Here is a 69,062-nt window from a genome sequence, read left to right on the forward strand (position 1 = left end):
CAGACCGACACTACACACAAGACCACAAACAATGGGCTTCAAAGAAGAGAGAAAACTCTCCTCCGCAAGAAGGACGACTCCCTGACGGCTGATACTGTCGCACGAGAAGACCTACAGGGCCGCGACGGCCCACAGCATGGAGCCTCCATGGCAGCCCCAGAAAAACAGAGTCAGACAACACGGTCCCTGGCATGAAGATACAGTCAAAAGAGACGGCGCATGTGCAAGAAGCCCGGCTTCAAGACCTAAGAACCTAAGGATGCAGGGAAGAGCTCCCACGCTCCATGAAAATGGACCGCTAGAGAGAAGAGCTGCTGACACAGCCTGGAACGACGCCGCAAAAGAGAACCGACCGGAAACTTCCACGCCACGAGACCGATCCACGCTTTACGCTTGTAAGGCAAGAAGAGAAGCCCCCACTTGGCACTATGCCGACGAGTAGGGGCATTCGAGACCCCAGGGCTGGTGCCCGATGTGCACAAAGAGCAATGAGCATGTTGAGATACAGGTACCGTCTCAGACGCAGAAGACGGATGACAAAAATGACACAGCACCACAGACACAGCCTGGAACGGTCCTGCCCGACTGGGCCGAAGAGAAACCCCTTCCTTCCCTTTACATGCCCAAAGGGGCCCGCTCCTGCACGGCCCTCTCCCCTGCGCTAACTTTACAAGCCCTCCCTGCAATTCACAACCGTCGTCCCCTCCCTCCAGTCCCCCAACTTAGCTTTCAGGGGGCCAGGGGTCTGACTCCATCCTCCACAAAAAGCACGCTGGCTAACTGAGATGCTCCTGCAGTCGGCCTGCTTCCGTTCTGTCATCTGAAAAGCAAAACGAGAAGGCGACAGCACAGACAACACACAGGGCTGACAGTAAGCATCACACCGGCCAACGCCAACCTCTTCCACAACCACCTCCTCCTCAGAAGCACCGGGGTGCTCCACTCACCCGCTCATTCCAGAGTCGGACGCTGCGGCCAACATTGCTTCTGCTACCTAAGATACCAAGAGACACAAAGTTACCCTTGCGCCCGTGAGAAGTCACCCGCCCCACGCTCCTCCTCGCTGCCACCCCAGCTCACCTCAAACAGTTGTCCAATGCCACAGGTGGCCCGCACAGCCCCTGCAAAACCAAGAGAGACACCCCTCACTGAGTTGCTGCACCACAATTTGCTCTTACACACCGACCCGGCACACAACCGCCTCACCTTCCCGGACCTCTCGTCGGCATGCCGCTTCACCTGTCCGCGGCTATGTGCAGCACCTGCAATAAAATCAAAGCAAACAGCACATGCTGAGATACTGCCCGAAACCAAAGCCTGCCTGCATCAATTCCAGTCTCCTGCTCCTCTGCCTTGGCTCCTCACCCACCCTGGCCCCGCCATTTACAGCTTCCCTGGTTGCCCCGGGCAGAGCGGCTCCAAGCCAAAACACACACAGGCACAGACCGACACTACACACAAGACCACAAACAATGGGCTTCAAAGAAGAGAGAAAACTCTCCTCCGCAAGAAGGACGACTCCCTGACGGCTGATACTGTCGCACGAGAAGACCTACAGGGCCGCGACGGCCCACAGCATGGAGCCTCCATGGCAGCCCCAGAAAAACAGAGTCAGACAACACGGTCCCTGGCATGAAGATACAGTCAAAAGAGACGGCGCATGTGCAAGAAGCCCGGCTTCAAGACCTAAGAACCTAAGGATGCAGGGAAGAGCTCCCACGCTCCATGAAAATGGACCGCTAGAGAGAAGAGCTGCTGACACAGCCTGGAACGACGCCGCAAAAGAGAACCGACCGGAAACTTCCACGCCACGAGACCGATCCACGCTTTACGCTTGTAAGGCAAGAAGAGAAGCCCCCACTTGGCACTATGCCGACGAGTAGGGGCATTCGAGACCCCAGGGCTGGTGCCCGATGTGCACAAAGAGCAATGAGCATGTTGAGATACAGGTACCGTCTCAGACGCAGAAGACGGATGACAAAAATGACACAGCACCACGGACACAGCCTGGAACGGTCCTGCCCGACTGGGCCGAAGAGAAACCCCTTCCTTCCCTTTACATGCCCAAAGGGGCCCGCTCCTGCACGGCCCTCTCCCCTGCGCTAACTTTACAAGCCCTCCCTGCAATTCACAACCGTCGTCCCCTCCCTCCAGTCCCCCAACTTAGCTTTCAGGGGGCCAGGGGTCTGACTCCATCCTCCACAAAAAGCACGCTGGCTAACTGGGATGCTCCTGCAGTCGGCCTGCTTCCGTTCTGTCATCTGAAAAGCAAAACGAGAAGGCGACAGCACAGACAACACACAGGGCTGACAGTAAGCATCACACCGGCCAACGCCAACCTCTTCCACAACCACCTCCTCCTCAGAAGCACCGGGGTGCTCCACTCACCCGCTCATTCCAGAGTCGGACGCTGCGGCCAACATTGCTTCTGCTACCTAAGATACCAAGAGACACAAAGTTACCCTTGCGCCCGTGAGAAGTCACCCGCCCCACGCTCCTCCTCGCTGCCACCCCAGCTCACCTCAAACAGTTGTCCAATGCCTAATGCGGTCCACATACACACAACGCCTGCAAAACCAAGGGAGACACCCCTCACTGAGTTGCTGCACAATATTTTGCTCTTACACACTGACATGGTCAGCAGCAGCCTCACCATCTCAGACCTCTTGTCAGCATGCCGCTTCACCTGTCCGCGGCTATGTGCAGCACCTGCAATAAAATCAAAGCAAAGAGAACATGCTGAGATACTGCCCAAAACAAAAGCCTGTCCGCACCGATTCCCACTTTCTACCCCTTTACCTTGGCTGCTGACCCGTGTTGCCCCTGCCATTTTGCAGGTTGACACCTCGAAGCTCACATCCCACCTGAAAAAAAACAAACGACAAGTGATGCTTAGAACCTTACCAACAATGCACACTACAATAATAACTGCTAATTCAGCTCACGAGTCATGTCCCACCTTGCCTGAGTCACCTCTGTTACCAAGACCCTGCTTTGCATCTTCAAAACGGAGATCCCAAAACTTATAAGCTAGTCATACAGCCACCAGTCATATCTTCCCTCCAACACCACACACTGACCTTCTTATGGCACTCTACTTGTGTGTGCTCTGTCACCCTTTGGCACACCGCCCATCCCTCTGCATCTACAAAAGCAACATTGAACAAGTCACCCAGATGCAGAGCAATAGTTGACCAGTCCCAGAAGTCTTGTTTCCATTTACGTATACCATCTAGATTCCAACTACAGCCTGCTATTAACAATCTGGTCATCCCCTGTGTCTCTGCCTAGCGCTACAGAAATAACTCTCCTTGCCCGCTGCATATAGGGCTACTTACTCAGAAATGGACTCTACATCTTTTGCCTATAAAGTCTACGGTTATCTACATGTTAGCCATAGGATCTTACTGTTATTCTTTTGCTTGCTGTCACTGCTATGCCCCCAGGTAGAGCAGCTCTAACCCAGACAAACATGCACAGACGCTGCAGACAAACAAGACCAACAGTGTGATGCAGAGACATAAAAGACTCTAAAAAGCACGACTCCTGGACCAGAGATGCCATTGGGCAAGAAGACCCAGGGGGCCACAAGTAAGAATCTGCAGCAGCCTGAGAAAAGTCAAATGCTATGAACTGTGACAAAAAGATCTATCCGCAACTCGGATGAAGTGTGCGCACAATGCCTTTTCTAAAGACCTAAGAAGTTTGGGATGCCAGGAAGATATCTCAGAAAAGATGACTAAAAAGAGACTGCTCAAGATCAGAGGTGCTGTCCCAGCCTGGAACAATGTTGCAAAAGCAAACAGAGCATAAACTTCTGAGATGCAAGACTTATCCATGCTTTACACATGTAACACAAGCAAAGAAGTTCCCAGTGGGCACTGTAATGATGAGTAAAGCTATTCGAGATGCTAGGGATAGCACCCGAGATGCACAATGCCCTCCTTGAGTGCAAAGAGGACATTGAGACCTGAGGAAGGTCTAAGGCGGAAAAGACAGACTACGCAAACGACACCACCACAGACATAGGCTGGAACTGCCCTCCCTTGCATACCCAGTGTTGCGCAAGAGTAACCTGCTTCCTTCATCTGCTCAAAGGGGCCTGTTCCTGCACAGCCCTGTCCCCTACACTAACTTCACAACACCTCCCAACCTTGTTCCCCTCCCTCCAGACCCTCCCCAGCCCCTGCCCCTCAACTTAGCTTTCAGACGGGCAGGGGTCAGAATCCATCCCTGATAAAAAGCACATTGGCTACTGCAGCCAACAGGTTCCACTTCGTCATCTGAAAAAAAATAAGAAAGCAACCACACCCCACAAAAAGTGATGACCATATTACATTGACCAATGCCAACCTCTTCCACAACAAACCCCTCAGAGGCACCAGGGTGCTCCACTCACCTACTCATTCCAGAGTTGGATGCTGTGGCCATCATCGCTTCTGCTACCTAAGATACCAAGAGACACAAAACTACCATTGTGCTTATGAACTCACTTGCCCCATGCTCCTCCTCTCTGCGATCCCCAGCTCACCCTCAAACAGTTGTCCAATGCCAAAAGCAGCCCGCGCAGCCCCTGCAAAACCAAAAGAGAAGCACCTCACTGAGTTGCCGCAGGATTCTTAGCTCTTCGACACCAACCCAGCCCACAGCTGCTACTTCAGGCCACTAGTCGTGGCTCACCTTGCCCGAGTCGCCTCCGCTGCCCATATCCCCGATTCACTCATTGCTTGGCGCCTTCAAAGTTAAAAGGAAAAATCAAAACCTAAAAGCACGTCTGCCCTCTGACACCACATGTAAACCCACCTTCTTGCGACGCTCTGCTCGCCTCTCCTCCCTCGCCCTTTGGTGCACGGCTCATTTCTCTGCATCTGCAAAAAACATATTGTAGAAGTCATCCCAATGCTGACCAGTAACTTAACAATTCCAAAGGTCTTGTTTCCATTCAAGAACGCCACCTAGAGTCCAACTACAGCCTGCCATCAAACACAAAAGAACACTAAGCTCTTCACATACAAGCCTTAACGCCTTTGAGATTCAAAGGCCTGACATTCAGCCCTCTATCTTGAGATGCTGAGGCCCAGAGAATTCACACTTCACCTCTTGTGACTGTGTCATAACCCACCGTCAGCTGCAAGGAGACTTAAACCAAACAGACCTCATTGACATCCAATTGTGACTGCAAAACTAAACTGAGAGAGGCTGATGAACCCTCCTCCCTTACTCAACTGTTGGGGTCGATGTAGCATGAGAATTAGCACGACTAGGCCGCTTAAGCAAAACAGCATAACTGAACAGGCTGCTGGAAAAGACAGCTAAGAATAGTCATTGAAAAAGTTCTGATAGTGCACATGGTGTGGGTTAGCAAAAACAAGATGTGTTCAAGGACGTGGAGGCAGTCTGTTGCTATTGGCATTAGTGCATAGTTACCAATCGTAAGGGAATGTGGGGCATGTGAACAGCGTGTGATTTATGTCTGTAGCCTATCCAAATAAGTGTAATCGTGTGTACAGATATGGAAAATGTATATAACCGCACAAGCCGAATAATAAAGAAACCGACTGTGCATCGTATCAGTGTGTGTGTGAGAGTCGTTCCTGTCCTTGCACGGATGCTGAAACTCAGCACTCAACAATCCCCCGGTCTCAAAAGTTTAGAATCCCCTTCTCTGCTCCTGAACTGTCAAGGAAGGAACCCCACAGCCTCCTGACAGCTCCTTCCCGGTATTTGCACCCTTGAACCTCCCACCGCATCGGCCGCTCCTCAGGAGCTGTTCCTCTGAGCCACACCCTGCATTCTGCAGGCATCTCCCACCTTATGCCTTCCCGCAGCCTTAGGGCTTTGCTACAGGCCCACAGAGCGAGTGAAACCCCGATGTTTATAATCTATGAGGGGCCTGCCGTAAGCTGCAAAGTTTCAAGGGACAAGAGAGTCCTCTGAGCAATCAGGAAAGGCAATGAGCTATCCCATACTCTGAAAGATACTATGCCTTATGTCCTTGCCACTTTCTTGAGAAATGCTCAATCTCTGTACAGATGCATACAAGATGCTCACCTTAACCCCTGCAAGATAATCTCATCATCAGTCCAACTAAGAGATGCGATGCCAGCAAGTTACACAGTATAGAGCAAAACCAGTGAAAAAAAAACAACGTTCCATCTTCAATCAAGTCAGGGGTTCCAGGAAAATGTAATACACCTAGAATAAAAAGAACAATGTATTCTGTTAAACAATCTTGCCACCTCTGAATGCTCCATAAAAAATTACTGACCTGAAAAAAAAAGGTGCAGATAAATATATTCTCTACTAGATCTGCTGCTGAGCCTTGACTCGTCCTGAACATCTTACCTCAAACAGACACCCCTGCTTCTCTAAATATCAAAACACATCTCCCTGGGTAGCTCAGACAGCTCAAAAGTTGTAATCAACTGAAGGAACAGCAGAGCACTAAGACCAAAGAAAGCCAGGAGTGGAATGAGCTCCCTGATCAGAGGCTGGGGGTCATATACTCCGAGCCTCGCCCACCACCCTTCCCACAGTCCCCTGGGAAAGGGGAGGGATGAACCACCAAAAGACATTAAGGCGGCCAGAGGAGCAGCAGTAAGTTTTCTCATCTGCCTTACATTTAAAGCGTACAAAGCCTTGACCAGAGAAATTGACCCTTACTGAAAACAACAATGCCTGCTCTTTTACTATAACTATCTCTGTTGCATCACCAACGTGACCCAATAAGTAGTTAAACCTCATTTGTCTGGGGTGTAGACAGAAAGAGATAGATGTCCTACTAAGCTATGCAAGGAAGTAGTTCATTAAATGCAGTAACTATATTATTATCAATTGTATGTTCTTACTTTTCCTATAAAACACCCAAAACGCTACGGGCTTACTTTCAATTTCTAGCAAGACCACGCATGCTACCTAAATTCCACCAGAAGTATTTTCCAGATAGAACTGAATGACCAAGCAGAATTAGATCCTGTAAGAATATAGTAACTCTGGTTGCAGAGCAAATTATTTACTCTCAATAGCCGATGATTCAGAGCCACTTTGAAAGTCTCCGACTGACTGCCTTAAGAGAACTAGATGAGTCCCAAAGGACAGAAAACAGAAAAAACCCATAGAAATATAAGAAACATATCAGAAAATTATATGAAGTGGCCTAATTAACACCTAAGTAGATAGAACAAATTAAATTGCAGAACACAACAAAGAACCACCATGGGAGATGTGTCAATAAAAAGAGATGAAGGCTATCGCCTTCTCTGCAAAACTGAAGAGGAGATCTGAGCTGACGATGGACATCTTTGCGGTACCAGATACCAAACAGAAACATATGACAAGACAAAAAACAAAAATACTGCTCTGGGGCACTAAGATGGCTTTGGAAAAGATTCCGGTAGAACGGGAGGCATCGTCACATGGATTACAGCAGCCCCAAGAGACCAATGAGATCTCAGGGATGCCATGAGCTTGAAAGAGAATTGAACAAAGGACAAATGTTGTCTGGGGACTGAATCAAGGAGCACCAAATAGATGAGAGGACAGAAAGATGAACTGGGGTAATGGATGCAGAGGGGTGCAAAGTGCCCTCACAAGCAAAAACAGGGCTCTAAGGCATAGGCGATGTGTTATGAGAGCTCAGCAAAGGGAGCAGAGGAGACCTGAGACCAAAGAGGCCTCAGAGATAACAAGGAGGAACTCCAAAGGGGATTTCAACAAAGTACAGATGTCATCAGGGGGCAGGGGGGCTGGACAAAGGCATGCCAAATAGCAAAGAGTAAGATAAGAGCGCTCTGAAGAGCACAAACAGATAAAACCAAAAGGGATCTAAAGTGCTACAAGAGTGCTGCGGAGTACAAGAAAGGACTCAGAATACATTGTTCTAGAGAGCAGAAGAATTAGGAGGGGGCAGGGTAGGAAAAGAAGTCTTGGAGACACAGTGAGGGCCTCGGAGTCTCAGGAGGGCATCTAGGCAAACTAGAGATAACAGAGAGGAACCGAACTGAGACACCCACGATGGCAGGGAAAAAGATAAAGGAGCGCTTGTAGCAAAGAACAAAAAGGACGGAACAAGAAAGATGGAAAGGGAGATGAAGTGTTACAAAGTGCTGTAAAGATCGAGGAATGTCTCGGGGAAGCATCAGGACTGTGAGAAGAGGGGTGTTGAGGGGTGCGGTGCTGTTGGACAAAGGAAGGCTTGGGGATCACAAAGAGGAACTCGGGTGACTATCTGAGCAGAGTACATATGGTCTGAGGTGGCTGAGGACTGAATACAGGAATCCTAGAGAGCGTAGAGCAACAAATGAGCTTTCTGTGGCTCAAAGATGGCCCCACTTAAAGCACTACATGACGTGATGGTAACAGAGGGGTTCCGAGAGGGACAGACAAAAGGCGGCTTGAGGACACAATGAAGTAGTCCAGAGGGGATTTGAACAGACTACAGATATCCTCAGGTGACCAGGGACTGAACGGAGGTATGCTAGCTAATGTAGCGGACAACAAGAGTGTTCTGGAGATGAAAGATGGCATCAGGAAAGGTTCTTAGGGAGGGAGAAGGGTGCAAAGTGTGCTACAGAGACAAAGGAATGCTGCAGGGCATGAGGATGGCCTTGGGAAGTACAATGACAACAGGGGAAGGGTTCTGAGAGTGAGAGACAGAGTGGCTCTGGGACAAGATGCAAAACTCCAGAGGGTGTTCCAGCAATGTACAGATGTTCTCAGGAGACGAGCAACTGAATGGAGACATGCTAGATAGCAGTGAATAAGGCAAGAGAGCTCTGGGGCACAGAGGAATCCTGAGGAAGGGTTCTGTCTGAATCAGAGGGAAAAAACAGTGATAGTGAACTAAAACAGAGAAAGACAATCTAAAGAGTGATGGCAAAGAAGCAAGAGAAGAAATCATTAAAGAGAGCAAAGGCCAAAAAAAAAGTAGGCAGATGTCACAGATGGAATGATGCGCTGCATTCATAACAGAGAAGCAACAAAATGTTTCTTGATATATAACAGCAATTTAACAAAATTTGATAGTACATGCAACAGTGGTTGAACAAGCTTCAATGGCAAAGTACACTGCATTATCTATTGCATAGAAGACAGGGTCAGACAAAACTGTCACGGATACCCTTCCGTGGAGCCGTGAGGTTCAGAATGGACCCCCTTGCATTCTAACCTCCTTCTCAGAGAGGAGTCTAGGTGCGGCTGGATCCAAACTTTGCCCCAGACTCGGTAAACAGTTTGTCTAAGGGATTATATGCGCACAATCCATCCTTTACATCACTTAGCCAAGACCTAAACAGGCTCAGCAAACTCAATAGATGAAGACATTGAAAAAAAACTTTTAAAAGCGACAGAGGACAGGCAGGAAGAAATAAAACACACGGACAGGGAATGAGTTGAACGTACGCACAGAGAGAAAATTTAGAAAGCAACGGGGTACAGGTCACACGGGTAAGAATTTAAAGATCGGGAGAGGGAGCTGGATAGACGGCCCAAGGGAAAGGACATCGGAGCAGTGAAGCGGCATAGAGCAGAGGCGGTCACTGAATACAGACACAGGTCAGTGGGTAAAGGGAGACTTAGAAGTGCAATTTTCCCAAGAAAGGGGGAAGAAGGCTGTGCGGGAAGAGTGAAACAACAGCAGGTGGGGAGCCAGAAGGGGAGAGACATAGAAAGAAAATGTAGAAGGCGACAAGATACAGGGCAACATTGGCAGAAGAGCAAAAAATTTTGGGGAGCCAGAGAGCCCAAAAAGGAGATGGAGGCAGGGACAGGCAGAGATCTGGAGAAGCGTGGCAGGGATGGGCCCAGACACATGACTCACCACAGCTCCTGGCTCTAGCAGGAGACCTTCACTGCCCCAAAGCTTCTCTCTCTGCCTCTGCCACCTTCCTCATCTGCAGTGCCGGCTGCCCGACTCTCACCCACCCAGGAGCAGGCAGCGGGTGCCTCAACACTTCATTCCCACAAAGCTTCCCGGACACATGGCAGCTCACACACACAGCCCATGGAGGCACCAAGCTCCCGGAGCCGTGTGCTGCTGGTGTGGTCCATCGGGGATGGCCGGGAGCAATCCTGCCTCGCCACGGAGACCGGCCAGTCCTTGCTGGAACTCCCCATTGCCTGCAGAACCCCCTTCAATTCGCTCCCCAGCCAGCTCCTGCAGGCAGGCATGCCCAGGCAGCCACCTCCCCAGCCAGAGCCCCTTGGCATAGCAGAGGCAGCCCCATCCTCACCTCACCGGCTCCACCCTGGGCTACCCTGGCCCATCCCCACCTGCAGCCTTTTGAACATCTTGGCCCAGCCCCATCCTCACCTCACGGGTCCCACCTGGGCTGCCCCAGCCCACAAATGGAGCCCATCGGGAACAGGGGCCATCATCACCCCCTCCCCTGGACGCCACCACAGCCACTTGCTGTGGAAAAAATAGAGGAGAAAATTGAAAGACTGGGATGGTGAACTAAAATGGAGACGTAGAATAAAATCTAAAAAGCGGGAGCAAGAGAGAAAGAGAAGAAATAACTAAAAATAAATACTTCAAAAAGGTAGGCATATGAAGAACATTTAAAAAGCAATGCGCATTAGGGAAGGAAGTACTTATGAAACAGACATAACAGAGAGACGTAGAAAGACATTTTAAAAAGCAAGGGCACTAAGACAAGAAATAATTAAAAAATAAAGGTGGACAAATAAACACAGTAAAAGGGATAAAAGTAGACAATTTTAAAAGCAACGGGGAATACGGAAATGAGCAAAAAATTAAAAATAGACAACAAACTAAAGTGAGGACTTAGGAAGAAAATTTTAAAAGTGACAGTACTAAGGAAATACAAGAAATAATTAAAAAAAACAAGGGGAATAAATGGCGCAGAGAAATAACATTTTAAATGCACTAGGCATTCGAGAAATTGTATTATTGCGGCAACATCATGGTGGCAGCGGCATCACAGAGGCCTCGGTGGCATGAAAGCAACAGTGGCGGCATCACAACAGCAGCGGTGTCACGGCAGCAGTGCAATCACCACAGCAGTGGCAGCAAGACATAATTGCAGGATGAAAAGGGCTTGACTGGAGCTATGCCCATGAGGAGATGCACTCGAGACTCTTGGGAGAGCTGCCGAGGTGCCTGCTGATCACAAAGGGCTATAGAGACATCAAGACGTGAGGAAGGTATGTGATAAGACAGAGACAGGAACTGCCCAGCCCTGCCACACAACACGAGAAAAGAAGCGCCTAATGGGCACTATGCCGACAAGTACATGCATTCGAGACACTAGGGATGGTGCCTGATGTGCATAACGAGCTCCTTGAGTGCAAAGAGCAACAAGGACATCAAGACCCGAGGAGGGTCTACGGCGCAGAAGACAGACCATACAAACAATACAAAACCACAGACATAGGCTGGAAATGCCCTGCCCAGCACACAGGAGCGTCGTGCTGCAATGAAACCTGGTCCCTTCACCTGCCCAAAGGGGCCCGCTCCCAAGCAGCCCTCTCCCCTACGCTAACTTCACAACCCTTCCCTGCAATTCCCAACCTTGTCCCCTCCTCCCAGCCCCTCCCCAGCCCCTGCCCCTCAACTTCGCTTTCAGAAGGACAGAGGTCAGAATCCACCCATCCTCAACAAAAGAAAAAAGAAAAAAAGACATTGGCTAACCGGGATGCTCCTGCAGTCGCCTGGTTCCGCATCGTCATCTGCAAAAAAAATATAAAATAAAAAACAAAAAAACACACCCACACACACTGCTGACAGTAAGCGTCACAGCAGCCAACACCAGCCTCTTCTACAAAAGCCGCCGCCTCAAGAGTGCTGCGGTGCTCTGCTCATCTGCTCATTCCAGACTCCGACACCACAGCCGTCATCGCTTCTGGTACCTAACATACCAAGAGGCACAAAATCACCATTGCTCTTGTGAGAAGTCACCCGCTCGACGCTGCTCCTTGCTGCCACCCAGCTCACTTGGACATTTGGAGTAGCTAAATTAAATCTGCAGCTTCTAGTCCCAGCCCCTCCTCTTCCCTCCTCCAAATTAACTAATGTAAAACTGTATTCTTTGCCATTAGGAGCTAGGGAAGGCATAGCACCCGTGCCAGCAGAATTGCAGGAACAAGGAGTTATAGTTCCCACCCACTCACCTTACAATTCCCAGGTCTGGCCAGTGTGAAAATCAAATGGGAAGTGGCAGCTATCAATTATTGCCATTTAAATGCTAATACAGGACCATTAACCACTGCTGTGCCTTACATGGCCGAGCTCATTAGCACTATTCAGGAACATGTCACCCAATTTTAGCAACTATTGATGTTAAAGACACGTTTTTCATGGTTCCCCTTCAATCTGAACATCAAACCCACTTTGCTTTCACTTGGAAAGGACAACAATATACATTCACTAGGTTGTCCCAAGGACTTAAACGCTCCCCTATCCTAGCACGGGAATTAGAAAAAATCCCTCTGGATAAGGAGGTCAAAATCTATCAGTATATAGACGATGTGTTAATGGGGGGGGTAAGCGAGCAGCATCAGTTCACAAAGAGCAGGCCACAATCATTAAACACCTAGAAGGGCTAGGTCTGCAGATTTCACCAGAAAAGGTACAACCTCCTGCCCCTCGAGGTAAAATTCTTAGGGATCTGGTAGAAAGGAGGAGCCGTGTGTATTCCTGATGAGACTCTGACAACGTTAGACCAAATATGAATACCTGCCTCAAAACGAGAATTGCAGACAGTGTTAGGAACCTTGGTTTTCTGGCGAAAACATATTCCCGATTTTTCCATAATAGCTAGACCATTATATGATTCATTGCAAAAAGGTGATTCTTGGGACTGGACTCCTGTACATGAGGAAGCCCTACAATTACTAATATTTTCAGCCTCTAACTATCAAGCCTTAGGCCCTATTCACCCCACTGACTCAATCCAGACTGAATGAGGATTTGCTCAGTTGGGACTGTTCATCCACCTTTGGCAAAAGGAGCCAGAGGGACCCCCAAATCCTATTGGATTTTATTCACGTAGGTTTAAGGATGCAGAAAAAAGTTATACAGTATGGGAAAAGGGACTATTTGCATTGCGGGAAGCGGAACATATCATCTGCCAACAGCCAATTATACTTAGAGGCCCCTTTAAGATAATGAAACCAATTTTGGCCAGAACCCCAACCCCTGACGGGGTAGCACAGCATGCATCTGTGTGAAAGGGGTATGCACAGATTGCACATTATTGTACCATCTTCCAGGTATCTGAGGGTATACACAAAAAATTAACTATACAAGAAGATTTCCCCTTAAGTACAAAAATGATCCTCCATCCCGTTATATGAGTTGCCCCTCCATTTTCTGAACAACTAGAGAAAGTTTGGTTTACCGATGCCTCAGCTAGACATGAAGGGAAAGTGTGGAAATATCGGGCAGTGGCTTTACAGATTTGAACTGAAGAAAAAAATCATAACAGAAGGAGAAGGTAGTGCACAAGTAGGAGAACTGGTTGCAGTCTGGAGCGTATTTCCAACATGAAGCTCAATACTCTTCTCCTATCTATATACATACTGACTCTTTTGCTGTCATTAAGGGGTGCAGGGAATGGCTTTCTTTCTGGGAGCAAAATGGGCAGGAGGTAAATCAGATACCTGTGTGGCAGAAGGACAAATGGCAAGATATCCTAGGAACTGCCAAACAAGGAAATTTTGCCATAGCCTGGCTAGCTTCCCATCAAAGTGGAGGCGATTTAACTAGCCAGTGGAACAACAAAGTAGATGAACAATCCCATTTAGCTCCCCTACAAAATGAACCAATAACGGAAAATTCAGAAAGATTACCTGAATGGCTGCACGTTAAAAGAAGGCATACAGGAAGCAAAGATTTCTACTGTGAGGCACACGCTCAAGGCTAGCTCGTTACCAAGGAAAGCTGTTGCACTTGTATTTCTGTATGTAACTTGTGTCATAGTCAACTTGACAAACATCCCTTAGACCAATCTCCATTAGACATTAAAAGCAGGAAGGGACTGTGAGAAACCTGACAAGTAGATTATATTGGCACTTTCTGAAAACCCGAGGGAAAGGAACACATATTAGTGGGAGCTGAAGTGGTATCTGGGCCAGTGCAAGCAGAGGCATTCACCCATGCCACAGAAAAAAAACACACCGGCCGCCGGGCGCCACCGCGCATGCCCGGCCGCCGGGCGCCACCGCGCATGCCCGGCCGCCGGGCGCCACCGCGCATGCCCGGCCGCCGGGCGCCACCGCGCATGCCCGGCCGCCGGGCGCCACCGCGCATGCCCGGCCGCCGGGCGCCACCGCGCATGCCCGGCCGCCGGGCGCCACCGCGCATGCCCGGCCGCCGGGCGCCACCGCGCATGCCCGGCCGCCGGGCGCCACCGCGCATGCCCGGCCGCCGGGCGCCACCGCGCATGCCCGGCCGCCGGGCGCCACCGCGCATGCCCGGCCGCCGGGCGCCACCGCGCATGCCCGGCCGCCGGGCGCCACCGCGCATGCCCGGCCGCCGGGCGCCACCGCGCATGCCCGGCCGCCGGGCGCCACCGCGCATGCCCGGCCGCCGGGCGCCACCGCGCATGCCCGGCCGCCGGGCGCCACCGCGCATGCCCGGCCGCCGGGCGCCACCGCGCATGCCCGGCCGCCGGGCGCCACCGCGCATGCCCGGCCGCCGGGCGCCACCGCGCATGCCCGGCCGCCGGGCGCCACCGCGCATGCCCGGCCGCCGGGCGCCACCGCGCATGCCCGGCCGCCGGGCGCCACCGCGCATGCCCGGCCGCCGGGCGCCACCGCGCATGCCCGGCCGCCGGGCGCCACCGCGCATGCCCGGCCGCCGGGCGCCACCGCGCATGCCCGGCCGCCGGGCGCCACCGCGCATGCCCGGCCGCCGGGCGCCACCGCGCATGCCCGGCCGCCGGGCGCCACCGCGCATGCCCGGCCGCCGGGCGCCACCGCGCATGCCCGGCCGCCGGGCGCCACCGCGCATGCCCGGCCGCCGGGCGCCACCGCGCATGCCCGGCCGCCGGGCGCCACCGCGCATGCCCGGCCGCCGGGCGCCACCGCGCATGCCCGGCCGCCGGGCGCAATTTTCGGGTAATGCGCACACCGCGAACCCTGCCAGAAAACGCACGAAACCGGCAACAAAATACAGCTCGTCCTGCGCAACGGGGTCCGTGGCGGCACCAAGGGCAACGTGACCGAGAGCAATGCGTCTGTCCGGTAGCCACGTCCGTGGAAACGGCACCTTCCCGGCCTGTCCTGGTCAGCACAGCCCGGGAGCCGGAAGACCGCCCCTCCCCTGGTTGCCTCGGGGAACCAACGCGTCCGACCGCCAGCCCCCGCCCGCGGACCGCAGCGCCCACCACACCGCGATAGGCACCTTCCCCGGTGCCTAAGCTTGCGGGGACACCGTGCCCTCCCGCTGACGCACCCGGAAGACCTCCCGAGCCCCATAGCAGCCCCGCGCTCCACAGCGCAGCTCCGGACAGCCCCCACCACCCAGCTCCGGTACGGCGCCGCACCCTCGCCGCTCCTTGCTTCCGACAGGGTCCCGCTGTCCCGGCCGCCCCCCGGCAGGCAACACCGCCCTCCTAGGGGCTTTCCCCTGGACCCACCGGTTACTCGCCCGCCCCCCGGCCCGCTCACCTTCTCCCCTGCTGCAGCCGCAGCCCGGTGACGTGCAGTGACGGCTCAACTCCTCCCTTGGCTCACACCGGCTCCTCCACAGCCACCCGCAGCAGGGCAGCACCGACCGCTTCACAGCCACCCGGGGTGGGGCAGCACCGGCCCCTCTACCGGCAGCCCCCCTATTAGAGGGAGGGGCCTTCGCCATCACCCTCACTGCCCACACCTGGGGCTCCTCCAGTCCCGGCCCACAGCTGCAGGACAGCAGGAACAGGAGGCCATCGCCCCTCCCCCACAGCTCGTCCCCTCCTCGCCTGGGCTCTGTCGAAGCCCCTTGCCCCATGCAAATGAAGCACAAACACAGATGGGAGGGCCAAGGGCACCGCAGGTGTTTATTCAGTCATGCACCCAGCCAGTCCCGGGAGCAGGTCTGCTCCAGGACTCAGGGCCCCCCCCGACACTCCCCCTACCCCTCCAACACCTCAGCAGTCCTTCCAGGAGCTGTGCCCGTTGCTCCAGCGGGGAACAGTCGGCTCCTGGAGCAATGTGCTGCTGGGCAGGGGCTGCCAAAAATGAGGAGCAGGGTGCAGGATGCTACAAGACAGGAGAAAAATGACAGATGGCTGGACAGCGGCGGTGTAACGAGAAAGCACAAAGCAGGGAAAGGGACAGTGAGAGAAGGACGGGGACAGGCAGTCCCACAGAGATGGAGAAAGAAACAGCAGAAACAAGGAGAATGAGCAGGACAAAGACCAACAAAGGAGGATGGGAGCAGGATGCAGATGCAAAAAAAAACCTGCAACAGGCAGCACGACAGAGAGGAAGGAAAAAAGAATAGGGGCAGAGACCTGGACCGAGAGAGTTGGGCAAAGGCAAAAAAAAAGAAGCTGAAAAGACAAAAAAAGAAGCTATGAACAAAAGGCAGAGGGGTAGAAATGAAACACCAAGGATAGGCAGCTGGGAGAGCGAACAATGGAGGGAAGTGGCAAGGCTGGGGGGAACAACACAAAAACAAACCACATAGCTACACATTACAGGGCAGAGAGGGAAGAATTACGAAATAGAGACTGCGAACTGGAAGAAAGAGAGCTGGAGAGCAAGAAGAATAGCAATGCATACAGAGAGAATTCTAAAATAAGGTCACCAAGGAGCCAGAGACTGCAAGATGGAGAAAGGACAAAAGCGACAGGCTACAGGGTGGAGAGGGAAGAATTAATGAACAGGGGCAGAGAGCCAGCCTGAAAGAGACCCAAGAAAGCAGAAAGGCAAAAGGTCACACAGGTAATGGGGCAGAGAGGGAGGAATTAAAAAAATACGGACAGGGAGACTGACAGAGAGAAAGGCAGAAAAAGCAATAGGCCACAGGGCAGAGAGGGAGGAATGGATAAATAGCAACAGGGGACTGGACAGTGTGTGATGGAGAATGGAAACAAATAGCAATGGGCTCCAGGGAAGAGTGAGGAATTAACAAACAGGGACCGGGAGCTGGACAGCAAGACATGGAGAAAAAGAGAAAAAAACAGTGATGGGCTACAAGACAGACAGGAAGGAAATAAAAAACAGCGCCATGGAGCCGGACACAGAGAGATGGAGAAAGAAAAAAAAAAAAAAAGCAACAGGCTACAGGGCTAGCCCAAGCTGGACAATGGGAATATTCCATACCATAGACTCACACGCAGCTTATGAATGGGGACTGGCCAGGGGGCCGGAATCGGCTCTTCTCATTTCCATGAGTTGGAATCCTCTCTTGGCTGGGAGGTCAAACTATTTTGTGAATTTAGCAAAATTCACGATTTCCAGGTTCTGCGATCGCTGCTTGGGAACTGGCTGTGAATCGGTCATCAGGTGGTAAGAAAAGTTGTATTGTATATAGTTTGGTTTACATATTCATTATTATCATTATTATTATTATTGCTATTAGTAGTAGAAGTATTAGTATTATTAGTAGTATTTGCTTTGTTGTCTTATTAAACTGTCTTTATCTCAACCCACACGCTTTACCTTTTGTCCATTTCTCCTCCACATCCCGCTGGGGAGGGTGGGGAGTGTGAGCGAGCGGCTCTCTAGTGCTTAATTGTTGGCTGCCATGTTAAACCACGACAGACAGAGAGGGAGGAATTAAAAAACTGGGACTGGGAGCAATCTACAGAGAGATGTCCAGGAATGAAAATGTAAAGAGCTATGTGTACAGGGTAGAGTGGGAGGAATTAAAAAAAAAAAAAAAGTAAAGACAGGGACAGGGAGCCGGACAGAGAGACACAGAGAAAGAAAAAACAGCAATGGGCTACAAGGCAGAGAGGGAAGAATTAAAAAATCCTGGCAGGGAGCCAGACAGGGACAGATGGCAAAAGAAATTAAATCACACTGTGCACAGGGCCGAGAAGGACGAAACTGAAAAACAGGGCCTGGGAACTGGAAAGAGAGCGCCAAAGAATGAAAGAACTACCAATGGGCTCTAGGGCAGAGAGGGAGGAATGAAAAAACAGGGGCGGAGAGACAGAGAGAAATAAGAGGGAGAAAGCAACAGGCCACAGGCTCCAGAGGGAGGAAGTGCAAAAGAGGGGCTGGGAGCCGCACAGGGAGAGGTGGAGAAACAGACCTGCAGAAGTGACAGGCTACGGGGCAAAGAGGGAGGAACTTAAAAAAATCAGGACCTTGAGCCAGACCGAGAGAGATGGAGAAACTAAAAATGGTGATGGGTAACAGAGCAGAGAGGGAGGAATTACAAAACAGGGTCAGGGAGCCAGAACAGAGAGACTGAGAAGGAGAAAAGTCCCGACAGCTTCTGAAGAGAGAGGGAGGAATTGAAAATTAGAGACAGGGAGTGGGACAGAGAGAGATGGAGAAGGAAAAAGGCACGGGCTACAGGGCAGAGAGAGGGAGGACCTAAAAGATGGGGACAGGGAGCCGGTCAGACAGAGATGGAGAAAGAAGCTACACAGGAAAAAAAAAAATCACATCAGCGTCTGAAGAGAGGGGGCCAGGTGAGGGATCGGGACACAGAATAGATGCGACAGGGCCCTGAGGACCCTGCAGCTCTCACTCTCAGCGAGGATGGAGGACAGAGAGAATAAGAGAAAAGGGACAGGGAGCAGGGCAGAGAAGGAGAAAGAAACACTGAAGACAAAGAGAGGAGGAGAGTGACAGGATGGAGGCACAGAAAGGGAGAAAGAAGGGAGAGAAAGGGAGAAAGAAGGGAGAGAAAGGGAGAAAGAAGGGAGAGAGAAAGAAGTAATGATGGGTAGCAGGCCCAGGTAACAGGGAGCAGGATGCTGGTACAGACAGCAAATGAGAGCAACAGAGAATGGCAGAGAGGCAGAGCACAAGAGAAAACAGGGACTGAGAGCAGCACAAAGAGGTGAAACAATAAGTAATAGGGCCAGGAAGCAAGGCAGCAGAAGAGAGACAGAGAGAGAGGGACAGGTATGACAACAGGTAATTGGAGAAAGAAAAGAAAAAACAAAAGAAATAAAGGGAACAGGACAGAGGGTCACAGAGAAAAAGAGAGGGGTGGCAGAAAGAAAAATAAGATGAGGGAGAAGGACTGAGGAGCAGAGACAAAAAGGTACAGGGGAAAAGACAGAGATGGAGAAAAAGAAAGACTGGAGGCAGAACAAAGGGCAAAACTGACAAGGACAGAGAGCAGGACAAAGGGATGTAGAAGGAAAAAATAGCAATGGGCTGCAGAATAGAGAGAAAAAAGCAAGAGCAGCAATAGAAGGAGAATGACAGAAGGGTGTAGAAAGACTGGGACACAAAAAAGGGGGGGTTGGGACACACAAATGTTGGAAGGGTAGAAAGAAAAAGACAGGGATGGGAAGCAAGACAGCATGATAGAGCGAGACGGAGGGAGCGGGATGCAAGGATACAGAAAAGCAGAGGTACAGGGAAAAGGAAAGAATGACAAGGAGGGAAAGCCAAGGGTGGGGAGCAGGAGAGAGAGATGGAGAACAAAAAGTAGTGATGAACAGAAGAACAGAAATACAGAGAATTAAAAAAATATTTCTAGGGAGAACGACAGGGACAGAGCAAGAGGGGAAAAAAAAAATCAACAGGGAGAAGGATGGGTAACAGGACTCTGGCGGAGTGAGAGGGAAGGAACGCAGAGCAAGGCAGAGGAATGAAGAGAGGAAAAAAATGGGGACAGGAAGAAAAGCAATGTAACTGAGAGGGAAAAGAAAAAAAAAAAAGCAGAAAGGGAACTGGACAGAGATAGGCAGCCAGACAGAGAGATGGAGAAAGAAAAACACAGGATAAGGACAGGGACAGAGAGGTAAAAGAGAAGGATGGGGACCAGGACAGTGTATAAACAGGGAGCAGGACACAAAATTGCAGAGAGGTCCAGGGAAGCAGAAAGAATGACAGAGAGAAAAAGAGTGGAGGCAGGGAGCAGTTCAGAGAGCTGGAGAAAGGAAAAATACTGCTGGGGAGCAGCACAGGGGGATGGAGAAAGACAGAGAGGGAGAGGGAGCAGGGCAGAGAAATGGAGAAAGAAAATAAGCGATGGGGAGCATGACAGAGGACTAGAAAAATAAGACAAGGGAGAAGACCGAGGAGCAGAGAGAGAAAGAAAGGTCAAAAGAAAAGGTCAGAGAGGTAGAGAAATCAAGAAAAATAGGGACAAGGAGCAACAGAGAATAGGAGATGGAGCAAGAAAATGCAGGGCTGGCAAGCAGGACAGAGGGAGAGCGAGATGGGGGCAGGGGAAGGAGAAGAAGAAGAAAGGAGAGACAAAGATGGTGACAGGGCGCAGGACACAGACAAGAGAGAGAAAACGTATAGGGAACAGGACAAAGGGACCTAGAAACAAAGAAAGAGTCAGATCTGTACAAAGAGACCAGAGGGATCTCTTGGGGGGGGGCAGGGAGGGAAGCAGCAAAGGGCTAGAGAACAGAGGAAGAGAAGAAAGTGTCAGGAAGCAGGACAGAGGGAGAGAGAAAGGAAAAAAGGGAGAGCCAGCTTGACAGGGACATACACCAAGAAACGACTGGACAGGTAACGACACTTAGAAAAGATGGGAAAACCTGGGACAGGAAGCAAGACAGAGGGATGGTGAGAGGAAACAAGGGGCAGGGAGCAGGTCAGAGGTGCAGAAAGCAGCATTGGGGCAGAAGGATAAAAAGAGAAAGAAGAAAGGCAAGAAGAACGATGGGGAATGATAAAGAGGGGAAAGAGAAGGACAAGCCTTGCCATTGTGATGCCCATCTACAAGAAGGGCCGGAAGGAGGATCCAGGGAGCTACAGGCCTGCCAGCCTGACCGTGGTGCCAGGGAAGATGATGTAGCGGTTCATCTTGAGTGCACTCACCGGTCATGTGCAGGATAACCTGGAGATCAGGCCCAGCCAGCATGGGTATATGAAAGGCAGGTCCTGCTTGACCAACCTGATCTACTTCTATGACCAGGTGACCCACCTAGTGCATTAGGGAAAGGTTGTGGATGTTGTCCACCTAGACTTTAGTAAGGCATTTGACGCTGTTTCCCACAGCATTCTCTTGGAGAAACTGGCTGCTCTTTATTTGGATGGGTGTACACTTTGCTGGGTAAAAAACTAGCTGGATGGCCGAGCCCAGAGAGTGGTGGTGAATGGAGTTAAATCCAGTTGGCAGCCTGTCACAAGTGCTGTTCCCCAGGACTCAGTTTTGGGGCCAGCGTTTAACATCTTTATCAATGATCTGTCTGAGGGGATTGAGTGCTCCCTCAGTAAGTTTGCAGATGACACCAAAATGGGCAGGAGTGTCGATCTGCTAGAGGGTCAGAAGGCTCTGCAGAGGGACCTAGACAGGCTGGATCGATGGGCCAAGGGCAACCGTATGAGGCTCAACAAGGCCAAATGCAAGGTCCTGCACTTGGGTCACAACAACCCCATGCAACACTACAGGCTGGGGCAAGAGTGGCTGGAAAGATGCCCGGCAGAAAAGGACCTTGGGGTGTTGGCTGACAGCCAGCTGAACATGAGCAAACAGTATGCCCAGGTGGCCAAGAAGGCCAACGGCATCCTGGCTTGTATCAGGAATAGTGTGGCCAGCAGGAGGAAGTAAGTGATTGTGCCCCTGTACTCGGCACTGGTGAGGCCGCACCTGGAGTAGTGTGTTCAGTTTTGGGCCCCTCACTACAAGAAGGACAGTGAGGTGCTGGAGAGTGTCCAGAGAAGGGCAATGAAGTCGGCGAAGGGTCTGCAAAACAAGTCTTAAGAGGAGCGGCTGAGGGAACTGGGGTTGTTTAGTCTGCAAAAGAGGAGGCTGAGGGGAAACCTTATCACTCACTACAACTACCTGAAAGGAGGTAATAGTGAAGTGGGTGTTGGTCTCTTCTCCCAAGTAACTAGCGATAGGATGACAGGAAATGGCCTCAAGTTGCATCAGGGAAGGTTTAGATTGGATATTGGGAAAATTTCTTTACTGAAAGGGTGATGAAGCATTAGAACAGGCTGCCCAGGGAAGTGGTAGAGTCCCCATCCCTGGAGGTGTTCAAAAAACATGTAGATATGGCACTTCGGGACATGGTTTAGCAGGCATGCTGGTGATGGGTTGACAGCTGGACTTGATGATCTTAGAGGTCTTTTCCAACCTTAATGACTCTATGATTCTAAGGAGCAGGACAGATTGTCAGAGAAAGACAGGGACAACGAGCAGGACAAGGTGATACAGAGATAGAAAAAGGGCACAAGGAGATGGCAGGCAAAAATAAGAGACACGGAGCAGGACACAAATGGAGAGGAAAAAGACTCGGCTGGGCAGCAGGAGAGATAGAGAAGGTAAAAACATCACTAGGCTGCAGGACAGAAAGGAAGGAACTGAAAAACAGACACAGGGAGCATGATAGAGAGAAAGAAGGGACAGAGAGCAGGACAGCATTGGGGGGGGGGAAACAACCATGACGGGCAGTGGGAGAAAGGTATGGAGAAAAAAAAAATACCAAAGAAGAGAAAAAGGAAAGAAAGGACAGCTAGCTGGACAGGGGGACAGAGAAATAAAGGATGGGAGAGAGAATGGGGCAGAGAGAGAAAGGCAGAAAAAACCTGCAAGAAGCAGCAGGGCACAATGACAGCAAGAAAAAAAAAAGAAGAGGGACAGGGATCTGGACAGAGATAGAGAAAAAAGCAGAATGGACAGAGGAAAAGAGACAGGAAGAGCAACAGGAAGCAGGGCAGAGAAGGAAAGATCAGGACAGCGGCAGGATGGAGATGGACAAGGAACACTCGGGATGGTCAACAGGACAGAAGGGAATAGGAGTACGGGCAGGGAGTGGGACAAAGGGATAGAGTGAGAAACAATGGGACAGGAACCAAAACAGACAACAACAATGACAACGAGAGAGAGAGAGACAAAGACAGACCACGAGATGCACACAGGGTTGGAGAAAAAAAGAGAGGCATTCGGAGCAGCACAAAGGCTCAGAGTAAGAGATGAACAGGAAGGAGGACATGCACAGTGAGACAGAATGAAAACAAGCAGCGACAGTGAGCAAGACAAAGGGAAAGAGAAGGAAGGAGAGCGAAAGAGAAGGAAGGCAGGGACACGCAATGGCACAAAAAAACACAGAGAGGAAAAGAACACCAGGGAACAGGCCACAGAAATTGTGGGGAAAACAGATATGGATACAGATGAGGAAAAGCAGCTGGAAAAGGAAAATACAGCAATGGGCTGCAGGACAGAGAGAGAGGATGAAAAAAAAAGAGGGACAGGGAGCGGGAACAGGAGCAGGACACAAGAATAGAAAGGAGAGGTCCAGGGAAGAAAAAACAACAACAACAAAAAAAAAAAAATCACAGCAGCATGGGAGAGAGGAGAATCCAGGGGAGGGGCAGAAAGGTCCCAGGATGTAGAAGAGGGGCGACAGGGCCCCAAGCCTGGGACTCACCACAGCTCTCGCTCTCAGCGCTGCTAGGAGACTCTGCCACTTCAGATGCTTCTCTCTCTTTCTACCTTCCTCTTCTATAACTCTGGTCGCTTGGCTGTCCTCCACCTAAGAGAAAACGTGTGTTTCTTGCAACTCTAAGGACACAAGGCTCCCCAGACAAGCAACCTCAGTGGTGGGCTGCACAACTGTACCGCGCTGCTGCTGACACATACAGACCCTGCGGGGCACGCTGGCGGCCTGGCCTGCTGTGGGCTACCAAGAGGGAGCCTTCCTCACCCGCAGAGGCAGGCTCTCTCCTGCCTGCAGCGCCAGGCAGCTGCCAGCCAAGTGGCCTTCCATTTCTTCTTCTTCTTCTTCAGCCTTCTCGGGACTCTCCAGCTTCAGCCACGCCAGCTCCTGTCCGCAGCCACTCAGCGCTCCGCCTCTCCCTTTTCGCCCCCACGTCGCCAGGAGAGCGAGGCCCGGCACACACAGCCCACACAAGCCTGGAGCGGGCGCAGCCAACGGCATCCCCAGAGCAGGAACGGACAAACGCGTCCTCAGCGCGGCCCCTGCCACACAGAAAGAAGCAGCGCCGACTGCGTTAAGGGAGGCCGAGGCACGCTCCAGGGCCAGCATGCCGCCCGCATCACGGGCCTTGGGGGAGGCCGGGCGCTCCGGGACAGGAATCAGGGGACGTGCTGGAGCTGGGGGCGGCTGCGCGGGGCGAGCGGGGCCGGGGGAGCGCTGCCGAGTTGGGGGGGGTGCCCGCCTCCTTCCCCCCTTCCCTTCCGTCACCTCCCGCCTCTGGCCCCGGGGCTGCCCGCACCCGGCTCGCCTCCAGCGCACCGGCAGCCTGCCGCAGCGGGCGGCTCGAAGCTTCCCGTCCCACCACCCTCGGGCAGCCACCACGCACCCCCGCACCCGCCGGAGGGGAGCCCGCGCCTCACCGCTGGCCTCTCTGCTCCCCCGCCGCCATGCTGCTCCGCCGCACCGCGCATGCGCCAAGCACCGACGGCGCACCGGAGGAGCCAGAACCTGCGCGGAACGCCGGGCTACAGTACCGCATTGCGGCCAGGGGACGGCGCCTGCACAGCGCGGCGCCGCCGCCCCCGGCTCCGGCTAGCGCCTTGCCGCGCGCCTCCCGCTCCGGGCAGCCCCCGACCTACACGACACAGCCGAACCCCCGCCGCTACTTGGCCCCGACACGGACCCCGCCCTCCCGGGGGATTTTCCCCGGGACCCGCCTATCCATCCACCCCCCCACACACCTCCCGCTCACCTTTTCCCTCGCTGCAGCCGCAACCCGGCTACGGCTCCGCTCCTCCCTCGACTCGCACCGGCCCCTCCACGGCCACCCGGGGCACGGCAGCACCGGGCCCTCCACCGGCAGAGGGAGGGGCCGTCGCCATCAGCCCCGCTGCCCGCACCTGGGGCCCCTCCGGCCCTCGGCTGGAGCCCACGATGCCGTCATTGAGCAAACACAAAGACTCTCTGAAGCCGTTTAGGCATTTCAGCAAGCAGGCAGGCGTCCTTTATTGCAGCGCCGGACACACAGGGCACGGCTCCTCCCAGCGCGCACAGCACCTGCGCCACTCGAGCGGCAGTACTGAACTTTGGTCACCGGGTGGCAGCAGCGAGCTCTTGGACACGGCGCCACCGTGCATTCGCGTTACCCGAGCCGCAGTACCGAACTTTGGCCACCGGGTGGCAGCAGCAAGCTCGTGGACACGGCGCCATCACGCATTGGTGCCACCCGAGCCGCAGTACCAGACTTCGTTCACCTGGTGGCAGCAGCGAGCCCTACGGCACGCCTTCTCGGGGCGCGGCCGCACCGCTTTCTGGGATCCGGGCGCAGCGGGAAGGCTGTAGAAAAACACACGGCACGGGCCACAGAACTACCCTTCGTCCCGCGCAGCGGGGGCTGTGGCGGGACCAAGGACAACGCCTCGCCGCACATGCCCGAGAGCACTGCGGCTGCCCGGCAGCCGAGTCCCTGAAAACGACACCTGCCGGCATGCCCTGGCCAGCGCGGCTCGGCCGCCCGGCAGCCGGAAGACTACACCTCCCGGCATGCCCCGGGGAGCAGCGCAGCCGGCCGCCAGCCCCGCGCCCCAGCACTACAGCTCCCAGCACGTCGCGGGGGCTGCGGGCCTCGGCTTGCGGGGACACCGTGCCCGAAACGGCGCCGGACCCCCGCCGCTCCTTGCCTCCCACACAGACCCCGCTCGGCAGGTACTCCCGCCCGCCTTGGGGCTTTCCCCGGCACCCGCCGCTCCATCGACCGCCCCGCCCGCCCCGCGCTCACCTTCTCCCTCGCTGCAGCCCGGTCACGGCTCCGCTCCTCCCTCGACTCGCACCGACCCCTCCACGGCCACCCGGGGCACGGCAGCACCGGGCCCTCCACCGGCAGAGGGAGGGGCCGTCGCCATCAGCCCCGCTGTCCGCACCTGGGGCTCCCCCGGCCCCGGCCCACGGCTGGAGTCCGGTAGGAACAGGGGGCCATCGCCCCTGCCCCACAGCCCGTCCCCTCCTCCCCTGGGCTCTGGGCGCAGCCCCTCGTCCTGTGCAAACCAAGCACAAATGCAGCCGGGAGGGCAAAAGGGACCGCAGGTGTTTATTTAGTCACACACCCAGCCAGTCCCGGGAGCCACTCTGCTCCGGGGCTCGGGGCACCCGACGCTCCCTCTGCCCCTCCGACTCCTCGACACCTCGGCAGTCCTTCCCACAGCTGCGCCCGTTGGTCCAGCGGGCAACAGTCGGTCAGTCGGCTCCCGGAGCAATGCGCTGCTCAGCAGAGGCTGCCAAAAATGAGGAGCAGGGTGCAGGCCACTACGAGAGAGGAGAAAAGTGACAGATAGCTGCACAGTGGCGGTGTAATGAGAAAGCATGAAGCAGGGAAAGGGACAGTGAGAGAAGGACGGGGACAGGCAGTCCCACAGAGATGGAGAAAGAAGCAGCAGGAAGAGAGGAAGAGCAGCAGCAGAAAGAGGGAGAGGGAGCAGGACAGAGACCGAAAAAGGACGGGGGAGCAGGACAGAGGCGCAGAAAAAACCTGCAACAGGCAGCACGACAGGAAGGGAGGAAAAAAGAATAGGGGCAGTAACCCGGACTGAGACAGATGGGGAAAGACAAAAAAAAAAAAGCTACAAAAACAGGGCAGAGAGGGAGGAAGAAGAAATAGCCAGGGGGAAGGCTGCTTCTTCCCTGCTGGTCAGAAAGGAAGCTGCAACCCAGACTGAGGTCCCTAGGAAGCACACAGCTGTCCAGGTCTCTGGCTGCAGCGAATGCCACCAGCTAGCACTGGAAACGGACAGTAGCAAAGGGAATATGTGCATAAGGTGTGACCAGGTGGACTATCTACTCTGCCTGGTGGCAGAGCTAAGAGAAGAGGTAGATAGGCTACGGAGCATCAGGGAGGCCGAGCAGGAGATCAACTGGTGGAGCCGTGCCCTGACAACCCAGGAGCGTACCCATGAACAACCTGTAAAAAAGGCCCAGAACCAAAGGGCACTAGTAACATCCCCCCATCGGGCTGAAGGAAGGGACGCAAAGGACAACAGCGAGTGGAAGCGGGTCCGCAATCGGGGCAGGAGGCGAACCCTTCCCTTGCCCACCACATCTCCACAGGTGCCTCTGCATAATAGGTATGAGGCTCTAGATGTGGAGGACAAGGTGAAGGATGGTGCAGGGGTTGACCCATCCACATCGGAGGAGGCACAAAGATCAGAAGGACCTCCCTCTCATATTACTACCAGCTCCACAAGGAAGAAGAGAAGAGTCATAGTTGTAGGAGACTCCCAGCTGAGGGGAACAGAGGGTCCGATATGCCGGGCAGATCCTCCTCTCAGGGAAGTCTGTTGCCTCCCGGGAGCACGGGTCAAGGACATTGCTAGGAAACTTCCTAGACTGGTCCGACCCTCAGACTATTATCCTCTACTGCTCTTCCACGTGGGTGTGGACAAAGTTGCAGTAAGTAGCCCGAAGGCAATTAAAAAAGAATTCAAAGCCCTAGGACGATTAGTAAAGGAATCTGGAGCACAGGTTATCTTTTCATCGCTCCTTCCAGTGGTGGGCAGAGACATTGAGCGACATAGGCAGACTCAGTCTATTAACACATGGCTCCGTGACTGGTGTCACTGCCACAACTTTGGGTTCTTTGACCATGGGACGACATACACAGCACCAAGCTTGCTGGCATCAAATGGGGACCAGCTTTCTCAAAGGGGGAAGAGGATCTTTGCCCAAAAGCTTGCGGGGCTCATTGACAGGGCTTTAAACTAGAGGTGAAGGGGGAAGGGGAACCTATCAGGCTTGCCAGCGACAGGCTAGGGGAGGATACACAATGGTTAGAGGGATGGGGGGCTAGTAGGAGCCCTCAACCCGTTGCCCAGCTGCAAGTGAGGGACACTGCAGCAATGTGGAAGTCTTGCCGAGGGGAGCTGGAGGCACCTGAGGTATCAGGTGCCAACAAGAAAATACCCATGAAGCACCTCAAGGGAAAAAAGGAGTGCTCTGCTATGAAGGCAACAAGGCCGACAGCTCAGATGAAATGCCTCTATACAAACGCACGCAGCATGGGAAACAAACAGGAGGAGTTGGAAGCAGTCGTGCTGCTGGAAAGCTACAACCTGATTGCCACCACGGAAACTTGGTGGAATGAATCCCACGACTGGAACGTGGCTCTTGATGGCTACAGGCTGTTCAGAAGGGACAGGCGAGGAAGGAGGGGCGGGGGCGTTGCCCTTTACATCAAGAAAACACTACAGAGTGAAGAGCTGTCCCTGAAGAATAGCCACGAGCAGGTCGAAAGCTTATGGGTAAGAATCGGAGAGAGAGGCAACAAAGGGAACCTAGTGGTTGGTGTCTACTACAGGCCGCCAGATCAAGAGGAGCTGATAGACGAAGCGTTCTTCCTCCAACTCCAGGAGGCCTCGCGCTCGCAGGCTCTCGTCCTACTGGGGGACTTCAACCACCCCGACATCTGCTGGAAAAGCAACACGGCAAGCTGTAGGCAATCCAGGAGGTTCCTAGAATGCATTGAAGACAACTTCTTAAGCCAGGTAATAAGCACCCCTACCCGAGGGGATGCGATACTAGACGTGGTAGTCACCAATGCGAGTGAGCTCGTTGGGGATGTCAAGATCGGAGGCAGCCTGGGCTGCAGTGACCACGCGCTGGTGGAACTAATGCTACGGAGGGAAATGGGAATAACGAAGAGCATAGTCAGGACCCTAAATTTTAGGAGGGCAAAATTCCAGCTCTTCAAGGAGATAGTCAGAAGGACTCCCTGGGAAACGGTCCTCAGGGACAGGGGAACAGAACAGAGCTGGCAGGTCTTTAAGGATGTATTCCACAGAGTGCAAGAGCTCTCGATCCCCAAGTGTAAGAAGTCGGGCAGAGAAGGGAAGAGACCGGCGTGGCTGAGGCAAGAGACGCTGGTCAAACTAAGGAAGAGGGAACTGCACAGGCAGTGGAAGCAGGGACTGGCTTCCTGGGAAGAGTATAGGGAAGCTGTCCGGTTGTGTAGGGATGGGGTCAGGAAGGCCAAGCCACAGCTGGAGCTGAACTTGGCAAGGGATGTGAAAAATAACAAGAAGGGCTTCTACAGGTATGTCAGCCGGAAAAAGATGGTCACAGAAAGCGTACCCCCGCTCATGAGCGAGACCGGCGAACTGGCAACAGCAGATGAGGAAAAAGCTGACATACTCAACAACTTTTTTGCCTCAGTCTTCACTGGCAACCTCTCTCCTCACCCCTCCCAAGTTGATGAATGGCATGAAGGAGACCAGGAGGGTAAAATCCCTCCAGCTGTAAGTGAAGACCAGGTTCGGGACCTCCTGCAGAACCTAAATGTACAGAAGTCCATGGGACCTGATGAGATGCATCCCAGAGTCCTGAGGGAACTGGCTGACGTAGTTGCCAAGCCACTCTCCATGATATTTGAAAAGTCATGGCAGTCAGGGGAAGTTCCCAGTGACTGGAAAAAGGGAAACATTGTGCCCCTTTTCAAAAAGGGTAGAAAGGAAGACCCTGGGAACTACCGACCTGTCAGCCTTACCTCTGTGCCTGGGAAGATCATGGAACAGATCCTCCTAGAAGATATGCTAAGGCACATGGAGGCCAGGGAGGTGATTCGAGACAGCCAGCATGGCTTCACCAAGGGCAAGACCTGCCTCACCAACCTAGTGGCTTTCTACGATGGTGTAACAACAAGGGTGGACAAGGGAAAACCTATGGATGTCATCTATCTGGATTTTTGTAAAGCCTTTGACACGGTCCCCCACAACATCCTTCTCTCTAAATTGGAGAGCCATGGATTTGATGGATGGACCGTTCGGTGGATAAGGAATTGGTTGGATGGTCGCAGCCAAAGGGTAGTGGTCAACGGCTCAATGTCCAGATGGAGACCCGTGATGAGTGGAGTCCCTCAGGAGTCCGTACTGGGACCGGTGCTGTTCAATATTCATCAATGACATGGACAGCGACATCGAGTGTACCCTCAGCAAGTTTGCAGATGACACCAAGCTGAGTGGTACGGTCGAGACACCAGAAGGACGGGATGCCATCCAGAGAGACCTGGACAAGCTGGAGAGGTGGGCCTGTGTGAACCTCATGAGGTTCAACACGGCCAAGTGCAAGGTCCTACACCTGAGTCGGGGCAATCCCCGCTATCAATACAGGCTGGGGGATGAAAGGATCGAGAGCAGCTCTGCTGAGAGGGACTTGGGGGTACCGATAGACGAAAGGCTGGACATGAGCCGGCAATGTGTGCTGGCAGCCCAGAGGGCCAACCGTGTCCTGGGCTGCATCAGGAGAAGCGTGGCCAGCAGGTCGAGAGAGGTGATTCTGCCCCTCTACTCTGCTCTGGTGAGACCTCACCTGGAGTACTGCGTTCAGCTCTGGAGCCCTCAGCACAAAAAGGACATGGAACTGTTGGAGCGGGTCCAAAGGAGGGCTACAAAAATGATCCGAGGGCTGGAGCACCTCTCCTGTGAGGACAGGCTGAGAGAGTTGGGCTTGTTCAGCCTGGAGAAGAGAAGGCTGCGGGGAGACCTGATTGCAGCATTTCAGTACTTAAAGGGAGCCTATAGGAAAGATGAGGACAATCTTTTTAGTAGAGACAGCAGGGACAGGACGAGGGGTAATGGTTTTAAACTAAAACAGGGTAGGTTTAGGCTAGATACAAGGAAGAAATTCTTTACAATGAGGGTTGTGAAACACTGGAACGGGTTGCCCAGAGAGGTAGTGGAGGCCCCATCCCTGGAAACATTCAAGACCAGGTTGGACAGGGCTCTGAGCAACCTGGTCCAGTTAGTGGTGTCCCTGCTCGCTGAGGGGGGGTTGGACTAGATGACCTCTAGGGGTCCCTTCCAACCCAAAACTTTCTATGATTCTATGATTCTATGAATAAGGCAGAGAGAGAAGGCGGCAAAAACAGGGATCTGGACCAGAGAGATGACAAAAGACAAGGATAGTGATGGGCTACAGGGAGGAGAGGGAGGAATGCAAAGACAGGGACGAGGCGCCAGATGCGGAGCAAGGCATACGGGAAGTACAGCAACAGCTAGAGCGCAGAGAGGGAGGAATTAAAACACTGGGATAGGGAGCCGGGGAGGGAGCTGGAAAAAAGGGCGGGGGAGGGCAGACGAGGAGGAATTAAAAAATTGGGATCCAGAGCCCGAGAAAGAAGTAAAATTGCCACAGGCTAAAGGGCCCAGAAGGAAGAAATTGAAAACCAGGGAGCAGAAGCCAGCCAGAGAGAGACGCAGAAAGGAAAAACCACTATGGGCTCCCAGACAGAGAGGGAGGAATTTCAAAAAGGAAGGGAGCGGGAGCCATACAGAGAGAGACAGAAAAAGGGAAGATAGCAACAGGCCACAGGGCAGCGAAGGAAGAATTGAAAAGTAGGGACAGGAAGCCGGACAGAGCGCAATGGAGAAAGAAATGGCCGGGGGGGGAAACACACCACCACCACCTGCGACAGGCTACAGGGCTAGCCCAAGCTGGCCAGTGGAAATATTCCGTACCACAGACGTCACGCGCAGCTTATAAATGGGGGCTGGCTGCGGGGCAAGAATCAGCTCTTCTCGTTTCCGCGAGTTGGAACCCGCTCTCGTCCGGGAGGTCAAACTATTTTGGAATTTAGCGAAACTTGCGATTTCCGGGTTCCGCAATCGCTGTTCGGGGACTGCCTGTGAATCGGTCATTGGGTGGTGAGAGAAACTGTACCGCGTATAGTTTGGTTCGCATGTGCGTTGTTGCCATTATTATTATTATCATCGTTATTAGCATTACCAACAGTATTTCCTTTGTTGGCTTACTAAACTGTCTTTATCTCAACCGACAAGTTTTACCTTTTGTCCATTTCTCCTCCGCATCCCGCTGGGGAGGGAATTGGGGGGCGGGGGTGGGGGCTGTGAGCGAGCGGCTCTCTAGTGCTTAGTTGCCGGCTGCCGGGTTAAACCACGACAGACAAAGAGGGAGGAATTAAAAAAAAAACAGGACTGGGAGCAATCTACAGAGAGATGTCCGGGAACAAAAGAGTAAAGAGCAACGCGTACAGGGCAGAGAGGGAGGAATTCAACAAAAATAATAAGTAAAGACAGGGAGCTGGACAGAGGGACATAGAGAAAGAGAAAACAGCAATGGGCTACAAGACAGAGAGGGAGGGATTAAAAAATCCTGGCAGGGAGCCAGACTGGGAGAGACGGCAAAAGAAATGAAATTGCACTGTGGCACAGGGCAGACAGGAGGACAAAATTGAAAACCAGGGCCCGGGAACTGGAAAGAGAGAGCCAGAGAATGAAAGAACTCCTGACGGGCTCTAGGGCAGAGACAGGAGGAATGAAAAAACAGGGGCGGGGAGACAGAGAGAGACAGAGGGAGAGAAATAAGAGGGGGGGAAAGCAACAGATCGCAGGCTCCAGAGGGAGGAAGTGCGAAAGAGGGGCTGGTAGCCACACAGGGAGAGGGTGGCGAAACAGACCTGCAGAAGTGACAGGCTATGGGGCAGAGAGGGAGGAACTTAAAATAATCAGGACCTTGAGGCAGACCGAGAGAGATGGAGAAAATAAAAATGGCGACGGGTAACAGCGCAGAGAGAGAGGACCTAAAAGATGGGGACAAGGAGCTGGTCAGACAGAGATGGAGAAAGCAGGTACATGGGAGAAGGGAGGGGGTTGGAGGGGGCAGGGAGGAAAAAAAAAAAAAAATCACAGCAGTGTGGGAAAAAGAGGGATCCAGGGGAAAGCCTGGATGCAGAAGAGGGGCAACAGGGCCCTGAGGGCCCGGCACTCACCTCAGCTCTCGCTCTCGGCGCTGCCGGGAGACTCTGCCGCTTCAGACGCTTCTCTCCCCTGCTCTCCTCCCTTCCTCTTCCATAACTCCGGTTGCTTGGCTGTCCCCCACCTAAGAGAAAACGTCCATGTCTCGCAGCTCTTACGAGACAAGGCTCCCTAGGCACGTAGCCTCACTTGCTCACGCACTACGTGCATGAACAGGACAGAGGGAAAGAGAGAGAGACAGAGAGAGAATGACGAGCGGGCAGCAGAACTGACGGGTCAAGAGAGAAACTGAATCAGGGGAATAAAGAACGCTGGAGGGAGACAAAAGTACAGGGAACAAGCCAGATGGACGGGGGCAGGAGACACACAGATCAGGCCAAAGAGGTGGAGAAAGTAAAAACAGTGATGGGCTGCAGGATAAGAAAAAAGGCCAAGGAGCAGGACAGAGGAGAATAACGGGACAGCAAGCTGGACAGGGGTATATAGCGAGAAACAAAGGGACAGGCAGCAGTATGGAGATACACAGACAAAGAGTTAGGGGGAGGATGGAGGACAGAGAGAATAAGAGAAAAGGGACAGGGAAGGGGGCACAGATGGAGAAAGAAACATTGCAGAGAGAGAGAGGAAGAAAGCGACAGGACAGAGGCAGAGAGGTAGAGAAAGGAAGAAAAAAGTAGCGACGAGTAGGAGGCCACAGGGACAAGGAAAAGACAGGAGGAAGGACAGAGTGACAGAGAAAGCAGGTGAGGGACACGACGCCAGAAAGAAAGATACTGTGAAACAGAGAGCGCGACAGGGAGCAGGACGCTGGGACAGACAGAAAACGAGAGGAACCGAGAGAATGGCAGCGAGGCAGAGCACAAGAGAAAACAGGGACTGAGAGCAAGACCCAGGGGTGAAGCAATAAATAATGGGACTGGGGAGCAGGACAGCAGAAGAGAGAGACAGAAAAGGCGACACATAAGACAACCGCAAACTGAGAGGGAGAAGGAGAAGAGCACAGAGGGTCACAGACAAAAAGAGAGGGACGGCAGAAAGAGAAAAACAAGACGAGGCAGAAGGACTGAGGAGCAGAGAGAAAAAGGGTACAGGGAAAAGGACAGAGATGCAGAAAACAAGGAAAGGCTGGAGGCCAGAGCACAGGGCAAAACTGACAGGGACTGGGACACAGGGATGGAGGAGGAGAAAACAGCGATGGGCCGCAGCACAGAGGAATAGAGACAAAAAGAGCAAGAAGAGCAAGGGAAGGAAAATGACAGAAGGGTGTTGACAGGGACATGTACAAAGGGGGCTTGGGGGACACACATATCAGAAGGGTAGAAAGGAAAGGGAGGGATGGGGAGCAAGACAGCGTGATAGAGCAAGACAGAGGGATGGAGCGCAAGGACACAGAAAAGCAGAGGTACTGGGAAGAGGAAAGAACGTCAGGGAGAGAAAGGCAAGGGTGGGGAGCAGGAGAGAGAGAGGTGGAGAATGAAAAAACAGCCATGGTCAGAAGAACAGAAATGCAGAGAATAAAAAATTACTTCCAGGCTGCAGAACAGAGGGACAGAGCAAGAGGGAAAAAATCAACAGGGAGAAGGACAGGTAACACACAGCAGGACACTGCAGGAGTGAGAGGGAGGGAACACAGAGCAAAGCAGAGGAATGAAGAGAGAAAAAAAAACAACCCAGCAAACAGAAAGGGAACTGGACAGAACTAGACAGCAGGGCAGAGAGACGGAGAAAGAAAAAACAGGGACAGAGGGGATGGGGACCAGGACAGTGGGATACAAACAGGGAGTAGGATGCGAGATTGCAGAGAGAGAGGTCCAGGGAAGCAGGAAGAATGACAGAGAGAAAAAGGGGGGAGGGGGGCGGGGAGCAGGTCAGAGAGCTGGAGAAAGGAAAAACACTGCTGTGGAGCAGCGGAGGGGGACGGAGAAAGAAAGAGAGGGAGGGGGAGCAGGGCAGAGAAACAGAGAGAGAAAATAAGCGATGGGGAGCAGGGCACAGCACTAGGAAGAGGAAAATAAGACAAGGGAGAAGACCAAGGAGCTCAGACAGAAAGAAAGGTCAAAAGAAAATGCCAGAGAAGTAGAGAAATCAAGAAAAACAGGGACAAAGAGCCTTGCAGAGACGGAGCAAGAAAATGTAGGGCCGGTGAGCATGAAAGAGGGAGAGAGAGATGGGGGCAGGGGCAGGAGATAAAGAAGAAAGGAGAGATAAAGACGGCAACAAAGCACATGACACAGAGACAAAGAAAGGGTCAGATCTAGACAAAGAGACCAAGAAGGGGGGGGGGGGGTGCTGGGGAGGGAACCCCAAAAAAAACCAGCAAGGAGCTAGAGGACAGAGAGAGAGAAGAGAAGAAAGGGCCGGGAAGCAGGACAGAGAAGGACAGAAAGGAAAAAAGGGAGAGCCAGCTGGACAGGGAGGTCTAGTAAGAAACAACCAGACAGGCAGCAGGACAGAGAAACAGAGACAGAAAAACCGGGGACAGGAACCAGGACAGAGGGACGGCGAGAGGAAACAAGGGCCAGGGAGCAGGACAGCGGTGGAGAAAGAAGCACTGCGGCAGCAGGGTAGAAAGAAAAGGAAGCAAGGCCAGAAGAAGGATGGGAAATGATAGAGAAGGGAAAAAGAAGGACAAGGAGCCGGACAGATTGTCAGAGAAAGGGAGTGGGACAAGGTGATACTGAGAGAGAAAAAGGGGACAGGGAGGCAGGATAAAGTGAAAGACAGGCAAAAATAAGAGACGAGGGAGCAGGACAGAGACGGAGGGGGAAAAGCCTCAGCTGGGCAGCAGGAGAGAGAGGCGGAGAAGGGAAGAAACAGCACCAGGCTGAGGGACAGCGAGGGAGGAATTAAAAAACAGACACAGGGAGCAGGAAAAAACGACAGAGAGAGAAAAGGGACAGAGAGAAGGACAGCATTGGGGTGGAAAAAGTGACCGTGACGGGCAGCGGGAGAGAGGTATGGAGAAAGAAAAAAATACCGAGGAAGAGAGAAAGGAAAGAAGGGACAGCTAGCTGCACAGGGGGATAGAGAAAGAAAGGATGGGAGAGCAAATGGCGCAGAGAGAGAAAGGCAGAAAAAACAGCAAGAGGAAGCAGGGCACAAGGATAGCAAGAGGAAAAAGGAAAGGGACAGGGAGCTGGACAGAGATGGAGAAAAAAAGCAGCAGGTACACAGGAAAAGAGACAGAAAGATAAGGGCACAAAAGGATAGATCAGGACAGCGGCAGGATGGAGACGCAGAACAAAACCTGGGACAGTCAACCTGGGTGGGCGGGGAGCAGGTCAGAGAGCTGGAGAAAGGAAAAACACTGCTGTGGAGCAGCGGAGGGGCATGGAGAAAGAAAGAGAGGGAGGGGGAGCAGGGCAGAGAAAACGGAGAGAGAAAATAAGCAATGGGGAGCAAGGCACAGCACTAGGAAAAGGAAAATAAGACAAGGGAGAAGACTGAGGAGCTCAGAGAGAAAGAAGGGTCAAAAGAAAACGCCAGAGAGGTAGAGAAATCAAGAAAAATAGGGATGAGGAGCCTTGCAGAGACAGAGCACAAAAATGTAGGGCCGGTGAGCGCGAAAGAGGGAGAGAGAGACGGGGGCAGGGGGAGGAGATGAAGAAGAAAGGAGAGACAAAGATGGCAACGGAGCGCAGGACACACAGACAGAGAGAGAAAAAGGACAGTGAACAGGAAAAAAGGGGCCGAGAAACAAAGAAAGGGTGAGATCTAGACAAAGAGACCAAGAAGGGGGCGGGGGAGAGTGTGCAGGGAAACCCCAAAACAAACCAGCAAGGGGCTAGAGAACAGAGAGGGAGAGAAAGAGAAGAAAGGGCCATGAAGCAGGACAGAGAAGGAGAGAAATGCAAAAAGGAAGAGCCAGCTGAACAGGGACGTATAGCAAGAAACGACCGGACAGGCAGCAGGACAGAGAAATAGAGACAGGGAGCCAGCTAGAGAAATTCTGGAGGGAGAAAAAGAGGGAGAGGGAGCAGGACACAAACGCAGACAGAAGACGGAAGTAACAGGGAAAGGAAAAGAAAAGGAAAAAGAAAAAAAAAAAAAAAAATCACAGCAGCGTGGGAGAGAGAAGGATCCAGGGGAGGGCCCGGGATGCAGAAGAGGGGCGACAGGGCCCCGAGGGCCCGCCACTCACCGCAGCTCTCACTCTCGGCGCTGCCGGGAGACTCTGCCACTTCAGGCGCTTCTTTCTCCTGCTCTCCTCCCTTCCTCTTCCGTAACTCCGGTCGCTTGGCTGTCCTCCACCCAAGAGAAAATGCACATGTCTCGCAGCTCTTAGGAGACGAGGCTCCCTAGGCACGTAGCCTCGCTCGCTCACGCGCTCCACAACCATACCATGCTGCTGCTGGTGACACATACAGACCCTGCGGGGCACACTGGCTGCCTGGCCTGCTGCGGCTACCAAGAGTGAGCCTTCCTCACCCGCAGAGGCAGGCTCTCTCCTGCCTGCAGCGCCAGGCAGCTGCCAGCCAAGTGGCCTTCCATTTCTTTTTCTTCTTCTTCAGCCTTCTCGGGACTCTCCAGCTTCAGCCACGCCAGCTCCTGTCCGCAGCCACTCAGCGCTCCGCCTCTCCCTTTTCGCCCCCACGTCGCCAGGAGAGCGAGGCCCGGCACACACAGCCCACACAAGCCTGGAGCGGGCGCAGCCAACGGCATCCCCAGGGCAGGAACGGACAAACGCGTCCTCAGCGCGGCCCCTGCCACACAGAAAGAAGCAGCGCCGACTGCGTTAAGGGAGGCCGAGGCACGCTCCAGGGCCAGCATGCCGCCCGCATCACGGGCCTTGGGGGAGGCCGGGCGCTCCGGGACAGGAATCAGGGGACGTGCTGGAGCTGGGAGCGGCTGCGCGGGGCGAGCGGGGTCGGGGGAGCGCTGCCGAGTTGGGGGGGGTGCCCGCCTCCTTCCCCCCTTCCCTTCCGTCACCTCCCGCCTCTGGCCCCGGGGCTGCCCGCACCCGGCTCGCCTCCAGCGCACCGGCAGCCTGCCGCAGCGGGCGGCTCGAAGCTTCCCGTCCCACCACCCTCGGGCAGCCACCACGCACCCCCGCACCCGCCGGAGGGGAGCCCGCGCCTCACCGCTGGCCTCTCTGCTCCCCCGCCGCCCCAGAATCCGCCACCAGGCCGCCGCCATGCTGCTCCGCCGCACCGCGCATGCGCCACGCGCCGACGGCGCGCCGGAGGGGCCAGACTCTGAGCCGAACGCCGGGCTGTAGTACCGCATTGCGGCAAGGGGGCAGCGCTGCTGCACACCGGTGCAGTGCCGGCGCTGCAGGACCGCGCTTTGGCCGCGCGTTGGCAGCGCCGAGGAGGCGGCGCGCACGTGGGCGGCCGCGGCGTTTCCTTACCGGGAGGCAGCACCGAGCGCGGCGGCGTCGCTCCCCAGAATCGCGTGGTCGTTACCGGCGGACGGCAGCGTGGACGTGGTCCGCGCAGCTTTTTAATATCTCCAAGAAGGGAGGCTCCGCAAGCTCCCTGGGCAGCCTGCGCCAGAGCTTGGTCACCCTCGCGGCAGAAAAGGGTTTCCTGAGGGTCAGATGGGGCCCACTGCGTTCCGGTCTGTGCCCACCGCAATGGCTGATTTTCCCCAAGCACAACGTTTGAGCTTGGGCAGGGCAGGGTGCCCCTACCAACAGCTCTTCCATCCAGGTTCACAGAGATGTCTCTCAGGCTCTCTGGGCAGGCTGAGGCTCAGCTCCAGCTCTGTTGTTAATGTAGCATCGTGAGTCTAGATACAAAAGGAAACACAGACTGTTCTGGTGGCTTCCGTCAGAGAGCAGCAAAGACCAGCTGCTCCCCAGAGCTGCTGCTGGGAAGGCCAGGAGGCACCCCAGCACCGGCAGTACCCTCACGGGTAGGGTGCAGTCCCACAGGACCTAAGCACAGCATATAGAGCTGAGGCTGGTAACTGGGTCCATCAACAGCCGCAGCAAGCAATGAACTAGGTCCAGGGTCCATCAGGATCACGGAGCTAGGGGCAAGCTACAACATACATCCAAAGGATCTATCCAGAAGAGGAGCCGCTTACTGCACAAGTCCAAGGCATCCACCAAGGAGACCAGGCTGCAGACCAGCACAGCTACAACACACCTCAGAGGGCTGAGCACAAGTAGGGCTCCTGTGGGCATGGGTGTGGGGCCAGGTGAGGCTCCTCAGGGAAATTAAAGCCTATTCATGCCCTCCAGGCCCGGACAACTCTAAAATAAGTCTAAAAGTCAGTTTATACTGAAAAAGCTCATTTATTACTCCCTTTCAATAAAGCAAGTGAGCTTACAGAAAATGATGCCATTCCACCCACTCTGGAGCTAGATGACTATTATACAGGGAAACACCATTTGAAGTTATCCTTTCTGAGATCTTCATGGCTTTAAAGCTACTTCCCTGTGCTCAGTAACAAGGAAAGAAAAAGCATATATTATATGCAACCAGCAATAATGCTGGTGACTACTTCACTGAGAAAAATATAGTTTTTGATCAGCATGAAGAAAAGTGAAATTCCCTGGGCAGAATTATCCAATATTCACTACACACCCGTAATAACAGAGTTCAGGTACTGAGCAAGCCTAGCCTTGTGGGTGGCAGCATCACCCAATGATTCCTGCCCGATTTCTCTTTCCTTCCTCTCCAAAGCTGGGAAAGCCCCTGTAAAGCCAAGCAAGCAAAGCTGTAGGAACAGTCACAGTCAATACCTTTTCAATAAATATTCTCCAAACGAGCACGTTAGAGGTATCTGTGCTTCTCACCGGCCACAAGTGCCTCCAGCAGCCATATCACCCCACCCTCACAGAGCTGGCACACAGAGGTTGCTATGAGATGGAGATGCTATAGGACCCATTAAATGGTGTCACCTGCAATTAGACTCCCTGGCAAATGTCCTCACAAAGGGATTAGCTAGCACCCCCCTAATCTCCCCCACTCCCTCTGCTGTTGCTAAAAAAATTAGTTTTACTCTATCCAGGAAGAAGACAGTCTGTCAGTGCTTAAAGACTGTTTCCTACACCTTCAATGTCAGAGGCTGCAGAAGCAATATGGGACAGAAAGAGAAGAAAGCAGTGGGTTGAAATGATGTTCATTTAAGAGCAACTTAAAGCACTGGTCTGCATCAGGTGGGGCAGGGAACAGGTTCAGGTGCATAGAGGTCAGGCAAGAAATGCTTACTCCTCCCACCTGGCCTTGCCATCCCTGAGTGCATGGTGGCTGTCACCAGTCCCAGCGGCAAGGTGAAACTGTCCCCAGGGCCACCTGGGCTCCTCGCCGCTTTTGAAGCTCTCTGCTGGGGAACGACCTGACCCTGTCGAAATGGTCTACAGCGCCCTAAAAATTCCAAGAGATCACTTGTAGAAAAACAGGTTGTGGCTGACTTTCAGGAGAAGGGGCTCTGCTGCCTAAAGGTGCTTTGAGTTTGGGTCTCTCTAGGAGGCAGGTCTTCACTCTGGATCAAATCACCATCTTGATGCAGAGACATTAATTAAAACAAGCAGGCAGGACCATGCTTACAGCAATTCAAGTCATACATGCATCTGCATGGCCCAAGCTCCTACTTTGTCTCCTTCATTTACCAGCACATGTGCCTAGCACAGAGCTCGCGGAATTGCTCGGTCTCGCTTTCTCCACAGAAATCCGCAAATCGGGCCACCTCCTCTACCAATATCAATGTGCTAATAGTCACAGTCAGAAAAGGGAACAAAATTGAAAAACCCCATGTGTTTGTTTTGATGGCGTTTGAACTCACATTTCTCTGCTTCTCATTGTGACAAGATACTCCAAGCTTTGCCTAAAAATAAAACATCAATGAGGACAAAAGTGTTGTTTATTGTAAAAGTATCCCCTCCCCTTTCAAGTTTCTGCTTAGCCAAGAAAAGCTTAAGTATCTGTATGTGTGGGTATGTATATATAGACTCTGTCTATTTATTTACTGACATGACATATGCATAGTTTTTCATCAATCCTAAGCAATTTCCATGCTTTGGTGCTGAGCAGCAATCCAAGTCAGCAACCAACCGCTGGCTGACACAAACTCTGAGAGCTGTAGGATACCTCATGCTTTTCCAGTTTAACGTCAGTCTTGGGTGATCCCTGGAAGCACTAGGGCTCATATTACTCAGTGGTTACAACCTGTGGTTTTTCTGTTCACTGAGTAACAATCTCTAACTTCTCCCACCAGGAGCTTTGCTACAAACAGATATATTCATTAGTAGCCTTGGGCATTTTTCTAAGGCCACACGTTTTTTTACAGCCAGAGCACTGAACTGTGATGTCTCCCCCACCAAATTTATCCTCGACTTCCCACCGCTGGGAACAAGTGGCAGGATAAGGCTATACGATGCACCACTGCAGGGAATCCCAACCCACGTGAAGCCCCGGCATGATGATGATGATGCACGAGCCTGGCATGCACGAGCCTGGCATGCCGGGGTGCCGTGTCCTTGAGGCTGGGACCCAGGTGGCCAAGGGTCCCCACCAAACTCGGCATTGGGGCCAGAAGTCAGACCTGGCACCCAGCAGCCCAGAAGTGGCACCAAAAAAGTTTTCCACTGCCTCCATCCATCCCGGACTCCACCAATTTAGGTTGCATCAGTGCTGTGGCTTGCCATGAGCAGCGCGTCCCACCCCTTGCCCTGGCCCAAGCGTTTAATGGCTCTGCTGCTTTTGGGTAGAGGTCCAAACCGCATTTCCCCCTCTTGCTCCAGCATCTGCAGCTCTGCTGGTGGCCATCATCCTCTCTTGGTCCCCCTTCCTCACCCTCTGGACGATGGCAGGAGCCCTGCCCAGGGCTCTGCCTCCCCTGCCAGCGCCCACCAACTGATGAGCATGGTTTGCTCTCCTACTTCAGCATTTGCTCATTCCCTGTGGCGGTAAGGAAGGAAATTTATCTTTCTTAATCCACCACCTAGGTATGGTTGATGGGTTTTGCCTTGCTCTGCCACATCTCGGTCACCACAGGACACGATGGCTTGCGGCAGCCAGACACAGTATAGAGAAGCCCTGGTTTCTCTTTGGGAGCTGCTCCTGCATGGTGGAGTGACGAGGCAGCTCCTGTCTGCCCCAGGTGGCTTCTCTCCCTCTTCCATCCCCAGGGGCTGCAGCCATCGCTGGCTGGAGCTCTCCACCAGGGGCCACTGCTTGGGCTTCGAACTTGGGTGGCAGATTTTAGGCAAGGTGACCTCACAGCCCTGTCTGAAATGCAGATGGCTCCAGCACGGGGCTCCCCACACCAAGGTTTTCCAGCTGCTCCAGGGCCCAAGACCCACACTGGGAACAGCAAGGCCATCCCTGATGGTGGTCCTGTCATCCGTTCCTCCTGCTCCTGGCATTATCCTGGCAAAAGCACACACGCATCTACAGTCCGCCCCTCCATCACAGCTCTCACTTCAGCCTCATCCTGTGCCAAAACCATCCTGGGAAGAGGAACCAAACAGCAAAAATAGGGGAAGTGAGCCTGTCCATATGGAAAGAGTCATAGCTTTCACAGCAGAAGCTGCTTTAACTGTTTATTCCCCAAAACACGCAGCAGCTGCCCTGTGCTGCTGAAACCGAGGCCCAGTCATGTGCCAGCATCCCTGGGCAAAGCCAGCTCAGTACCACTGGAACCAGGTTCCTGCAGCTCAGCAATCCTGAGCAGAAAGTCCTTTCCCCAGCTGGAGGCATGCAGACCCCAGGAGAAGGACACAGATGGGGTAGAGGAGGCTGCAGAGGGCCCTAATGTAGATACTGGTATGGGGGGGACAACTGTGCCATGGGCTGGCCCCCGTGGGGGGACCTCCAAACCCACCAGTGCCTGCCCCAGGGTCTTGGGCAGCCTCTTCCCCAAGACAGAAGGGAGACAAACACTGCACTGCCCCCCTCACTGAAACCACACTGCACCACCTCCCTGCTTCCTCTCCTCACCTCCACCACGGAAGCAAGCTGTGGAGTCAGCAGCAAAGCCCATGTGACCAGGGCCAGATCTCACCCCATCATGTGAGTGGGAGCCCAAGGTCGTGGGGCCAGGGCCAGGTCCCTTGAATGGCATGAAGGAGCCAGGCTCACCCAGGGGCAGGGGGGTTTCATCTAGGGAAGTCACCCAAGCACTGGCCAAGTGAGATTCACTCAGTGGAATTCCCTCGGCACAGAAAAGAGCTGAAGGTGAGATCTCTCTCTGCCCCATCCCCAGCAGAGCAGCTTTCATGGAGAGAGGGATCTTTCGCAAGAGGGAGGCAATGAGCTCCGGGCAACTCTACTTTCTGCTCCCCACGCGCTTGTCTTTGCTCCACTCAGTCATTTCTCACATTCATCAATTCTCACTTCTCCTTTCAGTTTTGTTAATTCAACCCCCAAAAGGAGGAACCACCCAGCAGCTGCACCCCCAGCCAACTCATTTCCCCAGCTCCCGCCTCACCAGTCGGACGTCTGGTGAGGGTCCTGCACCCTTTCAGCCATGATCTGGGTGCTGTGGGGGGTCCTGCTTGCCTGGCTGTCGGTGGCTTGGGTGAGAGGGGCTGAGCAGTCCCAGGAGCGGTCCTCCTCTGCAGGGTTTCTGGAGTGCATGAAGGCCCTGAAGCTCCCAAGTCTGGAAGTCCTGCCAGGGGGGGGCTGGGATAACCTCAGGAATTTGGATATGGGCAGAGTCATCAACCTGGGCTACTCGCTGTGCAAGACCACAGAGGATGGATCTTATATCATCCCGGATGACATCTTCACTATCCCTCGCAAGCAGAGCAACCTGGACATCAACTCTGAGCTCATCGAGTCCTGGAAAGATTACCAAAGCATCACCTCTGCCTCCATCAACCTGGAGCTGTCCCTCTTCTCCTCCATCAATGGCAAGTTCTCCTATGACTTCCACCGGACCAAGACCCACCAAGTGAAAGATCGCGCTGTCACCACCCGAGTGCAAGTCAGGAACCTGGTTTACACTGCCAAGATCCACCCAGGGGCAGTCCTGGACAAGGGCTTCAAGAAGCAGCTGCTGACAATTGCTAGCCACCTGGAGAACAACCAGACACGGATGGCTGATTTTCTGGCCGAGGTGCTGGTGCTTAACCATGGCACCCACACCATCACCTCTGTGGACGCTGGAGCCAGCTTGGTGCAGGAGGATCAGATCAAGGCAACCTTCCTGAAGGACAGCTGGGCGACACGGAGTGCTGTCACTGCCTCGGCCGGCGTGGCCTTCCACAGCATCATCAGTGTGAAAAATGAGGAGTCCCTGGATGCCAGCTCTGGCTTCACCAAGCAGTATCTCGAGAACCGCACCAACTCCAGGGTAGAGAGCATCGGTGGAACACCCTTTTACCCAGGCATCACCCTCAAGACCTGGCAGGAGGGGATCAGAAACCAGCTGGTGGCTCTTGACCGCTCAGGGCTGCCCCTGTACTTCTTCATCAACCCCAGCACCCTGCCAGAGCTGCCCACCCCCACAGTGAAGAAGCTGGCCAGACGAGTGGAGATGGCCATCCGCCGCTACTACACCTTCAACACCTACCCAGGCTGCACCGACGCCACCTCACCCAACTTCAACTTCCATGCCAATGCCGATGATGGCTCCTGTGAGGGTGCCATGACCAACTTCACCTTCGGGGGAGTCTTCCAGGAGTGTGCCGGGCTAGCTGGTCCTGACACCAGCACGCTGTGCCGGGGGCTGGAGCAGAGGAACCCCCTCACTGGGGCTTTCTCCTGCCCCACCACCTACACTCCGGTGCTGCTGGGCGTGCAGGAGCGGGAGGAAGGCCACAGCCATCTGGAGTGCCACAACAAGTGCGTGCTGGGCATCTTCTGCCACCGCGAGTGCCGGGATGTCTTCTGGCTCTCCCGGGTGCAATTCAGTGCCTACTGGTGCACTACGAGCGGGCCAGCAGCTCCAAGCTCAGGATACCTCTTTGGGGGGCTGTTCAGCACCCACAGCGCCAACTCCATCACCGGTGCCCAGTCCTGCCCATCGGGGTACTTCCCACTGAAGCTCTTTGACGAGCTCAGGGTGTGCGTGAGCCAGGATTACGAGGTGGGCGGCCAATATGCGGTGCCCTTTGGGGGTTTCTTCAGCTGCCAGGCAGGGAACCCCTTGGCAGGGCAGCACCAGGGCACGGCTGAGGACCCCCATGCCAAGAGCTGCCCCCCAGGCTTCAGCCAGCACTTGGCACTCATCAGCGATAGCTGCCAGGTGCAGTACTGCGTCCAGGCTGGCATCTTCACAGGGGGCTCACTGCCGCCTGCCCGCCTGCCACCCTTCACCCGGCCCCCCACCGACCTATCTGCCATCAACACTGTGCTGGTGAGCAGCGGGGACGGGGACGGGGACAGCACCTGGGTCAGGGATGGGCAAAGCCACGTGTGGCGGCTGGCAGGGCCAGAAGAGATCCAGCACACGGCAGAGATGGCGAGGGGCCGGGGCCTGACAGGGGGCGAGGTGGCTGGCATCACCGCGGCAGTCCTGGTGGGGCTGGCCACCATCCTGGCGATGGTCTGCTACAGCCACCGGAGGTACAAGGTGAGGGGGTACCGCGCGATGGGCAAAGGGGACAGCCAGGCCGCCACGAGCCCCGAGGACAGCACTCTGCTGAGTGTGGGCGACGGGTACCAGCAAGAGCCCGAGAGGCTGATCGCATGAGCATCCTCCCCCCCCTCCATTGCCAGGAAATGCCTTGTGCCCCAAATCCAGGCAAAGCCCCCTCCCCACCCACCCCTCCTTTTCCAGGGCAAAGCTGTGCAGCACCACCAGCCCCCTGCCCCTCGTCCCCCGGAGCCGAGGGTCCCTGTCCTCACAGAGGCCTCAGTCTCACCCCTCCACGGTGCGACACATGCTCTTGCCCTCCTCTGGATCCCCACACCCCAGTCTCAGTCACCTGGGAGGCCCCATGGCCCTTGACACCCCTCCCCAGCTGACCTCAGGAGCCAACCCCCCAGGGTCAATCCATCATCAGGACCCACCACAACATCCCTCCGCCAGCCCCTGCACCTCTGCGGCTGTATCTCCTCCCTCCAACCAGCCCTGGGGCTCTGCCCCTTCAGAGATAAGCGCGTTTCCCCTCCACCGCAAGCCATGCCTCAGCTGTACTGCCACCCCAAAACCAAAAATGGAGACCCAGGGCCCTTCAACAAGCCACTGGGGTGCCCAAGGAGCAGGAAACCCTGAGCACAGCCATCTTCTTCACCCCAGGCTGGCCCCAAAAAGCCACGGGAAGCTGTACACCACCCCTACCCTTCCTCTACACACAGCAACACCAGCAGGACTCAACCACGTCCAGGGTAGAGACTTGCTACTTATAAAAACATTGGGTCAGGATGCACGCTGGGGCCCGACTCCTGGGAAAAGACCCCCAGCCCTCCAAGGCCAGAGAGCCCCCCCTAGCTACTGCAGGCACCCAGGCCAGCACGATGGCATTAGCAACACTTCTCGCGCGAAATGAGGAAGCGGAGGGGCCCTGTGCAGACGAGCACAGAGCTGGCCACTGATTTCTGCCTGCTGCAACTGGAGAGCAACCCCTGCCTCCATGTATATCTATCGGGATAGATATACACACGCATGCGGAGAGGCACTGATCAGTTTTATTTCAGCCAGCAATGAATTCTGTAGACAACTCAGCATTAAAAAAGAAAAAAAAAGTCACGTTGTGAAAAGACTGTGTCATGTTAAGAGCTGTCACGCCAGCACCTAGAGAGGGTGGGGGACCCCCCCCCTTCCTCCCCGACCACGGGAGGGTTTTGCATAGCTCTAGCTACGGTTTTTCTGCAGTGGGGGAACCCTGGGGCTCGTGTAGAGGAGAGATCATGCTGCTGCAGCTCCCCTGGCTGCAGAGCCACCCAAAAGGGGATTTCCTGGGGAAAGAGGTTTTCTCCCTTGAGGTAGAAAATAACATCCCGTGATAAGGACAGCTGGCGACAGACCGGTGCAAAAGGGCATCAGGGGGACGAGGGGTGCCTGGCCACACAGACGACGGACAGAAGACAACAGAGAGGCCAGGCCATGCAGGGACAGTGAGCATCCCCTGCCATCCGCTTTATTGACCCCCCACCCCTCCTCCATGGGGCGGCTGTCCAGGGGCGACACACCCCGCCCCGGCCAGGGAAAACAGCAGCGACAACAGAACCATACACAGCAGGATGGATCCCCGTCCTGTGCTGCCATGCCCTGGGACAGAGGGCGAGATGACCACCCCCCGAAAACTAGGAGGGGAATGCAACAAAACTGGCTCAGAGACCCCAGCACCCCAGGGAGCAACAGCTAAGGGCTGGGGGAACCCTGGGCAGTGGTGGGTGCTGGCCCCACCCTGCTCTCCAAGCCTGGGAGCCTCGAGGGACAGGGGCGTGACCATAGCCAGCCCCCACCAGTGGGCAGAGTGCCCTCAGGGTAGCCCTCAAAGCCATGAGGACCTCCCTGGCACCCCGGCACGGGTGGCGATGAGAGGCCCTGTGGCGTCCTGGGGGCTGGCAGGGACCCCAAGATGCCATGCAACCCACCCCACCTCGTCACCTACCCTTCCCTCCTCATGCCAAGCCCCCCAGACCAAAACTGCTCTGCCAACCCCTGGGACCTCTGGGGATGGTGCCAGGCCCCAGCAGGAAGGAGAATGGTTCCCACCCACACCTGCACCTGGCCCCATGGGGACCCACGGTCAACAGCCCCACCGTGGGGCACTGACCCCCATTGGGGTGGGGGGGTCCCCACAGTAGAGGAGCATCCCCATCCTGCTCGGTCCCCAAGTGCCACTGGGCTCAGACCCCAGTCTGGCCACAGCATCGCATTCTCCCAGCCCCCAGGCCACCTCCCAGAATGCCACTACCTATATGTACATATATACGACAAAACCCCAAAACACGAGGTATATAAAAATTCAATGTGGGGATGCCCCCATACGAACAGTTCAAGGAACCCACTACAGTGGGGGCGGGAACCAGGCCAGGAAGCATGCCCCCAACCTCCCTCCCCCCCAGACATGGGAACCCTGCAGGGCACAGCTGAGACACAGCCAAGAGGAGAAGGAGACACGGGACCGAGGGCCGTCCGAGAAAGACCAGGTCCCCCTCCCAACCTCTGTGGACACAGACCAGTGGGGAGGTACGGGACAGGACAAACAAACGAACAGACGGCTGAGGGATAAGGCAGAGCGAGGGGGACTCCCATGGCCCCTGCTCCCTCCCCAGGCCAGGTCCCAGCCCCAGGTGGGCATCAGGAGCATTGGGCCAGGCTGGGACCGTCTGATGGATGAGGGTGGGGAGCCTGGCACCCTCCGAGCTCCTGGCACAGCGGCAGTTGTGGATAGGACAGTATAGAACACCAGCCAGAGAGGATGGCCAGGCCAGCATGAAGCCCCATGGATCTGTGGAGGGGAGGCTCCCTCCCTGCAGGAGCGAAGGGGATGGCCAAAAGGACCTTCTCCTGCATTCCCAGCCAGCCTGCGGATGCTCCTACTGGGTGGGTGCCACCAGGAGCAGGTGGGCTCCAGGTGCCCCCTGCAAAGCCCCCAGGCAGGTTTCTCCAGCAGCTTTATCCTTGGAGGGGGACACACACACACAGCACAGACACCCCTTCTCTTGCCTCCCTGCCATGGTCTCAGTCCTTCTCCTGCACCAGGCTCTCCTCCGTGATGCCCTGGGCTGCAAGCTCAGCCAGGACATTGTCCAGGTAGTTGATGTCAGGGTAGCCGTGGCCGGTGAGGTTCGAGCCAAACTCTGTCTTGTGGTGGATCTCATTCCAGATCACCGTGTCTGACTCGCCTGTGGTGCTGGAAGTCCCAATGGCGAAGATCAAGCGCCGGTCCCATGCTACCAGCAGCAACTTCAGTACCTGTGGAGAGAGGAGATGGGTCAGGCAGCACCCACTTCTGCTCAGGGCACACCTGACCATCCTGGTACGCCCCAGCAATATGGGCAACCCACAGCCAAGCCCTCCCAGGGAGGGGACGAGGCTGCAGAGCTCCCCCAGCACATGGGAAGATCGCTAGGCTCTTGGAGAGCATGCCAGACAGGCTACGGGAAAAAGCTCCAGACAGATTTGCCTGCATAAGCCCTGTCTGCTTTTCTACATGCTCCAAATAGCTGTTCGCTCCCTCCCCCCCTCGATACACCCTTGAGCGTGCCTTGGCCAGCTCTAGCCACCCAGGTGAGCCCCTCACCTTTCTGCCTTTCTCACTGTCTGGCAGGTAGCAGTGCCGTGGGAAGCCGCGGGCGGTGAAGCTCTTCCCGGGGTTTGGATGCTCCGGTCCCTGCAGTGTGAGGAGTGGGAGATGAACAAAACCCTTCTGGAGCTCAGAAGAATGCTCTGGGCACAAGGTAACCCCCCCAGCCTCCATGGACGCAGAGCTGCTCACTGCTGTGCTGGGCGGCCACACTACAGCACAGTGGTCCTTAATGCCACCAAGCAGACAGGGCCAACACTTCCATGCAGATATACTGCAGACTTCCCACAACATCCTTACAGACATGCAGCTCCCAGGACATCGCTGAACCCAGAGCCCTGAGTCAAGGCACGAGCTGCAGTATGACCCGGGGGTGACGCAGTGGTGACAAGGGCCACCAGCCCCTGTAGGGGACCATCCATGTACCCCCCTGGGCATAGGGCCAGGCCATACCTGCACCCCCGGGGGGATGTTGTAGATGATGCGGATGGTTTTGCAGTCAGAGTGGCCAGGCAGTGCGTGAGGGATGATGTGATACTCCATCTTCCCTGGGGGCTGTGTCCCCGTCTTCACCCCATAGATGGTTTTGCATGTGGGACACTGCAGGCTCCCATCCTGAGAGCAGGAAAAGAGGGGAACATAATGAAACCGGTATCCCTCAGCACCGAGCCAGACTGGGTACTTCATCCCTGAGCAGCACTGAACACTGTTTTCATCATGAAAACAGCCATTTCAAAAACAGTCAGGAAGCAGCAAGCAAGGCTGTGAGAATCTGCTATGGCAACCTAACATTAACCAAAAACCTGAGGTCTGCTTTTCTCTTCCCCATCAGTTTTACAGTCCTCGCTACTTTCCCTACCTGTTTTGTGTTTCCTTTTTTCTTTTTTTCCGCCCCAAACAAAAAAGAAAAAAAAACAGCAACGTGAAACGCATTTTCCTGGGAATGTTGAGCGCAAAGGCCATTTGCAGGGGGCTTGGGAAAGCCCACCTACGTCTGGAAAAGCGCTGTCAGGTAGCACTGCTCAAACATGCAGGGATCAAAGTTCACCGCCACTAACCCTGGGAAGGAAAGCAAGGACATAAAACTGGGCATACCGGTGGAAACAAACACCCACACAAGCCTGGCTTCTGATTTAGTGGTCCCAAAGTGCTTGCTGCTGATAAAAACTAAACTCTCTGTCAGGGTAGGGTCAGAGCCCTCCGGGGCAGCAGGACTTAAGCACCGTTCCACTGAGGGCAGATGGAGCTCAGCACAGGCTGCCAAGCCAGGGGCTCAGGCATCCCCTGGCGCTGCAGCCTCGCACCTTGTTGCCGTTGTTGTACATGGCGACCAGGCAGTGAAGGTGGAAGACATGGCCGCATTTCACCAGCTTCCCCACCAGGTCAGGCTTGACGGCCGGCTGCGGTCCCTTGTAGCCAGAGGGTGCAGAGAGGCGCTCCATGCAGATGGTGCAGTCCTGTGCGGGAGGGGAGGAGACGGGTCAGATGGACAGATGCAGCCGGAGCCTTACCAAGGACACAGGGCTGATGAGCTGCCCTGCTCTTGCGCAGCGACCAGCACCCATGCCCGGAGCCATGCCATCACCCTGGGCCACCGCAGGGGCTGGCCAACACATGCATGTGGCACACAGCTCGTCTTCGGAGGGGGACGGGGACAGGACAGAGCCATGAGGCGCACCAGGAGACCCCTGCACGGCACGGGGGCATCGCCTGTATCCCCAGTTGCTCCTCCCAGGGCAAAGCACCCCGGGGACGCCCCAGCACAACCCCTGCTGCTCACACCTCATCCGGCGGATGCCGCACCTTCTGCAGGTATTTTTTCAGTACCTCCTCCGGGGTTTTACCTGCAGGAAAGCAAGAGTCAGAGGGGCCGGAGGGCAGCACGAGGGAAACCCACTGCCAGGGGCAGCAGGAGGGGATGGAGAGGACAGAGGAACCATGTAGGGAAAGGGGGACAGAACAGGGGCCAAGTGCCAAAGTGCCTCTCACCCTTCTTGGCCTGTTTCTTGGTGGTCTTGCGGCAGGTGTGGGAGATGCCAGGGATGGACTGGATCTCACTTTTGCTCACGGGTGGGGGGTGCAGCACCAGCTTGGGAGGCCGAGTCAGGCAGACAGGCAGCCCGGCCGCACTCATCAGGATCCCCGTGATCCCTGGGCAACGGGGTTTGAAATGGCACTGAGGAACCAGCGTCACCCTAAACCCCAGATGTTCCCCCAAATACCGCCCCGCTGGGGCTGACCTTCCGCGGGGAGGCCAGCGCCTGCAGGCACCGGGCGCCCTGCTGCAGACCCACCCTCACCTGCCAGTGCTGGGTTGACAGGGCTGGAGCCAGTGAGGTTCTTCACGGGAACAGTGGGGACCCTGCAAGGAGCCAGGAGAGACAACGTCAGGGCCAGCAGCAGGCACCCACAGCCCCGCAGCCCGTGGGGGCCAGACAATAGTTGCCTAAGCAACTGCATAGGCCCTGGCTGGAAACAGAGAATCCCCCAACGGGGCGACAAGCCCCGCCGCCTTTTCTCTCGCCCTTTAGAAACCCCGCCTGCATCTCCATTCACAGACCCTTTTTGTCACCGCTCCCTGGGCCAGTCTGTTGTTTTTTTCCTCTTTTCTCCTACGGCCACATCGCTGCCTCAGCTGTTTCCCCCCCACCCCTTGGGGCTCTCTTCCATGGGAAAGTTTCCCGGCTGGTCAGGAGCAGAGGGAAGGGGGAGGATGGAGAGGCAGAGGAAAGGGGCCAGGCTGCGACAGAAGGCTGATGACAGAGCCAGACAAAGGGGAGAAACAGGCTCATTAAATGCCCACCCCCTTGGAAAAGAGGTGTCTTTGAAGGGTGGGGGTCTGGAGGGACCCCTTCTCGTGAGGCTTGAATGGCTTTTCTTTGGGCCTTTCACATTCCCCCACCCATCCCCTACCACCAAGAGCAAGAGCAGCCTCAGCCTCCTCATTGAGATGCAGAAGCCACCTCGTCCCTGCTCCAGTCCCTAGGCACCCACGGGGAAGGCGAGGGGCCCAGCAGAGCCCTCTGTGTGCGGGAGGTCGGGGACCGCCAAGGTCCATCTCCCACCAGGCTCGGGGCTGATACCACCCCTGCAGTGGGGAGCCCCATGGGGCTGCGACCACTCTGTGCCCCTGTTCTCCCCCCAAAGTACCCTCTTGCTCGCATGTGGCAGGACTCACCCAGAGGCAATGAGCACCCGGGACTGGGCAATGGCCAGGCGCTGGAGGTGGCTACGGTTCAGGGTGCCGATGCCTGGATGGGACACCTTGCCACCGCCTGCGCTAGGGGGACTGGTGGTGGAGCTGGCCGAGCTCAAGGCAGGTGTGCTGGCTGCCTGCCGCCGGCCCCCTTGGGCTGCCAGTGGCTTCAACAAGCCACGCACCATGGCCGTTCCATCAGGCGCCTTGGCCCCTGGGGCTGGCACTGTGGCTTTGGGGGCGACGGGTGGTGCAGGGAGGGCTTTGCGGAGTTGCAGGGTGGCTGTGCCAGGGCCAGCAGCTGACACGGTGGCTTTGACACTCATGACCAGGAGGCACTGGGGACAAGCACAGGCAGGGACCGGTGGGGCCGCTGCCACACCAGGACTGGCTGGCCAGGACTGTGACTTGGGCAGGGTGCCTGAGACCAGCGGGTAGACCATGTCAAGGCGGCGGCGGACGCGGCGCTTGCGCTGGGTCTGCCGATTGATCTGTCCCATGGTAGCAAAGTCGATGACGTAGCAGAAGCCAATGGCACTCAGGTCCACCCAGGGGTGCTGCTTCTCATAGGCGCGCTGGATGGTGATGCCCACATCCATGTCATAGGGCGTCCACGACCCGCTGTCATTCTCCCACTCCCACACGACTCCCTTGCCCGGCGCCGACGATGGGTCGTAGTAGCTGCGCCGGACAGGGCGAATAGTGCCTGAGGGAGGGTGAGAGACGCTGTCAGACCCTGGCGCTGGCACCCACCTTTGGGCAGGGAGCAAAACCACCCCAACCCGCCTCATCGGTGCCATCCGGCACAAGGACAGGACAGCTTTCCAGCTCAACTGTTGCCCCTGCCCTGCCAGGGGACTAGTCTGCCTTGGTTTCTCCAGGCCGCTGCCTGCAAGCCACCCTGCCACCAGTGCGCTCAAAGGGCCCAGGCCACACGGCACAGCACTGGGGTGCACCCCAGTGTGACTGTGGTGACAGGAGGGCAGATTTCACCCCATCGGGCTACAGCGGTGGCCACCCTCCAGCCCCAGTGTGCAGCCGCTCAACACTGATGGGGAAACACAGGAACACAAGCTTGGCCACTCCAGCCTGCTCCCAGGGACCTCCCACGGGAGCCTGGTGAGACCAGGCACATAGGCATCGGACTACTGCACTGCCCACCACAGCCCTATCTTCCTCTCAGCTCCGGACCAGGACAGAAGAATAAAATATTTAAGGGGCAGCTCTGAGCCCCGCAGCAGTGACATGCACAGGCACCCATGCGCACAGCAGAGTGGGGCTTGTGCCAGCCCCACCACCTGTAGGTGCCAAACCAACCCATGACAAAAACCTAGCGCATGGCACAGGGAGAATACCAGCAAGGCCAAGCAAAGGAGTTTGAGCGGGGCCCTGTGCCCAGCTCCTGCTCCCTTGTCAGCAAGCGTTAAGAGTGGGATGAGAACACAAAGCACGAAGGCTTTGCGGCTTGCATCCTCATTTTTGCTAGACGTTTCCTTTTCCGCCGCTCTCAGTCAACTAGGACGCACTCAAAGCACAGACACAAATTGTGGAAACTCCTGCAATGAGGAGAAAGCTTTCCTCTTTGGGATGCTTCATGGCACAGCACGGCAGGCTGAACGTGGCCGGGCTCAGCCTCAGGGTCCCATCCTGAGCATGCTACTAGCACCCAGAGTTGTTTTGTTAATGGGTAGGATGAGCTCACGAGCACCACTGCCTTCACACTCTTCTGCAAAACCCCATGGCTCGGCCCTGTTAACAGCGGTAGGAAGAAGAAAGCTCAAAGAGAAGAAACAACAAACCTGCTTCTTCAGTTTTTCACCATGTGTCTTGCAAAGCCTGCAAGACTTTCAGTTCCTTTTCACCCCCATCTCTCCGCTAGGAGCAGCCACCACTGTCCATCCCCACACAGGACCACTTCCCACAAAAAAGTGGACTACAAAGGAAAAGCTGTTTATCAGCACTAATGACAGGTGCACATCGAGCACCCCACTATGGAGAATGGGGTGCAGCTGCACCCCAAGCAAGCTAGGCCACTCGTCTCCGTCCGGCGAATGGGCACTAAGGGGAGAAAAACCACCGGCACTGGCGGCACAAAGTGGGGCCGGAGGGGAGCAAGGTGGCAATTTATCCTAATCCGGTGCGAGGCAGGGAGGGCAGCAGCGGCGGCATGCGGCATCTGGCAGTCCCTGGGCGGTGGTGTGGGAACGGTGTGTGTGTCCCCAGCTCAGCACGGCCAGCCAGCCTCCCATTCAACAGGGGAAGAAAAGGGACAATAGCTATTCAGGGCCTGCCAGGGTCGTGACCCCCCAAATCAGAGCTGTTTAATGACCCAAAATACCAACATCCCCAGCAACCCAGGGAGAGACAGAACAATCCCCCTTTCAGGCCTCCTTCCCAGGCAACAATAGCACTCAGAGGCTGGCCCCCAGCCCTGAGTGCCCCCCAGCTGCAGAAATCCCTTGTCCCCACAACCCTGGGCAGGGGAGGGTCCCCGCCACCCCCCAGGGCTGCTGGGGGAAGGAGGCCAAAGGGTGTCCGGCATCACACTGCACCCAGCACCCCCGGTCTCAGGGGCAAGGGATGTTGGCTGGTCCCCTTCCCACAGCCATCACAGGGGTGGCTGGGGGGACACAAATCCCCTGTGACAATCTCTCCCCCAAGGGTGCCTGTCGGCCCACATTCCAGACATCCCCAAAGCCATACATGCCCCACCATCTTGGGAATCCCTCCACACTCCCACCACCCTGGGGACCCCCATGCCTGCTCGTTGCCCCCCACCCTCAAATACCCTCCTTTACCTGCCCATGCCACTACCCTGGGGACCCTCCAGCTGCCTGTGCCCTCTCTGAGCATACCCCCACCTGCTTGTGCCCTCACCCTGGGCACCACCATGGGCTGCCCTGACCCAGGGTAGGATTTGGCCTCCAAGCACCATACAGCACCAGGCCTTTGGAGTTGATGGCGGCTCAGAAGTAGCACAGAGGGAGCTGGGCGTGGTGGGCCAGGGCCTGGTGAAGGCTCTGCAGTGGACAGGCTCTGCACACAAAGGGACTGCGGGCCAGGAGAATAAAAGGTCATAGCATGCAACAGGGCCCAGGGAGGTGCAGCAGGGCCAGCCAGCGTGGGATACTGCAAGCACCTGGGGACCAGGCGGGATGGTGAAGTGCAAGCTGGCAGCAGGCAACCCCGGGCAGCGAGGACTTGGGCAGCAGCAGGCAGGGCTGGGCAACTCCAGGGCAAGCAGAGCAGAGCAGTGCAAGGCAAATCCAGATGCAGCATGGGACCAGGCTATGCAATCCAGGATCAGGCAGTATAATGCAGCACGGCACCCAGCACCACAGCACAGTACAACCAGCAACGCGATGGCAGAGCAGGTGATGGGACGTAGCACAGGGCAAGTCAGCACAACGCAATACGGGACTGGGAAAGGCAGCGCAGTACAACCCAGCTCCAGAGCAGGCAGTGCAGTGCAGTATGGGACCCAGCAGCACAGCATTGTGCAACACCATGCAACGCAATTCCACGTTAGGCAGCGCTGTGCAGTACCAGACCTGGCAGCAAAGCACTGCACGGTGCAAATCTACACCAACCAGTGCAATGCAACAAGAGACCTGGAAACACAGAGCAAATCCAGATCAATCGTGTCAGGCAGGAAAGAACCTGACTGGGCAGGGCAGCACGGGGCTGGCACCACAAGCCCGTGCAATGCAGCGCGGTGAGGGACCGGGACAGGACAGCGCCCGATGGGACCCAGCAGCATGGTGCGGTGCAACGCAACTGCGGAGCAGGGAGCACAAAACAGTGCAAGACCAGGCAGGGCTGGGCAGCGCTGGAAGGCACAGCACGGTGCAACGCAACCCCAGAGCAGGCGCCACTGGGCAACGCCGGGCCGGGGAGCCTCGGGCAGCGAGGGACCGGGCAGCGCCGCGCGGCACCAAGCAATGCAAGGCCAGACCCGGGAGCCCGGTGCGACGTGCGCCCGGGCAGGGCTGTGCAGCACCCGGCGATGCAAAGCGGCGCAAAGCAACGCGGTCGCAGTGGGGGGGCCCGGCGCAGGGCCCGGCCGGCCGGCGGCTCGGCCCGAGCGGACTCACCGGTGTCCTGGCGGAACTGGTGCATGGACTGCAGGTCGATGATGTAGGGTGCCAGGCGGCTGTCGGCCTGGCCCAGCACCACGCTGCCGCCCGCCCGCGGCCCGGCCCGGGCCACCGCCTCGATGTGGTGGCTGACGGCCGGGCTGTAGGGCCGCCACCGCCCGTGCTCGTTCAGCCATTCCCACACCACCACGGCTGAGGCCAGCAGCATGGCTCCGGCTCCGGCTCCGCCGCCGCTGCCCCGGCTCCGGCCCCGGCCGGCCGCCGCAGACGCCCCGCGGCCGCCGCAGCCCGCCCCGCCGGCACTCGCATGCTCGGCGCGGCGCAACGCTCTGCCCGCCCCCGCCCCGGGGCTGGGCGCCGAGCGGGCCCGGGCGCGAGGCCGCCCCTCAGCGCCGCGGCGGACCGCAGCGCCGCGCCCCAGGCGGTGCCGGGAGACGGCCCCGCCCCGCACCTGACGTCACCGCGCCCGGCCCCGGGCACCCCGCCGGTACGCCGGGGAGGGGCCGGGTGCGCGGCTGGGAGAAACCATTCCCCCGGGGGGGGGGGAGCCAGACGCGGCTGTTCCCCGCGGACCCCAGGAGCGCCGGTGCCCTCTGAACGCCCAGCCGGCACCCGCACTCTGCAGCGCAAGGACCCCACGGTGCTCACCACACCTCTAACCGGCCCGTCCCTGTGCGCCGGCAGCGGGATCGGGGTGCGAGGGGGCCGCATCGGGGCCGGCCACCACTTCGTGCGCCGTAGCACAGAAACGCGGTCCGAGAGCTTCGCCCACCCCCTTTCCCCCGCGGGGAGCAGCCGCTGCGCTGCCCCGGGCCGTGGCCAATGACGCACAAGCATGGGTGTAAAGCCCAAAATCGCTGCGTGCCTGGAGAGGCACCCGGGCCATAACCCCAGCTCCTGTGCCCCAGCTCTGCAGCTGCCCGCCACGGTTCGGGTTCCCTGGGAAGGGCTTTCTGAGGAGATTCCACGCTGCTTCAGCCTGGTGTGGGGCTGCGAATCCCTCAGGATGCTCCTCCGCCATAGCACGCCTTGGCGGCCCGCTGGCCTTGCTGTGCAAGCCGACCGAACCCTGCATGCTCCCACTGGCAGAGCGAGACGGGCGCCTCTGCTTCACGGTGACTCCCTGGGGCCAGAGCAGCTAGTGCTGACCCTTCCCCACAGCCCAAACACTGTTCATCCTGAGCCGGTTCTGCTGCTGAGCCCCAGGAGCTGCAGCCCTGAACAGCAGCATGTTGGCAACAAGCATGTGCTGGCATCCGGTCTCACCTCATTGAGCGCTCCTGTGCTCAGACACACAAAACACTAATTTTCTTGGATATTAAACAGAGCACCTATCATTGCCTGGTTCAGGGAGGACTGTACAGATCGCAGCCATGTCCCACGTGCATGAGTTTGCCAGCAAATGCCCTGGTCCATGGTCCATGTCATCTCAGAAGACGACCCATCCCCAGGACGCGGGGCCCCACCGTGCTGCTGCAGGATGTTGCCGAGCTCCCGGCTGCTGGTGCAGCTCCATTCCTGACAAACCTGTTTCCCAGGCACTGCCCAGCCTGCCAACTGTCCACAGCAGTGCCTGCAGTGAGAAACCATTAGGCAAGATCTAAATAGAGGAAAAAAAAATACAGGAACAAAAAAAAAAAGTGGAGAAGAAACAGGTGAAGACTAACTGCGGTGATGCCAGCTGGCGAGTGCTGTGGTGACAGAGGAGGAGGTGAACCACAGAAGTTCAAGCAAATCTCTCCTTCTTCCAGCTTGCCCTCCAAGACACACAGGGCCATGCACAAAGCCCATTTTCCTGCAAGAAGGGAAGGCTTCTGGCCCTTCCCAGGAAGGCAGCATGGTGATGGAGAGCGGCTTGTCCGAGTTTTCACCTGCTCCTTTGGGGCAGGCAAGTGCAGCCAAGGACACAACGAGCAAATCATTTCCGCTGACTCAGGTGGGAGGAGCAGGTTTTGCTGCTGTTAAAAAGCATTGGTGAACATTCCCCCTGCCCAGCCCCAGCTCAGGATCAAAAAGTCAGGAGCCAGCACTGTAATGCCAGCGCAGGACGGTGCAAGGGGACAGGTGAGCTGGTGGAACCAGCACGGCTGAACCCCACTGACCTCTGGTGCATGGTGGGTGAGGGGCGAGTTTATTCTCTCCCAGCACTGATGCCAGCACCCATGTATGGGCATGCCTGAGGTCAGGGAGCAGCGTCAGTCAGCTTAAAACCTTTCCAAACCCACAGAGTGTGCCCAACCCAACCACATGTTAAGCCCAAACATTTATTTTTTGAAACTAAACACATCCATGGGTTGGTTTTGGTGACTCCCTCCCTGCTGCAATTCAGGAGTGCACCCCCCCCCCCCCCGACCCCCCTCCCCATTCCCACCAATACTGCAAATCCTGTCTTTCTTCCCAAACCACAATATCAGAGGGCTTTTTGTTGGGTTTTTAGTTTGCAGGAGGCCATTCGGGGTCCCCAGTGGCATTAGCCATGTGAGTACAACTGTCCTCCCCTCAAGCTCTTCGTTTCTGTCTACAAAAGAAACAGCTTCAGTCACCTCAACCACCTGGATCCACTTAACTTCAGCTTGTGGCAATGCCAAGTCCAAAGGGCCGCCCAGCAGCAAGGTAGCACAGCTGTCAGATGCCCCTGTTCTTGTCAAATTGGTTTACTAGTGATTCCCTTTGGGGCTGTGACTGAAAAATAGCATTAAAACCCAGCAAGCTCAGATGTCATCACCTCTCTACGGCATGGTGGGGGCTTGCTGACGGGGAAAGCTCGGGACCAGGAGCCTCTCGCTCAGCCAGATCATGGAGGTTTGCATTATGGTTTGCTTTTTTACATTGTTTTGGTTATGGTGGCCAATTCAAAGCACTGCAGGTGCTTAGCAAACACAGACACGCCCAGGGCTGCTCGGAAGACAGCAAGGAAGGCTGTGAAAGCAATGACTCGTGCTGCTAGGCACAGCCCAAGGAAGCCCCTGGAGAAACACCATCGTCCACCTTCAACCCCCATTGCTGCTCCAGACTCCTGGAGCACGGTTGCGGCAAGCTGAGCTCAGCTCGCAGCACCGCCAGCAGCTGATCTGGAAGGATCGAGTTGCATGGACCCATGCCAGGGCTGGGGCTGGCTCTGGGGGGATGTGAAGGTCACCTTGTACCTGGGCTACTGTGGTGGGAGAAAAGGGGTCTGTTCCTGCCTGCTTGATCCAGGGACCGATGTGTGGCATCGGAGATGTCCGTGCCCACCTTCAGGAAGGTGAGAGGCAGCAGGTGGGTGAGGACACAAGCACCTGGCCACTGCTGGGTACAAAGGTGCAACAGGAGAAAAAGCAAGATGGCTTCAAGTGCACAAAGCGGACAAGACTGGGACTTTGACTAATCATGAAAAAAATAAAGTCCAGAAATTGTTATTCAAGTGCAGGGAAGCAGAAATATTGCAAATAATCCAGTCTGAGCTGCAAAAGTGAGGTCAGGCAGTAACTGGCGATGAAGAAGGTGGACGTTTTGCCTCTTGGGTGTCACCCAAATGGGCATCACCAACCCACCCCCACCCCGACCCCGTTGGGCAGCCCCAGCCCTAGGGGCCCCTGCTTGCCCCAATGTGGCCAGTGGGGTGGACAGGATGGGCACTGGGGCCCTGCTTTGGTGTTGCCCTTTGTTCTCCTGCAGCGCCCAGGGACCCCCATGCCCATACAGACGCTGTGCCTGGTGCCGCCACCATCCCCCGCCATGACAAAGCCACTTTGTGAGGGGCCAGCTGGGCACGTCCGCAGCCTCCTCGCCATCCCGTGCCCCCGGCATCCCCCCATGTTGCCTTCCCTCTTGCAGGTCATGGAGGAAGGCAGGGCCACACCAGCATGGGGCACAACCCCAGCGATCCCCCCCAACTCCTCCTCATCCTCCTGCCACCTCCATCTCCTTCATCCCCAGCTCCTTCATCTTCCCCATGGCCTCCCAGTGGGTCCCATTCCCCCCAGACCTCCCACGCCACTGGGACCGACCCCTCCCTGTGGTGGGAACGAGGCAGCCCAGGCTCTCCGGTGAGGTTAAGCCCCACTGTCCCACCTTGCCCAAGAAGTCACATCATCCCAGTGCATCTCCCAGCCTTTTTATTCGCTGGGCAGCCAGCAGCCATTACATCCAGTCAGCATGAAAACCACAGCCCCAGGCAGCTGCGAAAGCTCACAGCATTCCCCTTCAAAGGGTAAGCGATGTGGCTGGGGCTGTTTAATCTGCCATGCCATTTCCAGACCTAAAGTAACCCCTGGAGGCACAAACATCTTTGTGGAGGGTCTCCCGAACCACAGCCTTCATTTAAAAGATCCTCTCTGTTACATTGTCTGAGCAGTTAAGAAATCCCCTCCTGCTCATAACCCCTCCAAACCCCCTGAAAAAGTCCCCAGGCAGTTACAGCAGAAATGCAACGCAAGAAAATGCAAGCCAGGCAGGAGAAAAGAGTCCAAGTGAAGGAGGTGAAGCCTTTCGTCTTGCAGCTGGAGAGCTGGTCCCAAGACTCCTTGCAGCAGGCTGTATTTTTCTGTCCCTTTACTCCTGCCTTGCCTCTGCAAGAGCCCCAAGGCAGCTTCTGTCTGCTGGAGGCAGCACCTGGCCATGGAAAGCTGGGCAGTGACCAAACTTCAAAAAAAATGCCAGCACTGGTGCAGCCCATGGAGGGTCACGGCCTCCAGGCCCTGGGGTGAGCAGCAAAGCTGCTTCTCAGGGGGATAATTCCACCCCCCAAGCAGACAGAACCCATGCCACCCCTGAGGCTCACCCCGCCTGGGGATCCCCACTCCCTGTAGGGCAGAGTGCGGCCCATGGCTCAGCTTCCCCACAGGGAAAGGGGCTCACAGGGAGCAGCACTAAAAGTATGAGGGGCCTGGGGGTTGACATGGCGCGTCCCATCTGCCCCCCTCCCTGAACAACCCCCGTCACTGTCAGCAGCTCTCCAAGGGGTGGGCAAGGAGACCCCTGCTATGCCCCAGTGGGACCCAAGCCCCCCTGCCCTGCACCCACCTTCAAGGGCTCTCAGATGGGCTGGGGGCCGTGCTGCTGTCAGGGCTGGGCTTGGCGAGCTGTCGCAGGTCCCGCATGGACCTGACAGCCCACTGAGCCAGCTCCCGCAGCACGCCCAGGCCCCGCAGCTTCTTCTCGAAGAGGCCGAGGTTGGGCGTGGGGGGGACCCCAGCCCTGTCCTCACTGGGGGGCCCATGGCTCTCCAGCCGCAGCAGCTCCTCAAGGTGGTAGGCAAAGGCTGAGACCTGGAGCAGGACGGCCGCCAGCGCCCGGCCCAGGCCAGCATCGGCCTCGCCCAGCTGCTCCCGCTGCTCCTCCAGCATCTGGGCCAGCAGGGCCCGGAAGGTCCGGTACGCCGCCAGGTTCTCCAGCAGCCGCTGGGTCCCTGTCTGCTCCTCCCAGCGCTCCACCGCTGCCACTGGCACCCCCTCCACCGCCGCCACGCTGGCCGAAGCGTCCAAGCCCTGCCGCTCCACCTGCAGGGGCAAGAGCAGCCGGAGATCGGTGGTGGCAGGAGTAAGGTGGGACCCCGCCCCGAGCCCCGGCAGCACTGGCTCCGGGGGCCCCAATTCGGCTTCGGTGCTGGCCAGGAGGCATTCAGGGCAGCACAAGGCCAGGTGCTCAGGGCTTGCCCCAGCATCAGCCAGCACGCCAAGGCCCGGACACCGGCAGCGTTTCATCCCCCATCTCTACTGTGGGCCCTTGCGCCTCAGCACCGCTGTCAGGAGCCCCCCAGACCCCGGCAGCAGCAGCCACCCCACCAGTGCTCCCAGCCCCGTGGGCAGCCGCAGAGAGCCACGCAAACTCACATAGGTGTCCAGGAGGTCAACGACATCCGAGCGCATCTTCCCAGCCAGGCGGATGCCTCGGCTGCACAGATCACGGCGCTGGAGGGTGGCTGAGGGGCTGTCTGCTGCCGCCATGGCCTGGGCAGCTGTCACGGGCACCAGGCTCAGGGCGCAGCGCCTGCCTGGCCCACAGAGGACAATCCCTTGCTGAGCTGGTGCATTCCAGCCGGGAGCTCCGCTCACACGTCCGCTGGCCTGGCTCTCCCCCTCTTCCGTGCCTGGGGCCTGGCACAAAGTTGCAAATTCCCGCCTCTGGGATCAACAGCGACAGATTATTTCCCTAATTCCCTCATGCTTCACCACTCCAAGCTTCTTGCCCAGAATGGTCTTGCCAGGTGGCAGCAGGCTCCCAGCACTGGCTCTGACCTGTTTCTCCCTCCCGGCCACACAGTGAGAGCAGGAGCATGCTAATCCGCCCCCCCCCCCCCAGCTCACTCACTCCAGAGCGCGGGAAACTGCTGCCGGGAAGAGGCAAGCAAAGCCCAGACATTGCTCAACATCTGAGCCTGGGCAGCAGGCTGGGGCCTGAGCAGGGCAGAGCGCTGCAGGTTTGCCAGGAAGGGACGGAGGGGAGCCCCAGGCTTGGGTTCCAGCACCAAACCCTGGCAGGAGGTTGCAGGGGCCTGTCCCAGCCGCCCCCAGCCCTCTTATTCCCCCACAGCTGCAGGGCACCCAGTCTAACCCCCTCTCCCAGAGGGGTCCTGCCCCAAAGGGGGACTGAAGGGAGGGGAGGAGATACCAGCCACACCAGGGCCATGCCTGCCACCCACCAGAGGTGAGCGGCATGCACCGAGACAAAGACAGCCCTTTCTGTCAGTTTGGTTTCTCCTCAGTACGTTTATTTTGGTTACATATCACCCAGATTAAGAGAAAAAACAGGAGTTGAAAAACAGCTTCCCTCTGGTGTCGCCGCACGCTGGGCCTCGCCCCTGCTCCCAGCCCCGCGGCCAGCCCAGCTGGCTACTGCACCGGGCGCTGCCGAGCCCGGGCCCCACGCCACCCCACACAGCCCCCGGCCCGCACACCGCTGCCGCGCCAGGAGCCAGCTAAGGGCCCTGCGCCCCTCTCTTCCCTCCCCTGGAGGAGAAAATAAAAAATAAATACAGGGGGGGAAAAAATACAAAAGTTTATTGCAAACTACTACAATAATTTATTGAAGCAAACTGCATGCGAGTGAAGGAGGGACAGCGAGGGGAGGAGGAGCTGCAGCAGGGCTGTGTCAGTTTCAGGGCTTCAAGGGGAGCGGGAAGGGAGCTACACCGGTCTCTCCTGCGCCAGGGATGAGCAGGCTGTGGTTAGAGCACAGATGGGCAACTGGCCGAGACGAGGAAAAGGAGAGCTATGAGAGGTGTGCGTGGAAGGACGAGGCAGGGAGAAGCCGGGATCAGGGGGGTCCAGGCCGGGAAGCAAACGAGCTGCTTAATTCTGCAGCCCAGAAACACGGCCGACTGCAAACTCATTGCTGCACTGGGGGCAGCTGGGGCAGATGCAGAATAAGGCAGCCTCCCTTCCCTGCCAGCCAGGTGCCAAGCGTTGCGTCACCAGGAGCAAGCAAGCCCTCAACTCAAAAGCATTTTAGTGCCATCTCTCAGAAAACAAAACCCCAAGCTCTCCGTTTAGTGTTCTGTGCAAGGCCCTGCCTGCTCCACACCTTCCCCGAGGCACAAACAGCAGCTCCAGCAGCACGGTCTGCAGCAAGCATGGGGACAACGCAACTGACCTGTACCGCACCAGCGCATCTGCCACCCACGGCCAGGACCCAGGGCTGGAGACGTGCCACCACACAACACGGCTCGGCCAGCCCCCAGTCTCCCTGTACAGAAGACCCACACTGCTGGGGCGTGAAACCATCAGAGCTGGGTTTGAACACGCCTCATTGTGCTGATTCTCTTTAGTCTGCAAGGGGAGACGGGCTGGCCACCCGAAAGCTTCCTGCTAGAAATCACAATAATTTGATCCAAGCAAGAAACTGGTTTAGTTTACACAGTACCACTGCAGACCTGACATGCACTGTCCCGAGAGACCCACGTTCAGGTACGCTCGGCCCCCACCCTTATGTCCAGGAGAGGCTTGCGGCTGGACACATCTCCTGCAGGCATGGGAGCCACGCTGCTGCCACGGTGCAAGAACGTGGGATGCCCCAAACCAGGGCACAAGGCAACCAGGGTTGCAAACTGCTCAGTCACGAACCACCCCAACACCAGAAGTGTTTCAACTTGCTCTGACAAAGATACCAGTGTAAGGGGGGAAAGGAGGGGGCAAATCAGGACAAATGGCCCAATAAAAGTGGATTTCCAGGCAGCACAGGGGACAGAGTGGGCGTTCAGAGTCAGTTTCCTGTAAGACATTTTCAGCTATATGCCATGTTTTATTGCCATTATCCAGACCCCAGATACCTGATTTTGCCTAGCTGCTGTGTGCTACAGACCAATTTAGCTGATCTTGTGCTCAGACAAGATACTTCACCTCTGCTCCCAATCCTATAAATCCAACCAAAAAAAAAAAAAAAAAAAAAAAAAAAAAAAAAGCAAAAACTCCAGCCCCCCAGGTTTTTCTTTACCTCTTGCAAAACCACAACGAATTCAAGGCCACTGAATCTTCACACAAAGTTTCAGACGAGAGCAAAAAGATCCAAGTCTCCACAGCAGACACATCATATCCTATGCAAACTTTTCCAAGGGCTCAGAGCTGTCCTAACCACACAGGCAGGCAACACTTAAACCGCCATGTTTCATGGAAAGCAGGGGTGTTTGCGCAGAAGAGAAAAGCTTTGAGAACACAGCTGCATAACACCCTCCCCCCAAAACAGGGTCAGGGAGAGAAGCTGACAGCCCCTTAGTCCCACGTCAGTCTATTGCATTGCATAAACAAGCCTGAGACAACCACATCCAGTCCCTGCTTCTGTAGCTTTGTCTAGACCTGGAAAGGAGAGGCAGAGTTGGATGAGGAGCACATTCCCCAGGGGCAAGCAGCTTACAACTGTCCTAAGTCATGAGAACAAGTTTCTGGCTAGTGATGTTCTTCCCTGAAAGGCTAGGGAGCAAGAGGGAGGCAAAACAAACATTTAACACAAGGAGCTCACCCCGATGTGGGAGGGAGGGTTCCATCACTGGAGCCAGCTGTTCCATCACTCACCTCATCCTCCTGCTAAAACGCTGCTGCAGAGACTCCCCACTACAAACAGGCTCTTCCTCTACTCTGGAAAAGCTGCAAGACACATCTGACTCCAGAAGGCTGCCTTCACCTCGACTCTCCCAGATGCTGTTACGATGGCACAACGCACTCCCTGCAGCTCGCTAGCGCTAAGGAGCCTAGTGGGAAACAGGCTGAACCCCTTCTACCCCCACCCCCTAAGAACACAAGTAAAAAATACCGACCCTTTTTTAATCAATAAATAAGGAATCTTGTTACCACAACACAAAAAAGAAACATGTTCAAAGTGCAAATTACTGTCGTCAAACTGGGATGCTCCTCCTTGCCTCTCCCACGCAGGGCTCCCGGAGCCCCCGGGCCTCTCCAAGCAAATATGATCTATGAGCCAGGGCGTTCCCTCAACTTCCTGCCAGAGCTGGAGCAGAGGAGCGTGGTGGGGAGAGGGACGTGCGCTGTTTCACAGCTCACCCTGCTGAGGGGGGGCCTAAAGTGCCAAGCCAAACTCCCAGCCCCGGGAGGAAGAATGAGACTGCAAGGACCAGAGTGCAGCGATGCATAGAAATTGGGACCAGGGGCAAGAAGGAGTCCTAAGAAACTTGTCCAGAGCACATCAAATGCTTTCTAGTTTGCCAGTGGGGACCACGTCAAGGAGCCAGAAAGACATCCGCTTTGGGGTAGAGCGAAGGGTTTCAGCAGTCCCCCCTTGCTCGGGAAATCCATCGCTCAATCCAACTTGCTCTGGTAACGGCAGCATGTGCCCCTTTCTACAAAGGAGCAGTGGGGAGAGAGAGCGGTGGTCGGGAGGAAGAGGATGTGCTGTGATCCACGCTGGAGGGGAGCAGACCTTTCGGTTATTTACTAGTATTGTAAGTTTTGTTTAACTTTTCTCTCTTTCAGTAAGCATCTCCTCTTTTTTTTTTTTCCTTTTAAATACAGAGTCCAAACTGTCCCAGCACCCTCATGCTCCCCGCCCACTAGGGTCCAGTGGAGTCTGAATCTTCAATGAGCACCTCCGTGGTGGCTCCCAGGATCTCTGTGTTCATGACCAGCCCTTCCGGGTTCGCACTGCTGCCGCCGCCCACAAAGAGCTTGCCGTCAGCCACCAGGCTCACGCGCTCTGCCCCACTACAGTATGTCTTCGGCACCCCATCAGGGCTCAGCAGCAGACAGTCTGCCGGGGCGGCACTTCCCAGGGGGTCAGGAAGAAGGGGGAGGCCCTGGCCATCAGTGGGCGGCGCAATGGCCTCAGCATTAGTGCCCAGGATGTCGGTGCTGGTGATCAGGGCACCCGCATTGGCAGCCAGTGCTTCAGCAATAAGCACTTCAGGGTGGCTCTTGGCTTTGTGGGCCACGACACTGTCCTTCTTCTCAAATTTCTTGCCACAGATGTTGCAGGAGAACTGGTAGAAGGAGTCCGCATCGTGCTTCTTCATGTGCCAGTTGAGGGAAGCCTTCTGCCGGCAGGTGAATCCACAGATCTCGCACCTGGGAGGGGAGAAGGGGGAGGTCACAACAAAGGGACATCCCCACACACTTGTGGGGACAGCAGTAGCAAAGAGGCAGCCCAGCAAAACAGCAAGGGCTCACTAAAATGGGGTGTCACCATAGCTCCATCTCTTCCAGTTTTACTTGCAGAGGGCTTATGTTCCTCAGATCTCTACTGAGAGACTGCCTCAAGGAGCAGGCGAGACAAGTGGCAGCTCAAACGCTCCTACAGGTGTGCGTTTAAAGAGAGCTGGGACACCAAGAACAGGTTCCAGCCCCGCCTTCAGAGCGGCTCCTGATCTCAGTGCAGTCCAAGCATGGGTGTATCCAAGGGCCCCTCGAAGCAGGACAGCAAAAGGCAGGCAGAGGTACTCACTGCAAAGGCTTCTCGCCCGTATGGATCATTCGGTGCACCGCCAAGTTATGAGAACTCTTAAACGCTCGGGCACAGTACTCACAGATGTAATCCCTTTGATCTAAAAAGCAACACCAGTTGGAGCATTACTCTCCCGCAGACCTGCTCCCTTTCCCAGCTGTCGCATGTTGCAGGTAAAGCTGCCCAAGAAGCAACAGAACTAGCAGTCCTGGGAGGCCAGCAGGCAGAGCAAAGGAGGAAGTGTCCCACAATACACACAGCAGCTGATCTGGAGAGCTAAGGCGTGATTACAACTCTCCTAAGAGCTAATTACACATTCTGATAAACACTGAAGGACTGGCAAATTAGGATAAAGCTCAACTCGGTTTATTCCTCTACAGAACCCTGGAGTGATACTTGCCAGGGGGTGAATTAAAAATTCCATAGCCTATTTCTTTAACTTCCTTTAAAGATGGTAATCCAAAAGGGAATAATACCCTGCTGCAAATCCATGCCACATGCCTTGGCTTCACTCTCCACAGAAGTCCTAGAGGCTTTTCCATTTCCCCCCGGCTCTGTTCACTGACCTGAGGAGGAGCTTGTATCTATCTCCCACCTCCATGTACCTGTGTGGTGTTTGGCATGCCGCAGGAGCTGCTTCTGGAGTCGGAAGAGCCGACCACAGGAGGGATGAGGACATACGTATTTTTTCTTCAGCAAGTGCTGGTACTTTATGTGATGCTATAAAGAAAGAGTGAAAAGTTGTACACTGTCTCTCTCTACATGGCTAAGAGCACAGCTGAGACATCTACCTCAGATGGCCCCTCAGCAGGCCACCAGACTTCCATCACTGACCAGACACCCTTATACCATGAACACAAAGGCTTTGATCTCCATTGAGAGAAGAACGCGAAATGAATGCGGACACCTAGCAACAGGACAGGTACAGAGACACACGTGGCCACCGCTGGCCACAACTGACTAAGTCTACCAAAAAGACAGCGTTACAAAAGAGTGCTTCAGTGCCAGTGGAGGATTAGCTGTGTGTTCCTAACAGTCCTTCCCTGCCCTCACACGTGCCATTCAGGAAGTGAAAAATCTCAACTAACCTGCAGGTAACGTGGGTGAGCCAAGACTGTGCCACAGCCTTCCATCTCGCAGCGGACATACTGGATCGGAGGCTTCTTCCTAAGAAGTCAGTAAGGAAACAGGCAGAGTGGTTAGCTGATGCATTGGGAGCCAGGGCAGCAGCAAGATAAACGAGTGCAGCCCGATGATGTGAGAACAAAGGATTACTGCTCCAATATTCCTGTTCGGGCTATGCTGACAGAGACTCTGTCCAAGAGTTGCCTCCACTCCCAGCACCACTTGAGGGCTCTCCCCAGAGAGAAGAAAACCCCAGGAGACACAGAGTTCCCAGAATCTTATCGTTGGGCAATGCCAGACTAGGGATCAACTCGGAAGGGGGGACTGGTTCAGCTGGAAGAAATCAAACCCACACCTACAGTGAGATGGGGAAAGGAAAGGCAGGAAGCCAAGGCATGGTGCTATTTTTTTCTTTCCTCTCTTTACAACAGGTTTCTATACTGTGCAAGAGAGATGGCTTTGAGACAAACAACATCTCTGTGTAGGACACAAGCGAAGCAAGTCTTCAGAGCAGAACTGAGTAGAGATAATCACTTACCTTCTCTTGGGCAGCCTTGGGCTCTTGTCATCCTTTCTCCTCCTTCCCCTCCTGTAACAGGGTTACAGAAACAGAATTGAAAGAAGCATCTTTACATTGGCGGCGGGCAGAGTTTTTGAAGTGTATGCTTTAAAGCAGGAGCATGCTGTAAGAAATACTACAGAACTCTTCTATGCTTTTAGGCTGAAGAGTAACACTGCACTCAGGAAGTCAGCTGCTCTGGCAAGTCAGCCACCTGCTCTGGATCAAAATGCCTGAAGAGTTTCTAAGGAGATGCTCTTGTAATAGATGGGCAGGTCCCCTAAAGAAGTTGCTAAAGTACCCTAAAGTTGTCGCTGCATTTTGCAGAAGTGCCACATCACACAGAAGATGGCTCCCTGTGGAGCTGTGGTCCCCATGTTTCTGAC

At 55.6% G+C, this 69,062-nt stretch overlaps 4 protein-coding genes across 6 annotated transcripts in view; 1 reads left to right on the forward strand and 3 right to left on the reverse strand.

Moving 5' to 3' along the window:
• Positions 1 to 43,097: 43,097 nt before the first annotated feature.
• MPEG1 (macrophage expressed 1) lies at positions 43,098 to 46,324 on the forward strand. The gene has a single exon (XM_009942152.2). The coding sequence runs from the start codon at positions 43,157 to 43,159 to the stop codon at positions 45,323 to 45,325; it is 2,169 nt and encodes a 722-aa protein (XP_009940454.2). The 5' UTR covers positions 43,098 to 43,156; the 3' UTR covers positions 45,326 to 46,324.
• A 2-nt stretch (positions 46,325 to 46,326) lies between these two features.
• DTX4 (deltex E3 ubiquitin ligase 4) lies at positions 46,327 to 56,396 on the reverse strand. The gene is made up of 9 exons (XM_075425532.1): positions 56,124 to 56,396; positions 52,012 to 52,735; positions 51,134 to 51,195; positions 50,823 to 50,984; positions 50,616 to 50,677; positions 50,138 to 50,290; positions 49,287 to 49,448; positions 48,831 to 48,920; positions 46,327 to 48,502 (listed from the first exon to the last, which is right to left on the reverse strand). Exons 1-9 carry the CDS (start codon positions 56,332 to 56,334, stop codon positions 48,269 to 48,271), a joined length of 1,860 nt encoding a protein of 619 aa, XP_075281647.1. The 5' UTR covers positions 56,335 to 56,396; the 3' UTR covers positions 46,327 to 48,268.
• A 3,853-nt stretch (positions 56,397 to 60,249) lies between these two features.
• CNTF (ciliary neurotrophic factor) lies at positions 60,250 to 62,228 on the reverse strand. Of its 3 annotated transcripts, none has more exons than XM_075426118.1 (3): positions 61,940 to 62,136; positions 61,131 to 61,606; positions 60,250 to 60,676 (listed from the first exon to the last, which is right to left on the reverse strand). In XM_075426118.1, the coding sequence occupies exons 1-2, from the start codon at positions 62,051 to 62,053 to the stop codon at positions 61,133 to 61,135; spliced, it is 588 nt and encodes a 195-aa protein (XP_075282233.1). In that variant the 5' UTR covers positions 62,054 to 62,136; the 3' UTR covers positions 60,250 to 60,676; positions 61,131 to 61,132. The 3 variants fall into 3 exon arrangements, with proteins under 3 accessions (XP_075282233.1, XP_075282232.1, XP_075282234.1); XM_075426117.1 differs by having other exon boundaries at positions 60,250 to 60,719; XM_075426119.1 differs by having other exon boundaries at positions 60,250 to 61,606; positions 61,940 to 62,228.
• Positions 62,229 to 63,079: 851 nt separating this feature from the next.
• ZFP91 (ZFP91 zinc finger protein, atypical E3 ubiquitin ligase) overlaps positions 63,080 to 69,062 on the reverse strand; it is a 21,589-nt gene continuing 15,606 nt past the window's right edge. Inside the window, exons 7-11 of the mRNA XM_075425694.1 lie at positions 68,656 to 68,706; positions 68,081 to 68,159; positions 67,598 to 67,712; positions 66,993 to 67,092; positions 63,080 to 66,616 (exon numbers count right to left, since the gene is read on the reverse strand). Coding sequence (XP_075281809.1) covers positions 66,106 to 66,616; positions 66,993 to 67,092; positions 67,598 to 67,712; positions 68,081 to 68,159; positions 68,656 to 68,706 — 856 coding nt within the window. The 3' untranslated portion in view covers positions 63,080 to 66,105. The remainder of the gene's footprint in view (positions 66,617 to 66,992; positions 67,093 to 67,597; positions 67,713 to 68,080; positions 68,160 to 68,655; positions 68,707 to 69,062) is intronic.

This window comes from Opisthocomus hoazin, chromosome 7 (genome assembly GCF_030867145.1).
Source record: "Opisthocomus hoazin isolate bOpiHoa1 chromosome 7, bOpiHoa1.hap1, whole genome shotgun sequence".
Classification (NCBI taxonomy): domain Eukaryota; kingdom Metazoa; phylum Chordata; class Aves; order Opisthocomiformes; family Opisthocomidae; genus Opisthocomus; species Opisthocomus hoazin.

What these genes read in the sequence shown, in the direction of transcription:
- CNTF (XM_075426119.1), bottom strand. Translation starts at nt 62,053, where the DNA reads ATGGCGGCAGCAGACAGCCCCTCAGCCACCCTCCAGCGCCGTGATCTG. An exon ending in TTGACCTCCTGGACACCTAT is followed by an intron (nt 61,607 to 61,939) that starts GTGAGTTTGCGT and finishes TTGCCCCTGCAG; the next exon opens with GTGGAGCGGCAGGGCTTGGA.
- MPEG1 (XM_009942152.2), top strand. Translation starts at nt 43,157, where the DNA reads ATGATCTGGGTGCTGTGGGGGGTCCTGCTTGCCTGGCTGTCGGTGGCT.
- DTX4 (XM_075425532.1), bottom strand. Translation starts at nt 56,334, where the DNA reads ATGCTGCTGGCCTCAGCCGTGGTGGTGTGGGAATGGCTGAACGAGCAC. An exon ending in CGGGTGCTCATTGCCTCTGG is followed by an intron (nt 51,196 to 52,011) that starts GTGAGTCCTGCC and finishes GGCTCCTTGCAG; the next exon opens with GGTCCCCACTGTTCCCGTGA. An exon ending in TGTCAACCCAGCACTGGCAG is followed by an intron (nt 50,985 to 51,133) that starts GTGAGGGTGGGT and finishes CCCGTTGCCCAG; the next exon opens with GGATCACGGGGATCCTGATG.